This window comes from Ictalurus furcatus, chromosome 9 (assembly GCF_023375685.1).
Source record: "Ictalurus furcatus strain D&B chromosome 9, Billie_1.0, whole genome shotgun sequence".
Classification (NCBI taxonomy): domain Eukaryota; kingdom Metazoa; phylum Chordata; class Actinopteri; order Siluriformes; family Ictaluridae; genus Ictalurus; species Ictalurus furcatus.
Genome location: NC_071263.1, coordinates 10,747,481 through 10,805,003, shown reverse-complemented (window position 1 = coordinate 10,805,003; position 57,523 = coordinate 10,747,481). Strand labels below are relative to the sequence as shown.

Below are 57,523 nucleotides of genomic sequence, written 5' to 3'. Positions count from 1 at the left end.
TGGCAACAAAAGTGAGTACACCCCTAAGTCAAAATGTCCAAATTGGGCCTAAAGTGTCAATATTTTGTGTGGCACCATTATTTTCCAGCACTGCCTTGTGTATAAATCCAGTACAGGTCATTTTGACCCCCTTTATGCATTCGTGAAGGTTTTTTTGTTTCCTGCATTGTAGGGTTAAATATCAAAAATCTAAAAGGTGTGCGTCATACCTGACACCTAGATGGACACTTTACAGTTGGTTGTCTGACTGTACATCATTCCCTTCAACTGCTATTGAGCTTTCAATTGCGGTATATTTTGTGTATGGGCCCATTCGGTAGTGAAATTCATATCTAATTTACATGTAATTTAATAGATTATTTCAATAAATATCAAAAACCTAAAAGGTGTGCGTCATACCTGACACCTAGATGAACACTTTCCATTGGTTGTGTGATTGTAAGTCATTCCCTTCAAATACTACTGAAGTTAGAAACGTGTATAGCAATGTCGTATGTAACTTTAGAGACGGTCCCTTAATTTCCGCATATCCCCGAATATCGAACGTCCATCGTCACACCAACTTTATTCCAGTAAAGTATTTTAGGTCGAGCCTGCCATAAAGACATGCTATGTTTACCTAGTAGGTTGTAGTCCCTATTTAAAATGATCATTTCCAAGTAATTATATTCCTTCATGGTTGAGGGGTTTGAAACCTGACGTGACTCAGCTAAGGAGTAAAAGTCTTGCCCAGCAAAGTAAGTAAAGCATATAATAGATAGAGAGAGAGTTCTTGCTTCCGGAGGCTGTGAGCAGAAAATCAATAATTACATCAGGGGGTTAGGTTGCACAAGACAGACCATAGGGTGATTATGTTAAATGAATTTGAAGCAAAGTAGTGATAAAGAGCTATAGCACATTTTCTGTTTCTCAATACAGAAAAAAAGGAACACAAAGTGTAGGTCAGGACAGATACATGAGCCACAAATGAGTCATTTTGTTTATGGCCGCACAGTCAATGGCGCAATCCGTGTGTGATACTAACTATCTAAGCTCTACACACAACTTGCTCTTAGGTCATTAAGGAAGTAATTATAAAACTACATTTTCATGGTACTCTTTGTATTTTTCATAAACTGGTGCTTTAAATTGTTTATGTTGGAATCAAATTTGAACTGCTGGACCTCTCAGTTTCTCAAAACGAAACTAAAATGGTTTCCACATGTATTATGTAGCAGATAAGCATGTATTATTGATTGGGCTTGGTTGAAGTGTGACTGCTGGAGCCATGGTGTTTGAGATATGCTAATAGCATGCTTAAAATGAATTATTATGAGGGTTTGATAGCAGATTTCTAAAGCACTAGGCCAGCCAGTTAATATTTGTCTTTCTGAATTAATTTCAACTTGAATTAGGCATTGTTTTGTTTGCTCTCTGCTCAGATGTACTGCAGACAAAAAAAAAAACAAAAAACCTCGCCATTGTTTTGAAAGCCACTTCCTGCATTCCAAAAGGCAAAATGGATCCATCAGGAGAATTGTAAGGAGCTGTAAATTTCAACATGACTTTCTTCTTTCGAAACAGCTGGAGATCCACACCCTCTTGCAAAAAAAAACAAAAAAAACATTGGAAATGGTTTAGCAGAACTTTGGACTCTTGAACCCAAAGTACATCTTCATGCACATCACCCAAGAGCTGAAAAGCCAGTGTGATTCAGCCGAATATGTGTCAGACGGGATGAGTGATGTCACAGGGTATGTCTGAAACTGCATTGTAGTGCTAGTATGCTAGTAGTAGTTTACGTTTTATATATCATTAGCTATAGTAGTGTGTGGTTCGGGACGTAGCCGTCGTCTCCCCATCCCTGGCCCCATGGCAGTGCAGCTGTGGTGCTGCCTAGGATAAATAGCAACAGCTGGTTCCAATTGCCCTGCATGATCAGGGACTGGAAGGAGACATGGAAGCATGCATGGGGGTAGGTGGGCTATAAGGCCAGTCTGCCCCCCCCACCTTTCTTTTCTAACCATAACATACACTGAACTCTGATTATGGCTTTCCATTAGGTCAGTGAAAGCAGTCACCAACACTTGATTGCTAGTGAACAGGCATCCTAAAGAGTTTAGGGGAACTTCATCCACAGCCGATATCTCCCTGACAAACAATTGGCCTTATGTCCAGAAAGATGACCTCAATTATACCATTTTAAAGGTCAGACAATTGCTCAGCTATGTGCTGTTGGGGATAATTACACTGGTCTTGCAGAAAATGTCTATACACCGGGGGTTGCTTGATATGACATTCCAGTATAGCTGACCATGAATCAGCATCGGAAAAACGTTAGTCCAGGATGTTTGGCTGTCAGGGGGAGATAAATAAGTCATGGTGAAGGAGAATGGAGGGTGACGGGAGATTTCAAAGGTGCACAGGCTGATTGATATAAAGCCTGCCAGCTTTTAAATTAAAGCACAAACAAGTACAGGTTTGTTAGAGATGGGTCCAACACCACATAATTGACACTGAATCTGTTAATTAATGTTGCATGCTTCAGTTAGCAAGATGAGTCAAGATCGGTTTATTGAAGTGAGTTAGAATGAGACAGTGCAGGTTTTGTCATGTCATGACCAAATCATAGTCTCATCAACTTCATGCCCTGGGAATTTCTCTGAAGTAACACGTGTGACTCAGCTCAGAAAATTGTATTAAAAAATGTAAGAACTGTGAAGTTACAAAATATTCACAGTGTATGAGAACTGTGATCATGGTATTTTTCAAATGCTCTTATCCGTCACATCAGTACTCATTATTTCACGAGTCAAATTGTACACTGCATGACAAATAGTTTGTGGATACCTGACCACCACTTCCATATGCGCTTGTTGAACATCCCATTCTGGATTTAGTCCCCATTTGCTGTTATAAATAATATCCGCCACGCTTCTGGGAAGGCTTTCCACTAGATTTTGGAGCATGGCTGTGGGGATTTGTGCTCATTCAGCCACAGGAGCATTAGTGAGGTCAGGCACTGCTGTTGGATGCGGAGGCCTGGGGTGCAGTCAGCATTCCAATTCATCCCAAAGGTGTTTATTGGGCCTTTGTGTAGACCACTTGAGTTCTTCCACTCCAACCTCGGCAAACCATGTCTTCATGGACCTCGCTTTGTGCACAGGGGCATTGTCATGCTGGAACAAGTTTTGGCCTCTTAGTTTCAGTGAAGGGAAATTGTAATGATACAGCATACAAAGACATTCCAACTTTGTGGCATCACTTTGGGGAAGTCCTACATGGGTGTGATAGTCAGGTGTCCACAAACCTTTGGCCATATAGTGTACATTTAAATTACATGGACTTCTATTCAAATTCCAATCTGTGCATCACTATTATATAGAATAGACTGGTTTTGTGTTTGCTGTAAAGTGAGTGTGTCGCAAAAGTAGTCCCTATTGAAAAAAAACTAAACATAGCATTCTTTTAATGACTGTACTGTTGTACTGTACATACAATAAACATGTTTTTTGCTGACAGCAGAGTGCTTGCGGTGCTGTTTAATGGCAGAGGGAAACTCCAGATGTTACGTATTGCTCTAAGGTCGATGATAAGGGGTTGAATGAGGCGTGTACCTGTTTGATAACCTACACATTATGCATCACCGAATTTTACACACTAGAGTCTATTTATAGTCTTTGTTTGTTGTGATGTTCACGTTACACCAGTCCACTATAAAATCCTCACTTTTGCAGACATATATTATATGTATAGTTCAGTGTAACTCAATAAGCAGCACAATGAAGAAGAAAGTGAAGCTGGAGATTGGTGTTAAAATGTTCTGTAAGTTGCACAGAACAAGAGAAAATACTACCATAATGTAGTTATAACCACCAGATCAATAGGTTGTATAGTTGTAAAGTGAGATATTATAGTGGAAAAATCTGTCTTCATCCTCAAACGCTTTTAAATAAACATTACTGAGCATCACGTCATGACATCAGTAATAGCCATGATATAGTGCAAGTCCCCTGGCTGTGAATATGATATTGTGAATTGTGTTTCTGGCATTGCAAAGCAAACACACCATATATTCACTGTTCAAGTGGTTAATATGGTTAATATACTGAGTTTGCTAGCATTTCTTATATACAATATAAAGGCAGAATGACACTGGAAATGAGACTAAACTGGTGGAAATGTCATGTGTCATGTCGCTCAAATGTGTCAGTAATTTACTAAGGACTGATTCCACATAACTAACGTGACACTGAAATTAGCTTAACACTGAAATACTTTTTACTCACGTTAGCCAGTTAATGAGTTCATGTACTACAACTAAACCCATAAATCATTGAATTACATTAAAGATAACCTGGAGGTCACCTGTAGTACAATGAGCTGGAAACACCTCAGTATGTTAAAAACTCTGAGCTCAAATTCCAACTGCCTGTTCCTGTTCGTATTGACTGAAGGCGAAATGTCAAGCAACACCACAATAACCATGACATCCACTTGATCATTTCCTAAAATGTTATATAAGAATGGTCACATCTCATTCCCAGAAAACTGTGATATCTAATGTTTATACATACATACATACATATATATTATGATAGTGACTTAAGACTTAGTCTAACAATAAAAAGGGAAATGGCCCAATTGAAACTTGCGGACAGAACTGGATGGTGTAAACAGGACAGGGTGTCATGTTCTGCCCAGGCTGTTTTGTACTGCATTTGAATGGCAGAGAGACAGCTGAGCCCACACCCAAAAAAGCTTAAGGGACAATGGGACTGTGGCTTCCACCGATAAATTTAGTAACACATGCTTTTACAAAAGCATGGAGCAATGACTTCAGTGCATCCTGAAAACTGATTACACAAACAGGTAATGTCTCACAAAATGAACATAATTTCTGGATGTGAAACTACTTGTGAGAGGATCAGTGAACAGTTGATAATGTGAATATATGCACTGTTCATGTGTTCAAGAGTTACAGCTATTTCCTGTGGTTAGTCACCTGGTTGAAAAACTAGGCAAGTACAATATTTAAGCATGAAGTTTGCTGGTACTTATTTGTATGTAATAATATGTTATCTACACTAATATGTGCTTTAACTTTGTATTGGAGGAGACACATTTTCCTTTTTGACTGATTAGGCTCAATAACACCTGCAGGCTATTGGCTGCCTTTAAATAACATCAAATATAATGCGATTACAAATTGATAAGAACAAATCTATTTTATAAATAAAATGTAAAAAAAAAAAACACCAAAAACTTCAATTACATAATTATAAATGTAATAAAAAATTACATTATAAACAAGAATTAAATAAATGTGTATGATTACAAATTCATAACAAAATTAAGAACAACAAAAAAATAATTGACCATGTGTGATACAAAACACTCCTAAACATGGTATAGTTATTTTTGGTTTGAATTATAGACTGGAAAAAAATCATAAATAATAATAATAATAATAATAATAATGATAATAATAATATTCGTTTATTATTATTATTACATAATCTGATTGTTTGTAAATTAATATTTATGAAATACTTTATGGTATGGAAAATGGATAAATAATAATAATTATTATATGATTGTTTGTGAAGTAATTCTTGTAATTATTATTTTAAAAATTATGGTATGGAAAATGGATGGATAATAATAATAATAATAATAGTTTACAAGTTATTATTCGTTACATTGTCAGTTTTTTGTGTTTTTGAGAATTTTATGACTTTGTTATGAATAATAATAACAACAACAATAATAATAATAATAATATATTTACAATAATTGATTATTCGTTACATTATAAATGTATATATTATTGTTGTTATTTGTCTGTTAATATTTAATTGTTGTTCAGGGTAACTGTGAACACGCGCCGCTCCCACACAGAGCAAAATGGAAAAGTTAGTGTGTGTGTGTGTGTGTGTGAGAGAGAGAGAGAGAGAGAGAGAGATCCATCGGTCGCCATTACCGACTGGAATGAGAGGGGAGGGAGTCAGTCTCGGATTACTCGCATACCATAAATTCTGTATTAATACATGTAAAACCCATCGTGTATGTAACTGAGCGCGGATTAATCCTGCACTTTAACCTCGGGACTATCCTCAATCTCACTCGAAGAGGGAATATTATTGGGAATAAAGGGAAATCTTCGGGAATGCCACCTCCTTCCTCTCCGCGGTGTTGGGAGATGGGAGCGACCATGTTAGGTAGGAGAAAGCTTTTGGAAGAAGAGTGTCTCTGTCCTCTGTCCGTGTAGTGTTGTGTTTCAGTAGAGAATGAAGCTGATGGTGGTGTGTATGAGCAGTGAGCACTTGGGATTTGTACAGATGGTGTGCGCTACATGGTTTAAAACAGCGCAGTGTAACACCAACACTTAGCCAGAGCGAGCTAGCAGGAGTGCTCTCTCTCTCTCTCACAGAGGAAGCGTTGTTCGGGCAAGGCCTGGGTCCATGATAAACCTTATTACCCTGACCAAGGTTAAAGAAACGCCACTAAACGTGTTTGTTTAGACAGTTCGCTTCTTGGTACGGCGAGTGTCCGCCTTCACAGCGTCTCTGTATTCATAATAACCTCCCCTGAACCTGTATTCCTGGCGGCTAAGCTAGCTAATGAATGCTACGACTCAGTCCTACTACCTATTTTGGTCAAAACGGTGGTATTTCTCCAAGTAGTTAGACCGAGGTAAATAAAGTGTTTCGAGCGGGGAATTTATCCCAGTGTGTGTTGCCTTGAAAATATTACGAGTTGTTCGGTTTAACGAATATCCATGTCGCTGAATAAAAGTCCTCGCGCTGGAAGTTAGCAGGCGTTGAGCTCTAACAATACACTCGGTTTACCTCCCATAGACATACGCGCTCTAGTTACTTTTCTCAATCCCGTTCACTTGGTGTTTACAGTCTCTAATTATCCCCCCTGAGACTCCAACCCAGCTAGCAACTAAGGTGTATAAAGTGCTAGATTAGCGGCAGACCTCAAATAGCAGCGGTTTAACGCCTCATATCTGTGTATGAACGCAGGGGAGAGAGAGCTGAACTAAACACCGTGTCAAAACACTGCGACTCTTACACTGACCCATTGTACACAGGCATTTAATTACTCTTTAAGTTTGAAACCTAAACAAAAGTCATAGCAAACGTCTTCATAATTCACTGACTAGTTTTCCTGCTTGGTAACCCACAGTACTCAAGTCACTGGAACAAATTCTTTGATTTGCTTAGTGACTTATCTGATAGATGGTGTGTGACTAATCCCTGCGATATTGCTCTCTCATCAACCCAGAGCAATGTTCTTTACTGGAGGTCACACTTTTTAAAGGAACACTCCAGCCTGAACCGTTAAAGATCTTGAAATGTATATTGAATTCGCTGTGATGTGCTTCGTGATTTCTGTTGCTGATTTGTCGGTTATTTCAGGGAGAGAGAAGCATGTCACATGTCACAGCGGGAAAACAATGTCAACAATTCCAGATAACACTCTAATTTCGCTACTTTCTGCAAGAGCTTCTTAACTCTCTCACCATTTCCAGCAACCTTCAATGTCCCATTGATAAGAAATCCAGTTCAGAAGTAGCAGAGACAGCAAACGTTGGACTCGGAAGGATATATAAAGCGATTGCGCCGAGTTATGGGGGGGTACTCGACACAGCTAATTAGCGATGGTAATCAGTGGCATGGCTAAAAGCAGAATATTGAAGCTTTGGATCCTTATCAGTTTCAGCAGAGTGTACAGGTGAGGAGGTGAGCGAGCTGGACAAGATCGAGGACTAAAGTGCTGCTGCATCTGTCTCCTTAGGTGGAGATGATGCAAAGGCTAATTCCCACTGGCACTGTGGGTAATTTAGGAAACCCTGAATCGAAATGGAAACGGACAAACTGTGTAGATGAAAGACGTTTAAGCTAAAAAAAAAGTCAACATACAATTTCTTTACAAAATAAATCCTAGGACGAGCCTGAATATCACGTCACCTATAAAGATGAATATGTTTGTCCTCCAAGGTGGATATTTTTGTTTAATGCCTCCAGTTTTTTTTTGTTGGTTCATTATAAAGCCGTTCAACAATGGAATTAGCCTCAATAGAGCAAATAAAACGTATCACTTTCCCACCAAATTTAACATCTTCAAATTAAACTGAATCAACAATGGCTTCTTATTCACACTTTGCTCACTACATAGGGTGTAAAGATACTAGAACATATGTAGTGCCCTTTGTGAATGCCAGAACACCATATGAGATTCAGCCATAGGAAATGTGTAACTGCTTGTATTCATGGTTTTTCATGTTGCATGAAAATTCACATTGTTCTACTATACTAATTGTGCCCATTACAAGTCAATCATCCCCCAACCTCGAGAGAATATTTCCTACTTTTGCTTTTGTTTGACGGTGCAGTGGACACGGGTGCTCAACCAGGGTACGTAAAATATGGATTAGTAACCACTCTGGACCATATCTCACTGTTTGGTGAAAGAGTGCTATTAATCATCCATGACATGGATCAACGTGCGAAGGCAGTGTTATGTTCATTTTAGAAAGGATTTTATTCATGACATGGTTTTTATTACGGGGAATCCTTTGGTTCTAGCAAAATCTTTGAAACCTTGAAAGACATATATATTTGTATATATATATATATATGTAGGTACTTTATTAGTAATCAGTACTCCCTAACACACTGCCTTATCTTAATTCAGCACGTTGTTATCATGGCCCCACTGTTGTACCGAGAATCAGTGGGTTGATGGTAAATTGCATCGTACTGAACACAGTTGGATCGTGTTTCCAGGGGCCTCTTTCCATGAATGAGTGCATGTGTTGTCTGGTTATTTTGTATAATATATGCATATTATGTAGTCCCTCCAGGATTTAGTGATTCTGCGATCTCGGAAATGAGCGCAAAATCAAGGAAACGCCACAATATTCGCAGGAGCTTGCAATTTTTCAAAATGACTGCAGATTTCCCACAGGTTTGGGCCAAGACGTGTCATGTGACCTCATCACAACGCGTATTCAGCCAAAGCCCCCTTCAATTCATGTGTGTCGACCAAGAGTACAGCTAAAAGGTCTAATTTACCAGCAAACGTCACTGCGAAAGACAGTGTGCAACAATTTTGTGCAATTGCAGTTTCGCCAATTTAAGTAGTTCACAAATTTTTTTAAAAAGCCGCAGCAAAATCAAGCATTTTTGTTTGCAACAATCCCAAAAAAGTCCTTGAAATCCTGTACGGACTGATTTTGGACACATTTGGTCTGTGTCATAAGTAATGAAAGCAGAAACATGAAATGAAATGAGTTGCTTATACTCCCAACCTTTAATCACAACCCTGCTTGTACGCTCAACCCAATAAAAGTTGTATTTACAGATGCATTCATAAATGTGTATGAAAAACATCTAGCTACCACCTGTCCTTTTGTGTAAAACCAGGTCAGTGATGAAAGAGGCCAAGAAAGACCGATGCGCATTACACAACTCCAGCACATTCAATCGCTTGACTTCAGAGTACAACAGTGGTGCTTTTTATAAAAACAGCATTCACTACTGACTGTATAAGGTACGGGGAATTATTAGGTAGTGTATCTAATGCTGCTGAGTGTATGAGGATATGTTGCTATGATATTGATTTGATAATAAATGTCTTACTCACTCTTTGTTCCTCTCTCTCTCTTTGAATTTTACTGTATGTAAACATGGTCTGTTGCTTATATTATATAGAATAGCATTTGATTTGCATTTAAATTAGTAATGTCATCGACAATAACCCAATTGTCATTTTATTTTGGTAATACGTGTATATTGATGTGATGTCCTTTTATGTATTGCAGGTAGGTGATGCCCGAGGAGAAGCTCAGCTGCTCCATAGCCGACGATCCAGAGGAAAGGAATAGCTGTTCAGGACAAGAAATGGAAATGCATCACTAGTAGCCAATGGAACTTTATCTTTGCCTTGCTGGCAGACTTTGCTGAGAGTAACAAGGCAATGAGAGGGGCTATATAATGGCCAAGAACAAAGAGCCCCGCCCACCGACATACACTATCAGTGTAGTTGGGCTCTCAGGCACTGAGAAAGAAAAGGGCAACTGTGGTGTGGGCAAGTCCTGCCTATGCAACAGATACGTGCGTCCCAGCGCAGACAGCTACTACTCGGAGCACACTTCTGTGTTGAGCACAATTGACTTTGGAGGTCGTGTGGTGAACAATGATCACTTCCTGTACTGGGGGGAAGTGTTACACAGAGGAGACGATGGCCTCGATTGTCGAATTCAAGTCATTGAACAGACTGAATTTATTGACGACCAGACCTTTTTGCCTCATCGGAGCACAAATTTGCAACCCTACTCAAAGCGGGCTGCGACTACAAAGCTACAGTCGGCTGAGAAACTGATGTATATTTGCACAGATCAGCTTGGCTTGGAGCAGGATTTTGATCAGAAGCAGATGCCTGATGGAAAGCTAAATATCGATGGTTTTGTCCTGTGCATCGATGTAAGCAAAGGATGCAACAGAAAATTTGATGACCAGATGAAATTTGTTAATAGCCTTTACTCACAAATAGCTAAGTCAAAAAAACCCATTATAATCGCCGCGACGAAATGCGATTCGTGTGTAGAGCAATACTTACGGGATGTCCAGGCTTTTGCTGCAAGCAAAAAGAATCTTCTGGTGGTTGAGACATCGGGTCTGTCGTCTGCCAACGTGGAACTCTGTTTTAACGCGCTAATCCAGCAAATGGACAAAACACGAGGTAAGCCCAAAATTATCCCTTACTTGGAGGCTTACAAAGCTCAGAGACAATTAGTAGCCACAATCACGGTCAAGTTTGAGAAGCTTATCGTGCAGTCTGTCAGAGATTATCACACAAGCTGGAAAGTTGTGAGCAATTCATTGAAGAACCATCCAGACTACGAGGAATACATTAATTTAGAAGGTACCCGGAAGGCTAGAAACACCTTTTCGAAGCATATCGAACAGCTGAGACAAGAGCATATCAAGAAGAGAAGAGATGATTATCTCTCCAGTTTGCCAAAAGTTCTTAACAAGATGCTGAACAACTTGGAAGAGATTGAGAGCCTGAGCTGGACAGATGCTCAGAATCTGTTAAAAAGCAAGAATGAGTTTCAGTACTACTTTGTTGTGTTGGAGCAAACCCCATGGGATGAGACGGACCATGTTAACAAAACCGATGACCGAAGAGTCCCCTTTGACATCCTTAAAACTACAGAAGGCGAGAGGATTTACCAAAACCACGTCCAGCATTTGATATCTGAAAAGAGGCGATTGGAAATGAAGGAAAAATTCAAGAAGACACTGGAGCGAGTGCACTTCATAAGTCCTGGCCAACCGTGGGAGGAGATTATGTGTTTTGTCATGGAGGACGAGGCCTACAAGTACATCACAGAAGCTGATCGCAGAGACGTATATGCACTACATCAGCAGGAAATTGTAGAAGGGGCCAAAGAGGAGTTTCAGGAAATGCTTTTTGAGCACGCCGAGCTGTTTTATGACTTGGATTTGAATGCCACCCCAAGTTGTGATAAAATGAGCGAAATCCACACGGTACTCAACGAGGAACCCAGATACAGAGCTCTACAGAAACTTGCCCCAGATAGGGAGTCCCTTTTACTGAAACACATCGGATTTGTTTATCATCCCACCAAAGAGACGTGTCTGAGTGGTGTGAGCTGTGTGGATCTGAAAGTTGAGCAGGTTCTTGCAAATAGGCTGGTTCAGTTGGACCACGGTCGCACAAATCTGTACTACAACAGCTCCAATCTCGATAAAGTGAACTTGTGTCTTCTTGGCCGTGAAGGACTAGCTCAAGAACTTGCTAATGAAATAAAAGCTCAGTCTACAGATGATGAATATACCCTTGATGGTAAGATCTATGAATTGGACCTTTTACCTGTTGATGTAAGTTCCCCCATGCTTTTGAACCATTCCTGGATATCAAATTTCAAACCTCATGGGTTCTTCTGTGTCTTCAGTTCGATAGAGACACTTAATTACATCGGCGATCGCATAAGCCGAATCCGAGCTGAGGTTTCTCAGGGCAGAAGGGACAGATTTGCCCAGCCATCGCCATTTATTCTAATCTTAGCAAGTCAGCGAGACAGCATTTGCAAAAACATGCCTATTTTAAGGCATCAGGGCCAACAGCTTGCTAATAAGCTACAGTGCACATTCATCGACATGCCCTCTGGGACCTTTCCCCGAAAGTTTAACGAGTCTCAAATAAAACAAGCGCTCCGAGCAGTCCTAGAAGGCCTAAAGCACAATTTCGACTTGATGCATCCCATGCCCTCCATCAAAGATTTGTCAGAAACAGATTTGCGAATAGTTATGTGTGCCATGTGTGGAGATCCATTCAGCGTGGATCTTATTCTCTCACCTTTTCTCGATTCGCATTCTTGTAGTGCTGGTCAGCCTGGTCAGAGCAACACCCTGTACCTTGACAAAATCATTGGTGACAGTCGCAGGCGCATACAAGTCACTGTCCTCTCATACCACTCCTCAATTGGAATCAGAAAGGACGAGTTGGTGCACGGATACATACTTGTGTACTCGGCGAAACGAAAGGCTTCCATGGCTATGTTGCGGGCATTCTTGGCAGAGGTCCAAGATGTCATTCCGGTCCAAATGGTGGCTATCACGGACAGCCAGGCCGATTTCTTTGAGAACGAGGCAATCAAGGAGCTGATGACCGAGGGGGAACACATTGCTACAGAAATCACAGCCAAATTTACAGCACTCTACTCGTTGTCTCAGTACCACAGGCAAACGGAAGTCTTCACACCGTTTTTCAACGAGGTACTTGAGAAGAAGAACAGTATAGAAAGCTCCTTCATGTTTGATAGTACACGGGACCATGGCACCTCTGAAGACGTCTTCCCTCAGTCACCTCATAACCATTCCCCAGCCTACTCTTATTACCCTGACTCTGAAGATGATGCTGAGGGACCACCACCTTATAGCCCTATAGGGGATGATGTACAGCTGCTGCCCACCCCTAGTGAAAGAAAGTATAAAATAGACTTGGAAGGGAACGAGTATCCTGTCCATAGTACACCCGTAGGTGATCATGAACGCAACCACAAAGTGCCTCCCCCAGTGAGACCTAAGCCTGTGCTAAACAAACCTAATGTTAAGAAGCTGGATCCCAACCTTTTGAAGACCATTGAGGCTGGAATGAGGGCCAGCAGGAGAACACGAGGCCCACTTATGGTCCATGATGACCTTGAGGTGGCTGACAATTATGCAGATCCAGCAGACACCCTCGCCAAATCGAAAGGTTTCAACGATGACATTTATGCTGTTCCAGAGGATGCCCATAGCAGGATGGTCAAGATGCGCAACTCATTTGGCCATCACAGTTATTACGGTGATGAGGAGAACGGGTTCGATCGTACGTTGAAGTCACAGGGCAGCAGGCGACCATCCAAATACAAACACCGGTCAAAGATCCTTTTCAGCAAGACAAAAGCGTACCATAGACGAGTGCACTCTGACGTCAGCGACGACGAATCAGGGCCGGCAGTGCAGAAGAAGAAAAAAGGCAGGGGTAACCGTGGAAGTGAAGAGGACCCTTTACTTTCACCTGTGGATCCATGGAAAGGAGGGATAGACAATCCAGCCATCACTTCGGACCCAGAGCAGGATGACAAGAAGTTGAAGAAAAAGAAAACGACAAAAAACAAGGAACCGAAAAAGGTAAGCTGGTACATTTATTTTTGCATTTCAGTTTATGATTTGCACAGAGACACAGCAGAAATCGTTGCTACCTCACTGCATCCACAGTTTGAGCTCAGGTTACCGATTGTGTGGAGTTTTACATGTGTGGTTTTGCATGGATTTCCTCTGGGTTCTCCAGTATCCTCCCGCTGTCTAAAAAACAGGCAGGTAGGAGGATTGGCTGTGCTAACTTGCCCCCATGTGTGAATGTGTGTGCATGGTGCAATGGAATGGCGTCCCAACCGGAGTGTATTCTCCCACCTTGTGCCCGGTGTTCCAGGGATAGGCACGGAAACTCACCCCAACCTTGACCTGGATGAAGCTTTTACTGAAGATGAATATCAGTTTATGCTTGAAAATCATTCACCGAAAAATATGTCCATGAGCGATTCAGAAATTATGAATGTTTGGTGGTAGAACACTAGAAGAATGAGGATAGATTGTGTTTTCTTGTATGTGTTTTGTTTATGCCATGTTAAATCTACTATTTTATTTATTTTTATAGGTCAAAGCAAAAGTTCCAAAGCCATTGTATCCGCCAACTCGAAGAAATTGGGAAAGCAACTATTTTGGCGTTCCTCTACAGAACTTGGTCACCCCAGACAGGCCTATTCCTCTGTTTATTGAGAAGTGTGTGGACTACATTGAACGTACAGGTCAGTCTTACGGGTTTGGTTAATATTCCTCCGGGAACTGGGTGGGGAGGGGGGACGGCTTTAGGGTTTGTCATGCAGTTCATTAGTCGATCCAATTTACTGCTGAAGGTTACACTTTGTAATTCACCATTCGAGTAGGAACTAATAGGATTATTTCTGTTATCGATGCATGATGTGAAGTGGTTGGTTGATGTATGTGGTGTTGTTGTGTATACGATCAAGGTGGCGTAATGTTCATACGATAAGGGCTTGACGAATCAGGGAAGGATACCCAATGATCCAGAAGACTCAAATCAGGGGGTGGTCTTCGGCATTTCCAAAAGTCTCTGTTTTCGAAGGGGGTAAAGTGCTGGAGTAGTGTAGACAACAGCGGCGTAACCGTAGCAAAAGTTATGCGTTTTAAAACGCATAGTGTAAACAGGGCCTAAGGTTATAAGCATGCTTTGATAGAGATGAGGTGTTAACTCGTCCGAGGAAGGCAACATCCAGAGCCCAGTCTGCAGTGATAGGGATGCTTTAGCAGTGTAGTTACTCGACAGAAATGTAGCTCAACCATATTAAAAATCTTTGTAAGCTGCTACATTGTGCTTAACGACACTGAAGCACTTGTATGTGACTGCCAATACGAAACTGCAGAGAGTATGCACATTTGTGAGCTTGTGAAGTCGTTTCTGCATTAAGTACGCTGAGGCCTTTAGACCCGCAGCTAATCCACAGGGAGTTTGTTTTGCTGACGCAGCACAGTAGCAGCATGGTGAGCGAAGAGCCTCATAACCAGTTTGGCAGATAGACACCTCCTCGCTGATAGGGCTCTTTTCCTGTGTTTCAGCCCTGGAGTTATCACTATAAAATAGTTTCAATTGACAAGCTACTTGATATGAAATACATGGCTGTACAGAGAAATGTAGCTAATCTAACAGCTTCACAGTTTGTAACTGTGCATCTGCCCAACATTGCATCTCGGACTTCCTGTCTGCAAATGCGTTCCCGTCATCACGGCATCACGGCGTCTCCATACGTCGCTACTACCGGGCAGGTGTGGCAGGTTTCTGTGCAAAAAACAACTTTTCCGAACTGCCTTGTTTGTGAGAATGTTGTTACCACAATCTTGTACATAAGTGCTGTAATATCCTGAACCACATTTCAGTATTGTTAGGTCAGCTGTTGACTTGTGTGGTTCCAGTGAAGGCTTAGTACGCCTCTGGCTGTATTTCAGTACTCTTTTATTTAAAAGCCTTTTCAGTGTGGATAAAAGGGGTCATCAAGCTCCCACACACACATACATAGTTGCTTGCATATTTTGCTGTGTTTTAAAACCCGGAGGAAATGCTTTTGCCTTTTTGTCCATCGCAGCTAGCCTTTTACCAGTCCGAACATGCTGTGTGCTTTTGGTTTTGGCTTTGTCTCTTCGCCTTCCATTTTGTCATGTACAGACTCGAGCGTTAGTGAATTTTTGCTTTTTAATGGATTTTTCTTAATAGGCTTTGAAGGCTTACTTATCACCTCTAGCAGCAATATGCCGCTCTTCCAGTGTTTCGTTGTACTTAATCTATTTGTCAAATTTTATTCTGTATTAATTAGGCTCGGCACGATTGACAGTATTGGGAACTGCCAAAAGATTCTGTCTGTCATGACGACTATCAAGTTGGGACGATTTTGAAAATGTCAGCAGTTTTAAGATTGACAAAACGAAACTGTATTGTATCTCCTAATACGTGTTTCCTTTTCGCCTGTTTTGTTTCCCCTGCAAACGTTAATAAGCTACATTGTCTGACTTTGGAGCAGAGCAGCAAAACCAGATAAAGATGAAGCCACGAATATCTTTGCTTGCATGACATGAACGGGGGTTGAAATGACACGGCAAACAATCTGCGATAGTTAGGGGGTACGATGGGATGATCAAATATCAGACACAATCTCACAAGCGTCGTGTTGATCTGGTTTTTATATGAGATCTATATTTGCACGTTCACTGAAGCAGCGTGTGCTGAAACCTAGGAAGCGACTTAAGTCGAGAGGCAAATTGCAGAGTGTGTCTAGCTAAAGGAGCTCAGTCCTTTAATTAGAGATATGAGTGTACTTGAAGATTTTATCAAATGTAAATGTGCTGCTTTTTTTTGTTAGTTTTTTTTGGGAGTTTTCCTTGGACTCGGCAGTTTCTGTCACTTCTAATGAATATTTATGTTGGTAAAAGCATTTCAAGCAGAAAGTAGCGATCTCTGGGGGGGGGGAAGCCAGTACGGAAAGCATTTTAAATTGTGCTTTAAAGCTTTTCTGTGTCCTTTTGCAATAAATTGCATGCTTTGTAGTTGCAAGAACGCCTTACTCCTTAAATACCCAGAGTTTTAAGAGTTGTAATCTTACTCACAAGATTTCTCTTCACCTCAAAGATCGGATGAGCTCTTAATGATGTTTTTATGATGATGTTTTAAGCGAAGGAGATGCTAATGAATCAATATATGCTGCATTTAAATAGCACTCCATAAAGAGGACAGTAGTGATGATGATGATGGGTGAAAGGTGCATCAGTAGATAAATGTGACGTCAGACTTGGGCATCTCTTACAGTGCTGATTTTTTTGCGGTTAAGTAGAGCCAATCCATTTTGAGGGCAACCCTTAACCAGCAGAGGTGAACAGACGGCTAGGTATTGATCCGTGGAGTAGATCCGTTCGACTTGGCTACTGGGGCATCCTGCTTCCCCACCTGGCTCTTCGTCAGCTGTTCTCTGCTGCTGTCGTGATGACAGACAGGTTGTGTAAAATGGCAAGGACTGCTGCCTATTTGAGCAGCCTGAAACAGATATAATAGTTATTCTAGTACTTTCTAAAAGCTGGCAGCCAGAACTAAAGTGCCGCCCCCCCCCCCCCCCCGCAGCAATAGTACTATGAAGAGTAACAGCAGTAATTAGATTTAATGATTTTTTTTGTCAGTACCCGAGTATTAAAAAAAATAGCTCAAAACGAACACTTGTGTTGATTTATGGTCAGGACCTTATGGTTAGCATGTTTACCTCGCACCTCTAGGGTTGAGGGTTCGAATCCCGCCTCTGCCCCGTGTGCGCAGAGTTTGCATCTTCACCCTGTTCTTCGGGGGTTTCCTCTGGGTACTCTAGCTACCTCCCTGGTTCCAAAGACATGCCCTATAGGCATCTCTAAAGTGTCTGTAGTGTGTGAATGGGTGTTTGTGTGTGCGAGTGTGCCCTATGATAGGTTAGCACCCCATCCAGGATGTCCACCGCCTTGTGCCTTGAGTCCCCTGGGATAAGCTCCAGGGTCCGCATGGTACAGAAAATGGATGGATGGATGGACATGAGTGATTAGGTCATGGCCATAAATAAGACATTCGAACATTTGAAGTTGTTCTGTTATGTTTGGTAGTGGCGCTTCATCACTTGGTTTAAAAAAATAAATTTTTAACGCGCACCATGGACTCTGAACAGATGAGACAGATTTGTTTCAAAGTATGCAGAGAATACACATATGGCTTTGCTGAATCAGAGAGAGGATAAATGAAATAAAAAGCTGATGAAATTCAGGGAAAACTCTTCTCGTTGAACTGCCTTCAGGTACAGTGCCCTCCAATAATATTGGCACCTTCGGTAAATATGAGCAAAGAAGGCTGTGAAAAATTGTCTTTATTGTTTAACCTTTTGATCTTTTGTTAAAGAAAAATACAAACGTACTCTGCTCTCAAGGATATCAAACAATTGCAAACACAATACAGGTTTATATATATAAAAAAAATCTTTGTTAAATATGTGTGTCACAATTATTGGCACCCCTATGAATTCATATGAGAAATATATTTGGAGTATATTCCCATTTATATTTTACATTTTTAGTACACCTGGGTGACTAGGAACAGGAAATTATTCATCCATGACTTCTTGTTTCACAGGGGTATAAATATGAGGTAACACATAGGGCAAATTCCCTTAGTCATTCATAACAATGGGTAAGACCAAAGAACATAGCTGTGATGTCGGCAAAAGGTTGTTGAGCTTCACAAAATAGGAAGTGGCTATAAGGAAATAGCACAAGCATTGAAAATGCCCATTTCCACCATCAGGGCAATAATTAAAAAGTTCCAGTCAACTGGAAATGTTATGAATCAACCTGGAATTGGACGTGTGTCTATATTGTCTCAGTGCATTGTGAAGAGGATGGTTCAAGTGGCCAAAAAATCTCCAGGGATCACAGCTGGAGAATTGAAGAAGTTGGTTGCGTCTTGGGATCAGAAAGTCTCCAAAACTACAATCTGAAGTCACCTACATCACCACAAGTTGTTTGGAAGAGTTTTAAGAAAAAAGCCTCTACTCTCATCCAAAAACAAACTCAAGCGTCTTCAGTTTGCCAAACACTACTGGAACTTCAAATGGGATCGGGTTCTATGGTCAGATGAAACCAAAATAGAGCTTTTTGGCAATAAACACCAGAGGTGGTTTTGGTGCACACAGAGAGGTAGCCATATGGAAAAGTACATCATGCCCACGGTTAAATATGATGGTGGCTCTTTAATGTTTTACTGCCAGAGGACCTGGATATTTTGTTAGGATACATGACATCATGGACAGGTATTAAATAAAACCTGACTGCCTCTGCCAAAAAACTTAAAATGGGCCATGGTTGGATCTTCCAGCGGGGCAATGATCCAAAACATACGTCAAAATAAACACACAAATCATTTACTGACCACAAGGTCCTGCCATGACCATCTCAGTCCTGACATGAAACCCATAAAAAAAAACCTGTGGGGTGAACTGAAGGAGAGTTCACCAGCATGGACCTTGGTAAAGCGAGGTAGCACAAAGTATTGACTAAAAGGGTGCCAATAATTGTTGCACACCTATATTTAACAAAATGTTATTTTTCTTCGATAAACATGAGTTGTGTTTGCAGTTGTTTGATGTCCATGAGAGCAGAGTATTTCTGTGAATTTTTTTACGAAAAAGATCAAAAGGTTAAACAATAAAGAGAATTTTTCACAGCCTTCTTTGCTCATATTTACCAAGGGTGCCAATATTAGTGGAGGGCACTGTAAATAACTGACATGAATGCATGTGATTGTCTGCAACAAGCCGCACTAAAGGAAGCCTTGGTGTATAAAAAAAAAAACCCTTAACAGTAGATGATAAAATTGTTCTTTAAAGAAACCTTTAGCCTGCGTTTCTTTCTTTCTTTTTTTATTTATTTTTTATTTAAATTACTCCGGAATAGCCGAGCACTTGTTTTGAAAAGCAGATGTGTGTTTCCTCCATGCGGCTTCGTCAGTGTTTGAGGCTGTGTCTTCTGTTGTCTCCTGTTCAACCAAGCAGAGCTTTTTTGACACATGTACCAGGTCCCCGGTGAATGCTTAGCAATAAATGTTCAACAACACAAAGTCCCAGTATTCCCAATGGCATTCTGCTGTCTGTGGTATACAAGGGAAGGAGTTGTTGGAACAAATTTCTTTTGACAGGCTGTCGCCACACATCAGAGAGTGCACTTAGTCCAGAGTGTAGACATCGGAGTGGACATCAGTGCTGGAGCTCACACAAATGAGCCGGTGGAGGCGTGACGAGATATGGTAGGCTGGTACAATGTGGAGAAAGATAACGTATAACATATTACAAATAATCTACCTTGCAGTTTATTGAGACAAATAGGCAAATTGACACGTCAGAGTTAAACACTGACCTGCTCTAATTGAGTTATCGCTTAGGCTGCTCATATTTCTCGTAAACTAGAAAAAAACTGTTGTTGTTTAGAGTTCTAATTTACATAACGTAGGTATCTGGCATATCAGTACTCCAATATCATGATAACAATTTTATATTATCAGTAGAGATACACCGATACGAAATTTCTCAGCCGATACTGATAACCAATTATTCAGAGTGATATTGGCCGACACCGATACCGATAGTTCTACCTTTTATGCCTTTTAAATAAATAGTAATTAATTCCACAATTCTGAAGGAAATGCAACACATTACTCTAATTAACATGAACACTTTAACTCAATTCTGAAGATTAAAGTAAGATTTCTTAACTTATTGAATGTTATTATTCAAATTAACATTGGCTAAACTCTAAAAACCTCCTGTTAGTCTCACATTCACTCACCACAACTGATGTCAGGTGAGGAGGCCTGGGGGTGCAGTCGGTTGTTCCAAAGGTGTTCAGTGGAGTTGAAGTCGGGGCTTTGTGCAGACCGCTCGAGTTCTTCCACTCCAACCTCAGCGATGATGTCTTCACGTTCCTGCACGGGGACCTTGTCATGCAGGAACAGGTTTGGGCCTCTTAGTTCCAGCAAAAGGGCATTGTAAAGCTACAGCATACGAAGACATCCGAAACATTTGTGTGCTTGCAAGTTTGTGGAACCACATATAGGTGTGACGGTCAGGTGTCCACATGTTTCTGGACGTATAGAGTAACTAACACAGATAGTGACAGCTGAAAAACTCATGAGAGTTCATATCAATTTGCCGCTGTGAGTATAGAGGATAGCTTTTGCTGTCTTGTTTTTATATATATATATATATATATATATATACACACATACATATGTATTTAGCGTGTGGGTGTGAAAGTCAGGTGTCCACAAACTTTTGGCCATATAGTGTATATGATCGCTTTGTTCTGAGCTTTACTTTGCTTGGTTTCATCAGTGTTTCCGCGTTCCACATACATGAAAGCAACTGTAATAGTACCTTCAAAAATAGAACAAGTGTTTGATGGAGTTCTTCACATTTACCATTCCCTTTGACTATAATTTTTTTTTAAATTATTCTTGTTGTACAGTGGTGCTTGAAAGTTTGTGAACTTTTTATTTTTATTTTTAGAATTTTCTATACATCTGTATAAATATGACATAAACCCTCATCAGTTTTTCACACAAGTCCTAAAAGTAGATAAAGAGAACCCAATTAAACAAATGAGACAAAAATATTATACATGGACATCTATTTATCGAGGGAAAATGATCCAATATTATGTAACTGTGAGTGGCAAAAGTATGTGAACCTTTGCTTTCAATATCCTTTGTATTTTATTCATTTGTACACAATCTGTCTGACTGTGGATTGGTGGAGTCCAAACTCTTTAGAGATGGTTTTGTAACCTTTTCCAGCCTGACAAGCATCAACAACTCTTTTTCTGAGGTCATTGGAAATCTTATTTGTTCGTGCCAGGATACACTTCCACAAACACGTGTTGTGAAGATCAGACTCTGGTAGATCCCTGTTCTTGAAATAAAACACAGCGCTCACTCAAACATGATTGTCTTCCCAGTGATTCAAAACACCTGACTGTAATTTCACCCTCAAATGAACTGCTAATCCTAGAGGTTCACATACTTTTGGCACTCACACACATGTAATATTGGATCATTTCCCTCAATAAATAAATGACCAAGTATAATATTTTTGTCTCATTGTTTAATTGGGTTCTCGTTCTCTACTTTTAGGAAATGTGTCTAAATCTGATGATGATTTTACCTCATACTTATGCAGATATACAGAAAATTCTAAAACTTTCAACCACCATTGTATATCCTTAGGCTGTAATGTTACAGGGCATACGCCAATACGGCATAACTTTTAGCTGCTGGCCTTTGATTCTTTTTTCAACCTCACAGTATGACACAGTAAAAATAATGCGATCACTGTCGTTTTTCCCCAAAGCCACATCTCCTCCCAAGCGAGACATTTCACCCACTCCAGGTTATGCAGTCGTATACAGAAAAGCCTTTTAAAAAAATAATAATAAAATGGTAACCCATCTGCTCGGTATGAATTAGAGATGAGCTGGAGTGATGTGCAGATGTCCTGAGCCACTGTACAGCCCCTGTGTGAGATGAGCAGAGTGGCACAATTTCTGCTGGTTTGAGCACAGAGCCAAGGCTCATGCTGTTTTAAAGCACTTCTGCGTAAGGATGTGTGTTTCACCACGCAAGCAATCTAGAGAATCGCCTTTAACTGCATCAGATGTCAGTTGTGTCAACATAGCAGGGTACCGCGTGTGCGGAGAAGCAAATCTTTATGTTAATGATTAGTCCTGTGTCACTTGTATGAGAGGAGTCTAGCTGCAGGCCGTAGATAAGGCTCTTCACTTCTGCTAAACCCTCTGCTAGCAATTTCGTAAGGGCTTACTACACTCACAAGCATATACACACACCTTTGGTTAAAACCCCAACTCGGTCTGTTCACACTAACAGACTGTAGCGCTTATGTAAAAGCACTCGGCGCTGTCTTTTATCTGTCGTCTCGTTTTAAACCTGCCGTCAAGGCCCGAGCGTTAAAACGCATTCGGAGCTGCTTGTTTATCGTCAAGACGCTAAAAGACCACATTGTAGGAGCCGTTCTACCGGAGTGCATCATTACATCGAGGAAACGCACACGTTTCTCATGACATCAGGTACTACTCTTGTTTTAACCCGCATGCCTTTTGAGTTGGTCCCTGCTTTGGACGGAACCAACCAGCTTTTTATCCTGTTATTTGTTTTGTCACGGAAACAAAGAGGGAGTTTGCACTCTCTGACCCGTTTCCCCTCCCTCCCCCGTCTCATGTGTCATCTGCTCTGATTTATAGGAACTGCAGGAGAAATATTCTTGAAATCGATGATTCTGCTTATATCCCGACCTGCTTAAATTTCTCAAATAAGCATTTTTCGTAAAGGGAGCTCATTTTGCGTCCGATCAGCGCCCAAGTCACTTCTACCACGTTCGAATAAATTTATTTGGGTATATTGAATTCGTGTGATGAGTATGTGCAATAAATCCGTTATTTTTAACCTAATTTCCAGTCGAATGTGCATGTGAATTTGCCTTCTTGTGATTTATCTTGTGCCGTAGAAACTTCACCTTTTTGACTCTTCCTAACACAATTATGCAGCGTCCCGTTGTCCAAGGTACATTTCATCACTGTGTAGTTGTGCTGATCTGTCAATATCTGAGCACGTTTACATGGGCAACAGTATTCCATGTAAACAGCGATTATTGATGACCTTAATCTCGCTAAAGTCATACTAGAAGTAAACACAAATGGAATTAAGACATGTGGAGTATTCCTGTTTTAGTCGCATTATCGAGGTGTATTACAGACATGTACACACCTTAATCACACTATTAACGTCATGTGGGAGTTTTCACTGCATTTTGTGACAGAACACGTACACACGGCAGCGCTCAACCGTTTGATGGCAAACAGTAGAGCACGGCTGCGTCCGAAACCGCGTACTTACCTACTATATAGTAGGCGAAATACATGTATCTGAGCTGCTATATAATAGGTAAGTACACAGTTTCAGACACAGCCCACGGCTTCAAGCAGTCGTCCATTTGCACATATAGCATGCCAATGAACTGTACTTGAGGCTTTCGTGAAATTAAAAATAAAAACACCCAAAACTGTATACGGTACCATAACGAAGACGAACTGTATGTTAATACGTGAAATTCTGGAGGGACGTCGGACGGCGTGGCGTGGGGACGTAATGACGTGTGCCGTTAATCGATCTATGTTCTATAACATGTAAAACAGGAACATGAAAGGAGTATTATAAAAGCAACTCATGTAAACACCTTAATCACAATATTGTCATTCAGAATAAGGTCAATAATTAGATTACTGCTGTCCATGTAAACGTGGTCAGTGATGCTTTAACTTCATTCACCTTTGTGTTTTTGTGTACCATGACAAACGTCTAGCTGTGTTAGCGTATAAAACTACTATAGCGCATCACTGTAACATGCATCATACAGAATTGTGCTTCACTCTAATTACTGGTAATCAGATATACAAATTCTGTTAAAGCCATTTGTGGAGCAGGCAATGTAGAGGAAGGGAGTAACCCCTCATATGCTTTGCACGTTCTTAAAAAGAATCCAGGAGCTCAATTTGATCTACATGACTCCCAGGAGGTCTTTTTTTTATTATTTATTTTTTATGAGTTGGTGCTGATTTGCATGAAACACGTGGCCATGTGGGTGCTATGTAAAACACTACCCATCACTGCAGACATGGCTGTGGGGACGGTCCTTCTGTATCATATTGCAGCTGTACTTTTAATCTTAATGTTGATGAGTAGGGACGAGACGGTTACCGGTTTTTACGATAAACCACGATAAAATTCCCAGACGGTTAGTATTACCACGTCACATTTAATTATCATTAAATAAATAAATTAATTTTAAAATTATTTTTTTTTAAAAAAACCCCGTAATTTGCACTTTGACTGCGTGATCCAAAGTGTTTTATTGTTCTTAAACTACAGCAGTTTGCCCATTATTACATTATTTATTAAAGAACCATACTCCGGTTTCCTCCCCCAGTCCAAAGACATGCATGGTAGGCTGATTGGCGTGTCTAAAGTGTCCGTAGTGTATGAATGGGTGTGTGAATGTGTGTGTGATTGTGTGTCAACACTTTCTAACCAATCAGAATCAAGACTCTAGCATTGCTCTGGTATAAAACACTCGTAAAAGATAAAAGGAAGTCCGACAAGTTATTTACAAGATTTTAAAAAGGCGTGCACGATAGCAAATGAAGTTGTTCTTTGAACGCCTGATAATGGTGAAGCAAGAGAAAAATCCTTTGATGCACATACTTCACAGCAGCTTCTCTAAGATGATAATCATGCCAGAATTATCTCTGATATGTGACGATAGCTTCTGCAGATGATAGCATTTGTAAAGAGCAGTACCATTCAACCAATTCAATTCAGTTTTATTTGTATAGCGCTTTTTACAACGGTCATTGTCTCAAAGCAGCTTTACAGAAACATATAAACACAGGATTCAGATTTTAAGTGTGTGAGTTTATCCCCATTGAGCAAGCCAGTGGTGAGGAAAAACTCCCTAAGATGAAACGAGGAAGAAACCTTGAGAGGAACCAGGCTCAGAAGGGAACCCGTCCTCATCTGGGTAACAGCGGATAGTATGAAAGTAAAAGAAAGTTCATTGTGGTTTTACATGAAGTCTGTTTTGTTGAACTAGTCCACTGATCACTAAAGGAGACTTGAGTGCAAGATTGGACGTGGTAATTTCAGTCCTAAGGCCATAGCAGCAACTGTAGTCCTAGCAACCACAGCGAGAATGTCCATGTGGAATTGAGGTCCAAAACCATTTCCGTGGTACTTCAAGCGGCACCGACCTCAGCAATCTCCAGCTGCACTGTTTGGGGTTGTCTTCAGTGGTAGAACGTAGCCTCCAGATGATGAGAGCTCCGTCCAGAGGTAGGGCATCAGGATGGATCAGTCAGGTCCAGAGAGCAGAAAGGGTCAGGATCACTGGCATCTCCATAAAATCATGTGTGGCTCAACTTAAGGAGAAAACCAGCTTTGAAAGATGCAGGTATGAACCGACGTTTTATCTCCACCATGCCTGTGGATTTCAGTCAATTACGTTCAGTCAATAACTTTCTCCAGGCTATAGAGCATGTTTTTTTTCTTCCTCCTCTTCTCTCTTGGGGCTTGCTGGACTGGTCTGGCTTTCACTGAAGTCATCTCCGAACATTTCACTGAGTGCTGACTTTTTTTAGTGGGAGGAGATGTTCTGCTTGTAGAGGCAGTTTCTGAATCATCACGGCCTTGGTTTTGTTGTTACTTGGTGCTTGGTTCGAAAAACAAGGCGTAAAAGAGATGCATTAAATAATAAATGATGCATGCAGATAAATCCGTGGCACATCCTGTTTTTGCATTCAGCATTGTTTCTGTGATGTTATGTGATAAATGTTTCACTGGGTTGAAGCGTCTTGTAATATATTTCCTCAGCGAAATGATGAATGGCTCATTTCAAGACGTATCATTTCGCTGGACCAGACATTTAAATTCGGGATCTAATTACTTAATTCGTTGGATTGTGTATGGTATATAGGGTGCAGTAGCACATTTTACTTTCTCTGAAGCGAGTGTATCTGCTGCATCCTCCTCCATGAATGATAAAATGCTGTGTTAGAGATGAAGAAACACTCGGTCAGTGGGTTGCTGTTCTCTACAGTACACTGGTGTGGGCTGCCCTTGCAACAACATCCTCCAGTGTACTTGCATCTTGATCAGACAGAATGAACCAGGTCTTTCTTTTGAGTGGTGTTTGCAATTTTTGGCACTGCATGATCATATCACAAGGCTGCAATTTCTCTGATGTATGCCGCGATAGTTGTGTTTAGATTCGGATAAAAAGGTACAGTCGAGATCATAAGCTTACATACACCTCGTAGAATCTGCAAAATGTTAATCATTTAAAGAAGTAAGCAGGGTATTGAAAATTGCATTTTATTTTTATTTAGTTCTTCCCTGAATAAGCTATTTCACATAATAGATGTTTACATATAGTCCACAAGACTCAATACTAACTGAATTTACACACATGAACCAGTTAAAAAGTTTGCGCACGTTCGATTCTTAATACTGTGTGTCGTTACCTGGATTACCAGCGACTGTTTTTATGTTTTGTGATAGTTGTTCATGAGTCCCTCGTTTGTCCTGAGCAGTTAAACTGCCCACTGTCCTTCAGATAAATCCTCTGTCTTTTCACACTGAGGACAACTCGGGTGCAAACATTCACTGACGTTCAAGAAGGCAACACGATACATGAAGAGCCAGGGGATGTAAACTTTTGAACAGGATGATTGGTGTAAATTAGTACTTTGTTTAAAGATCTTTTTTTTTTTCAGTTAGTACTGCTCTTCAGAAGCTACAGAAGATATTTACATGTTTCCAAGAAGACAAATTAATAACAATTTACATTGCTCATCCTGTTCAAAAGACAATTCATCCTGGGGTGGTGTGTTGGTACATAACCAACAGCGGGTTATGTAAGGAATAACACGACAGACCTGACTGTTATCCGAAAGTAATGCACGTCGGGGGGTTGTGATGCGGCTTCCGCCTTGTGCTGCTAATAAGCACAAAACGCTCCTATACAAACTCCTCCAGCCCTTAAAAAAATCGTGTAAACATATATATATATATATATATATATATATATATATGATTTTCTGGTAGAGAGCAGAATTCATTTTTCCCATAATTTTTTCAATTTTCTTTTTGTGGAATTCTGTGTTTACTTTACACCAGATGTAAACGGACTCCTGTCTTCCAAACAGTTCCACTTGTCAATACACAGAACAGTCTGCCAAAAGGTTTGAGGATCATCATTCAGACGAGCCTTAATGTTCTTCTGGGTTAGCAGTGGTTTTCACCTTGACAATCTTCCATGGATGCCATTTTTGCCCAGTGTCTTTCTGATAGTGGAGTCATGAACAGTGACCTTTATTGATGCAAGAGAGGCCTGTAGGTCATTTGATGTTGTCCTTGGCTCTTTTGTGACTTGCTGGAAGTGTAGTTGCTGTGCTCTTGGAGGAATTTTGGAACATTGGCCACTTCTGGGAAAGTTCACTACTGTGCCAAGTTTTTCCATTTGGAGATAATGGCTCTCACTGTGGTTCTTTGGAGTCCCAGAGCCTTTGATGTAGCTTTGTAACCCTTCCCAGCCTGATGTATTTCAATAACCTTCTTCCTCATCATTTCTGGAATTTCTTTCAGTTTTGACAGTGGTAAGACCTTTTAACCAACTTGTACTTAAGTGATGATTTGATTGTACAGGGTTTGTAGTAATCAGACCTGGTTGGTCCAGCTGAACTCCATTATGAATGCAGTTTCATAGATTTGGGGAAATATTAACTACGGGGGCAAATACATTTTCACACAAGCCCAGTTGGTATTGGATAACTTTTTTGCTTTAATAAATAACATTGTCGTTTAAAAACTGTATTTTGTGTTTACTCAGGTTGCCTTTGTTATATCTTCGATTTTGTTTGAATTTCTGAAACAGTTTAGTTTGAGATGTACACAAAAACAGAAGAAATCAGCACTGCATATTATAAACAGTCGTTTCCTCACAAGTCTCTCCTTTTTTTTTTTTACTGAAAGCAATAAAACAAAAAATGCAGCTTGCCGTGTTAACGAGAAACTGGAATGTCCTCTAAAGTTGCAGCTTTACCTCCTGTTTTTACAAAACACAGACACTCGAGGCTCATACTATACATGTTAAAGCTTCAGCATATGATTGGCTCTAGTGGTTGGTCTTTCCCAATTAAAACAAACAAATAGGCCAAATTTAATTCACTTGCAGCATGTGGAGGAATGTGTGTTAACACCTATTATTATAAACAATGCAAAACCTTTTTTTTTCCCTGTTTATTTTGTAACCACTAATGCTGAAGCAGTGTTGTTTCAATATTGGCTTCAGTGTTCTTTGTATTGAAATTGTTGACACTCTCATTTATAAGCTCATGCAGCATTTCTTGAGGTAGAAGTGGAGTGTTTAAAACAGGCTGCCATTTTTCTTTCTTTCTTTTTTCTTTCTTTTTTGTTTTATGCATGCATCCTCTACATCAAGGAGCCACGGCCACATGGGACGCAGACCTAGTTATAAAAGGTTACGCTCTCCATGTGACCTTTATCTCAGCACAGTGCGATCCTGCACAAACAAGCACAGCACCATTTATAGAATCCACTGCTAGTTTAAAATGTGGATGCGGCATTTCTGACAGAACCGAGTGTTGACGAGGGATTACCATTAAAAAGCTTTTAGTGCATTCCAGCAGTACTGCCACAGTCTGTGGAAGAGCCTGTGATGTGAGTCGCGCCTGAGATTTGCGTCGCTGCTGTGATTTGAAAGAAAGCTCACTTGAATAGTAATTATGGGTTTAACGATACATACAAATCCAATTCAATATGATGTGGTAGTGTCTCAGTACAATATGTTTATGGATGCACCAGAAATCAGCCTTGCCTGAATATGTGCCTTAGGCTTCTATTTTCAGGTGATTAAAACATTCAGCATTGTTGATATTTATTATTACGGTGCATTAGGGCCTTTAGATGTGTTTATATATGTGTTTCCCATGTGAAACATTATAGATGGATCAGGTGATTGCCTCAGGCAGTTCTTGTCTGCCCTCTAATAGGGTAACACTTTAACAAGGACCATACGTTTCACTTCTGTGTTGTCAATTGGTGAAGCTCTTCAGCTGAGGGAGCACACTAGTCTTTGACCGTGTCTTTATTTTGTTTTGTACAAGTTTTCGATACTTTCAAGTAAATTCTTAAAAAAAGGAAGAACTTGGTTCTCATCATGAGTCTCATTGAGTCACGTGTAAACTATATACTCAGATTCACAAGCTTAAAGGGGGCGTGACATGAGTCATCAAATGGTCCTTGATCTTTTTGCCATATAAGAGGTCATTATACCATTAAAACGTCGTAGCTTAATACGTCCTCCATTATATATAACTAAACTCCAAAAATGGCTCTTTTGGATGTGGCAGGATTTGTGATGTCACACGGGCAAATACGTTTGCATGTGATTGCCCCTACAACAAGACATTGGCACCTACTTTTACAACATCGCAGAGTTGACCCCGCCCACTGGCACTAAGTGGCTTTAAAAACAGTTCCGCACGTGTTATGGCAGGTTGCGTTGATTAATTAATTCATAGGCAAAGATGTTAACCAATCATAGCAGTGGGTGGTTACATTGAAGTCTTAAAGGTAAAGGACACAAAACTGGTCGTTTCAGTCATAGGGTCAGAGACATTGTGGGGAAAAAAAGCCATAAATGAATATATTTTGTATGTTTTTTGTGCAAACAAAAGCTTTACTAATATTATAATTACGCCTCAGGGAGGATAATAATAATAAAAAAAAGCCAAAAACGTCATGACCCCTTTAATTAAGCATTTTGAATGATTAAATGAAGCCACACTTACAAACGTTGTAAAAGTACAGTAGTTAAAATGTAATGTAATAATGAAATGGTGTTAGCAGCATGTAATGAAACAAAATCTGTGCGTTACTATGTGACAAAATTAAACATGGCTAAACGTTCGCTGGTGTGACTCACGAGGTGATGTGTCTGAAGCATGGAGCGTTTCTCATTCGGCTGTTAGTTAGTTGTGCTGTCAGTCACGCAGCTCTCTGTAGCCCTAGATACGTTTTTGAATCCTGCGTCCTCCACTACTTAATATGAACTTCCCAGTGGCCACTGTGATTCCTTTAGCCTGGATTGAATCAGTGAGGAAGGGCTGCCTGAATGCAGCAGGGAGATTGTTGCCGTGTGTGTGTGCATGTGTGTAGCTGTATGTTTGTAGTACTAGTGACAGTGTTTTTGTGGGATTCAACACACTGTAACGTTCTGGTCCACCACTCACTGGCCTTCAGCACCATAACGTACCGGGAGTCCAAAGTACTTCCACATACCAGACCTCAATGTAGCCTTTGCTGTGGGGTGGCTGTGGCTCAGGTGGTAGAGCCCCACTAATCATAGGGTTGGCGGTTTGATTCCCAACCCACATGACTCCACATGCCGAAGTGTCCTTGGGCAAGACACTGAACCCCAAGTTGCTCCCAATGGCAAGCTAGTGCCTTGCATGGCAGCTCTGCTACCACTGGTGTGTGTGGGTGTGTGTGAATGAGAAACACTGTAAAGCACTTTGTAAAACCGCTAAGGTTAAAAAAGTGCTATATAAGTACGGGACATTTACCATTTTCTCAAGCTAGTGCACAAGCATATTGTAACTTGAAAGTAGTATGCTTTGGATATTTTAACCCCTGTAGCCTCTCCTGAATCAAGATAATGAGGAAGCTTGAAGATGGGTTTGGACCACAATTCATATGAACAGTTATGCTATGATGGCTTTAAGACTGCAATTGCCACCAATAGTTTTACACTCAAGTCTCCATCAGTGAACAGTGTATAAATTCAACAAAATAGACTTCATATGAAAACTATAATGACTTGTCCTGGTTACACAACTGCACTTTTTGACCATGTAGTACACAGTTATAGAGGGGAATTACTTAGAATTGCACTATTCGTTGTTCCCCCAGATGATGATGGGTTCTCTTTTGAGTCTGGTTCCTCTCAAGGTTTCGATGCCACGTAGGCCATACCAGACTGACCCATGGGTATTTATTGAAGGGCGAAGAACGACCAAAAAGCCAATATTGTAACACTCCCTTGACCGTAAAACGTTTTTTTTTTTGGTCTTCCCTATTTTTAATGTAACGAGACAACGCCTTTTATCAGGTCAAACTTTGAAAGACTTGTTTTGTAAGATGGACCCAGGAAAATGTTTACCATTTTCATCACAAGCAAATCGAAAGAATCTTTTATAGAGTCATGTTGGACAGAAATATCTGACTTTTTAAGCGGAGTTTTATCGAATGTCTGATAAATACCTGTATTCAAGATGAAATAGCCATTGAAGCTGGTATGGCAATAAACCCAGATACAAATTCAACAAACCTCTAAAGGTTTCTTCCTCATATCATCTCGGGGAGTTTTTCCCTTGCCGCCGTCACCTCTGGCTTGCTAATTAGGGATAAATTCATCAATTTTGAATTTAGATCCTGAATTGTTATTATATTCCCGTAAAGCTGCTTTGTGACCATGCCCATTGTTAAAAGCGCTGTACAAATACAATTGAGTTGAATTATTTAAGCGTAAAAATTTTTCACCTCGCGTAACATAAGCAGTATTTGATGACGAATAGCCTACTTTATTACACAGTCTGTCGAAAGTGAGTTTTTTTTTTAACGCGTAGACGTATTGAATTTGTAACGTCGTATCAAACACAACATTCCGAATTGATCCGCTGTAGTAATCGATCCACCCCCAGTAATAATGTAGATGCTATAACTCTAATATAATATAACAGTTTGGAGTGCACTGCAGTCTGCTCCATGCCGAACCCATTTAGGCGACCTCACACACCCGCTTACTGCGTTTTAATCAGATGACCTTTTCCAGGTTGCTCTGCAATTCAGAATGATGGACCTCCCAGGAAAAAAAAAAAGTGTTTGTGAAGTAAACCGATATTGACCTTTTTTCATTTTTACAATAACAAAGCAAAGCGGTTCACAGAGCGAGGGTGTGGCGGTTTGATATTTTGGGTTTTATTCATGTATTTTATTTATTCATCTTAAAATTACGGTAGGATTGGGAAATATTATTTTGAAGAAACGATTAGTGAGGTTTAAAGCTGTCACAGTGGTAATGATTCCAGTTTAGGAACACCAGTCCTCATCTGATTTAATTCCCTAACATGGGTTACACCTATTACAGCGGCTGGGGGTTAGAGCTAAAGCTTTGCACCAGAGTCGCCTATTGATTTGCATCGAATCATAAAAGCCAGCTCAATAAGTTTCCTCTGCTGTTTAAGAGAACTCGTTCGAAAAGCTTTAAGCTTTTAAGTTAAATCATCACAGTGGGGATAAAATAGACTGAATGCTTTCTTAAGCTGGTAACAGTATCTAAGGAGGGGGTGTGCAGAGGCCATTAAAAACCGTGCATGTGCACATTGATGCAATCTTCCTTGGTCTCCGTGTGCATAGATTTGAGTAATGTCTTCTGCTTCCTGCACGCTGACAGGCTTTTATTGTACGTGGGGGCAAAGCATGATGATAATCTGTTGATGAGGAGCTGCAGATGGGTCTGATAGGCCTCTGAGGGAGAGCAGAACATCCTGCTGAGCCACATGTAAATTAACATCACTTCCCTCACCACTGCTTCCTGCCGCTCTGTTTTCATGACATGCTTGACCTCAACCTTCCTCTCGGCATTTGACTGAGTTACATCATTTCGTCCTTTAATTGGTGGGTCATCGTGAACACGAAAGAGTTTTAGGGTTTCAGCACAGCTGCAGTGTTATCGGAGGGAAGTGTATGTGCCAAAACAGGTACTGTGACCATGACGACCATGAATATTGACACACCTTTACAAAATGATCTGGATATTTGTCCACACGTGTCTATTTTAAGATGGTTGGAGCATTCGCACTTGAATATGTTCGAGGTTGCTTAAAGCAAGTAAACACGTAGGTATAAAGATTATGTATTGACATAAATGCTTCAGATGAATGGATGGAAAAGCTCCATCTTGTGCTATGATTGGTTAGTAGTTCTTCCTTACGAGAGGTCAAATGGGCATCGCGTTACTGCAGTGACTGTAGCAAAACAATGGAACTTGAGAAGCTTTGTACATTTGTTATTTACTCGCCTGCTTATAAATTGCATCAGTTTTAACTGTGAGAGTCAGTAATAATATCTACTTTATATTCTTGAAGCCTAACACATTTTATACCTCAGCACCATTGAATTCTCGATTCTGATTGGTCAGAAGGTTATTATTGGTCACAGATTATAGAGTACGTCTCAACCAGCTCCCTAGTTCAGTAGGTGGTGACTCAGTATATCGTGTACACGAGTTCGGGCACTGGTAAGGACCCTGGCTCACTACACGTTGGGACGGTGAGAACTGCATTTCCGGCGGCATGACTATGTACTCACGTTGTAAAACGTCACCAAAAATGAAAACCGTAAAAATATTTAAGTTTGAAATTGTACGTTTGTTAGCTTAATCACACGTATTTCTGTCATAATATGTCAAGCAGGCTCATAGGTAAGCTAGTGGATTTTAAAAAAAAAAAATCATTAAGTACTTAAACAAATAGTGACCATTGATGCTCCCTGGTTTTTGTGGTGCATTATGGGATTGTTTAGAGAGCAAATGTTCCAGTGCATTGGAAGGATTTTGCAATCGAGTCTGATCAGTGACCTGACTACTGAACTAGGGAGCTTGTTGAGGCTATTGATACCTATGCACTCAACAGTCACTTTAATAGGAACACCTTTACGCCTACTCATTTATGCAGTTATGCAATCAGCCAATCATGTGGCAGCAGCGCAATGTATAAAATCATGCAGATGCATGTCAAGAGCTTCAGTTTCTGTTCATATCAAACCTCAGAATGGGGAAAAGTGTGATTTCTGTGACTTTAACTGTGGCATGATGGTTGTTGGTGCCAGATGGGCTGGTTTGAGTATTTCTCCCCCTCCCCCCCATATTGAAGAACAGGCATAATGATTATTTATTCTATATAAAATCTATTTATATATATATAACCTAATCTATAATCTGTTTTTGATGGATAGATAGATAGATAGATAGATAGATTGATTGATTGATTTTTCTTTCTGTTGTGTTTTTATACTTTTTAAAATTACTTTTCAGAACTTTTATGATTTTTAAAAAATAACCTTTGTGACTTTTATAAAACTGCGTAACGGACAGGTATGGAACATGAATTATTAAAAATGTTTCTGAACACTATAACTACTTTGAACAAGAGAACTAGGCTGAAATAACGTGGACTATTTTACATGTAAAACATGTTGCATTACATTCGTCTTGCGTTCTAAAAACATTCGCATAAGAATGATGTAAATTGGGAAGAAGGGCGTGTCTCGTTATCCATGACATCGTTAAATCTCCGTCTCTGAGCTCCTCACTGAACAGAGCAGACGAAGAGAGAGGTGTGAGTACAGCGGGAAAACAAGACCTCGCACTTGCAGGACAGTACTGGCCACATTTGGAAAATTGCTAAGGTTTGTCCAAAAAGTCGCTAGATTTGTCAGTAGGTGCTTTGTTTTTTTGGCAAAAAAAAAAAAAGTCGCTAAGTTGGGAACACTGGTCTGCACGGACAGCTAGATAAAAGGCAGGCTAAGCTCCGCCTCTCCCCAGCAAAAAGAAAATACAGAGGGAGTGGGAACACGGAGCAATAAAATAAACAGAGTACCCAAATAACGCCCTGACTGTGTGTTTTTTTTTTTTCTTGGAAAACAATTCGCGCCCCCCTTCTGATCTCTGGTTGAGAACCATTGCTCTAGAGTTTACACAGAATGATGTGTGTGGAGGGTCTTCAGGCTGAAACAGCTTGTTGATGGGAGAGATCAGAGGAGAATGACCAGACTGGTCTGAGCTGACAGGAAGTCTACAGTTACTCAAAAAGCACTGTTTAAAAACGCGGTGAGCAGAAAAGCATCTCAGAAAGCACAACACATCAAACCTTGAGGTGGATGAGCTACAACTGCAGAAGACCACATCAGGTTCCTCTCCTATCAGACAAGAACAAGTATCTGAAGCTATCATGGGGACAGACTTGACCAAACTGGACATTTGAAGACTAGAAAAAGACCAGGTTCCTTTTTCTTTTTTTCTTTCTAATATTTAACTGTCCCATTTTAACTGTCCCGTTTGAGGCTGTGTCCATGTTTCTGCTCACCATGGTTGATGTGATTATATGAGTTACGATAGACATCTGGCCATTTTCCTCTGACCTCTCTTATAAGCATTTCCATCCACAGAACTTTAGCTCAATCAGTGTTTTTTGTCTTTCCCTCCATGAATGTACAGGTGTTCCTAATAAAATTTTCTAATACCTGAAAAATGCGTTCTGCAAGGAGACATTTATTTAACTGTCTCGTGTGTTCATGCTTTGTAACGGTAACTGTAAGTTTTCCGCCATGGGAAAGTCTTTGGGACGGATGACTTGATGCTTTTCCAGTTTCTCTGTAACATGACGAGCAGAATTTATTGTGTTATTTTTTCTGGCTGGTGAGAGAACAACGCTTCATCATCTTCTGTAACGTAAGTGATGACTGGAGAGAAACTTCATGAAATCAACCCTGTTGTTGGTAGAAAATGTTCTTTCTACTTGGATAATCGCTGGGACCATATCATCTCCACCCTTTATGCCCCTTATGCCAAAGTTCAATGTCTCTGAGGCATATTTTAATGGACTGTGATTATTAATCCTCTAGAACTATTTATTTTTATTTATTTATTTATTTTATTTGGTTGATTCACATGAAGCAATTTTTAATGAAATGAGGCCAGATTTTAGTTTTAGTTTAGTTTTAAATTCTTCATATTTTGCTATAGTGTAACCCACCATGGCTGGCATGGCGTTATAATGACAAACGAACAAGTGATAACAGGAACTAACTTGTCTTGCAGACTTTCTGCAATATTAAATGTAATAAACTCTTAAAAGTACGACAGCTCATTTAATATAATTAATTCATTTAATTAACTCAACTCAGGGTGTGCGAAAGGAAAATAATCAAAATCGGGGTTGTAATGGCTCTGCACACAAACCCGCTGTTGATTCTTTTCCTCTTACAGCACACCTGTTGTATTTTATTCTTTACTTAATACACAGTATGATTGCTGTTGTTTGAATAGTCAAGAAATTGTCATAAAGAGTCATAGAAATTGTCATAAAGAGTAAAGAACTGCGCAACACTTTCAGTTGTACGCTAGGCTTGAGACAACTGACAATAGTATAAGGAATTGCCAGTGGAGTCCATAGATCACGTTGGAAGATTTCCGAAAACATGGTGTCTGCAGCTTTCAGATGGACAAAAACGAACTGTGCAAGTCTTGCGTTTGGTAATCCGTTTCCTTTTAGCCTGTTTTGTATTCTGTACAACCCTTAATAGCCTCTGTTGTCTGACTTTGGAGCAAAGAACAAGAAAACATCTTTCTCTGATGCATCTTAGCTTCCTTTGTCCATGTGTGCCAAACAGATAAAGGCGTGCTAACTTTCCACGCTTGCAGTGTCTGGAACGTGAACAGGGGCTTAAATTAAGAAAATAAAACGATGTGGTGTTCAGGGTTACTTTGCTAAACAAGAATTCAATAAGCATCTCGAATGCTGTTCAACACTGAGCACATGCAACTTCAGTTTGTCAAGCATTACAGATCTTGTTAAAGGGTAATTAATTAATTAACAAATAACATTTAAAAAAAAAAAGCTATAGCTGACTTCTGGTACTTTTTGCTGTAATGACATAACATGTACATGTGTTACATATTTCCTGCCACGTCACCACGTCAGCATCGCTGCAGCCTACACCACTCCTAAGCTACGAGCGATACTATTATCAGAGGGCGATAGATAGGGGGCACACGCTTATAGTAGACCACTTAGAGAGTACAACAAACCTCAGGTGGTAGAGCAGGTTGTTCACTAATCGTAGGGTCGGCGGTTCGATTCCCGGCCCATGTGCCTCCACATACTGAAGTGTCCTTGGGCAAGACGCTGAACCCCAAGTTGCTCCCGATGGTAAGTTAGCGTCTTCCATGGGAGCTCTGCTACCATTGGTGCGTGTGTGTGTGTGTGTGTGTGTGTGTGTGTGAGAGAGAGAATGGGTGTGAATGAGAACCAGTGTAAAGCGCTTTATAGAACCACTAAGGTTGAAAAAGCGCTATATAAGTGCAGACCATTTACCATTACCATTTATCATTTGGCAGACGCCCTTATCCAGAGCGCCTTACGTTTCTCACATTTATACAATTGAGCATTTGACGGCCAATGCTCAAGGGCCCAGCAGTGGCAGCTTGGCAGTGGTGGGATTTGAACTTGCAACCTTCTGATCAGTAGTCCAACGTCCCATTTATCGTTGGTTTGTCGGTATTGCACTTACCACGACAGCCCAGGTGGTAGCTCGGTCTATAACAGCAAGGCCATTGAACACGTGTGCACTTTGCTGCAGGGAGTGAATATAAAGTGTGATGAAAATAGGCAAGGTCATCTGTCAGTCAAGCTACAGCATTTCCGCAGCCAAACAGTGGCGAACAGTGGTGGTGGCTAAAAAGCTTGTATACATTTTACCAGACTGCGCCTCCCACCTAGTTTAGTTAGTACTGCAGTGCTGGGGGATTTAGACAGTGTGCTAAGTGCTGGTATTGTGCATGTGCATGACCTGGGTTTAACTAATAGATTAACTTTAGTCATGACATTTACTCAGCCAGGAAACTTCCTGGTCATCTGGCATCAACTCTTATATGGATGTATTATGTCTACCTAATGCTTTGTCCTGCTACTTCCTGTGTGTGGATGCAGTGTGGTTCTTGATCAGTCATGGTTGACATGTTTTTTTGTGTTTGATCAACACTTTGTTCCAGCATTTGTTTTGGCAGTTTATGATCTTTCTTACTGCCCCTGTAAACTGATTGAGTCATCCAAGAAGTCTTGATCTTGAGCTTAAGTAGTGTCTAAGCACATTCCTGTGAAATGGTAGTTAGGGCCTTTTTTCTATACTGACCTGGCTTAAGTGGTTTTATTGTGTTGAATTTTGACTTTATTATGACTTTAAAAAAAATGAAAGTCATAAGCTCTATAAATAAAATGTGTTATTACTAGGATTTGTAACGGCTCATTTTATCAGTCTTCAGTAATTTGAAAAAAACAAAACAAAACCCAAAAACATTACAGTCGTATCCCTTCTGGAAAAAACCCCCAATAGAAACCCCTCCATAGAATTTGTAATGGTTATAATGAGAATTGTGTTGGTTTTAATGGATACTGTAATGGTCCCTGTGGGTGTCTACTAGTAATTTGTTGCCTTTTATTGGTGGCAGGTTATATCTAGTGGATACTATTAAGGACCAGTAATGGTTCGCTGATGGTTTCTTTTTGTTTATACAAATTTTTTCGAGCAGTTTCTTATGCTGAAATTTATATTTCTGAAATCTTTCACTTTCATCTGCCATTCCAAGTTCTCAGTTTAAAACTAGAAAGAGGACACTGATTGGCTGCCCTCTCACTTATCTTTCCAAGGGTAATGATTCCTTGGCTGTGATAGAAATCGAGTTGACTCGAGTCACTGTTTGGCTGGTTGTCTACAATGCAAAGGGTTAGATAATTGCTAAAATCAATCTGGCCCACATGACACCAGTAGCAATACTTCACTCCGTTGACCGAGATCAAGGAAGGAAAGAAAGCTGCACAACCGCTCATCTAAATGGAAGTGGTTCACCTTGTTTGACTCGTGAGTAAGAATAGTCCGTCTGATTGCCTCAACTTCCTGCACCTGTCCTTTGTGTACACAGACCTGTTTGTCTACGTGTAACATTGTGCCTCACCTTAAACTCCTAGTTCTACTGGCTCTGACATGTGGGGGCATCCCAGGAATGCGCAGTAGTTCAGTTTTAAAGTTTGCTGGACAAAACCAAGTGACTAAACCACTCTGAATTAGCAACCGAAAGCAAGTCCATTTGTGAGAAATTACTCTCTTTCATAGAGTTTGTGCGATTAAACATTCCCAAGCAGAAAATTTAAGTAATTGTATCAACTGAGTCAACAGAGACAGGTTTTCATTAGAGCAGCTTTGATATGTGACAGAATACAGTTTTCCTATTTTCCCCTTTTGGGGATGAGAGCGAATGTTTCATTGTTGGAACGAATTAGAATAATACAAAAGCATAAAAAGGTGGAGTCCGTGCAATGAGTGAATGTTTACACTCAAAAACTACTCTACCTCCTGACAGGACAGTGGGTGAAATGTAATACTGTGGTTTTCTTTTTTATATGATGTTTGTGAGTGAGGGAGTTTTTTTTTTCCTCCTCCTTCAGGTGTGGCACCAAGGATTGATACAAAGTGATCCTAATAATGATCATATACAGGAAATATTTCACTGTTACATAAAAGCTCAGCCTTTTGGACAGAAATGGAACAGGCCTATGACATGATAAATTATACAACTAACCATCTGACCTCCTGTATACCACTGATATGGAGCTAAATTAGGACTCACTATGTAGGACAGTTTTAAAAAGGAGGTTGGAACAGTCAACATTGTTGCGCCTTCAGTAGCACACAGTCCACAAATAGAGAATTAGCCTAGCCTAATTTCACCTCGTGCAAGTTTTCAGGCAGATCTGTTCCTTTTAGCATTCGCGTTCATAACATTTCATCATTTACATCATCCCTAATAGTAATCACTGTGCTGCTTTATTTCATGTGGGACTTTCTCCGCCCTGTTAAAAACCTCTCGTGCTGTTTGAGGCTTTAACGACTACCAGCTTTGTTCCATTAGAAAGTTCCTAAATTGATTTGTTTGCTTCCTTCTGTTCTAGGGCTCACCACAGAAGGCCTGTATCGTGTGAGCGGGAACAAGACCGATCAAGACAACATTCAGAAACAGTTTGACCAAGGTACTTAATCAGGCACTGTGCCAGCAGATAATAGTCTGTCATTTCCACAAATTTGAAATAATAACGTGATTGCTGAGAAACACAGTGTTGGTAAGCTGGTTCATAATTAATCTCTCTTTAGACGTCATTTTCCATCTTCTTACATTTCTGCTGAAAAATCATTCCTCTCATCTCTCTTTGCTCTACAGGCTAATGTATTCACCAGGGAGAAACAAAGCTTTTTACTTATGGCCTGTTAGTCAAAAGCAGATAAAAGAGATGTCAATAGATAATAAGATGAGAGTAATTATCTTAATGCCTGACACGGTTACAGTCTATAAATGTTATGTTTCAGTGTTGTTTCCTTCCCTTCCAGTTTTTTTTCCCCTCCCATTTTTTCTCCAATTTGGTCATTTGCCAATTCCTTCCCACCAGCCAGTTGTTCCTCTGCCACACAACAGCTACCAACTTAGGGAGGGTGAAGGCTAATCTGTGCTTCCTCCGAGACATATAAGGCACCCTTTTTTTTCAAACTGCTGCTCTTGCTGCATCACAAGGAAGCGTAACACACTAAAAGGAAAGCCCTATCTCGCAGGAAAGTGCTATCTGCCATCTTCCACATACATGAGCTCAAACACGCCCACGATTAGTTAATGCAACTGACTAAGTTTACATGCACATCAAATTCCGTTTAAAGTCTATATTCGGGTTGCAGCCATGTTCCAAATGTGACGTTTATATGCGTACAGGCATCGGAATATTCCTATATACATGGTTGTCGTAAGTATGTCGATCTACACACACTGCTGTTGGTTATAGAGTATTCTCAGTTATTAGTTGTATTACTACTTTTTTACACTAATTTAATTAGGACTAACACCTCTCGTCATCAAAAATGCCCGACAACACCACCTTGAAATGGAAAGGGTCGGGTTAGCATATGTTATGCGAAGCGTCTGAGCATGCGCATACAGTTGCAATAAAAATTATTCAACCCCCATTGCAAATCAGGTTTATTGTCAAACTTGACAGACTTTCAGCTGTTTGCAATGAACAAATCAAACAAAAGCAACTGAAACAGTTCAACACAACTAATGCTTCAAGTGGTTTCGCCATTTCAACTGAAAATGCAACTTATTAGGATTTCTCCAGTTTCAAAATTATTCACTGAATAGAATCCCTCACAACAGCACAAATATGCAACTCGGGTGGTGTCTCAAGCACACCTGATGCAGCTAATCAAGGGCTTCATTAGTTGCACCAGGTGTGCTTGAGCTGGACCACTTGAGTTTGAAGTATCTGAACTGGCTAGGGTCAGAAAATATATGAAATACCTGGACGGGGCAGAGAAAGGAAGCTATCAACGGCTGCTACCAGATTTCTGAGCAGGCAGGTTGTGAAAAACCCTCGAGTGACTGCAAAAGACCTGTAGCAAGACTTGGTGGCAACAGGAACTGAGGTTTCAGTGAGCACAGTAAGGTGCGTACTAAACGCAGAAGGTTTCCATGCCAGAACTCCACTTTTCGGCACGATGGATCAGCGGTATGTCTGGAGGAAGAAGAATGAAGAAAGAACACTCTGTCCACAGTCAGGCATGGTGGTGGCTCGGTGATACTCTGGGGCTGCTTTGCATCCTCTGGCACTGGAAACCTGCAGCGTGTGGAAGGCAAGATGTATGCATTGAAGTATCAGGAAATCATAGGAGAAAACATCATGCCGTCTGTGAGGAAGCTGTACCTTTGGCATCATTGGACCTTCCAACAGGACAATGATCCCAAGTATACCTCAAATTCCACCAAGGCTTGGTTGCAGAAGAAGTCCTGGAAGATTCTACAGGGCCATCACAGTCACCTGACTTGAACTCCATAGTAATTGGTAATCTCTGGTGGGATTTGAAGATGGCAGTTGCAGCACACAAACCCAAGAATATTACTGAACTGGAGGCCATTGCTCATAAGGAATGGGCTAAGATTCCTCAGGAAGCTGGTGTCTGGCTATGCATCGCATTTGCCGCTGGTCATAACAAAAGGATGCTCTATTAAGTGATAAAGATGCTTGCCATGAAGAGGTTGAATAATTTTGAAACTGGAGAAGTCATTATAAGTTGTATTTTCAGTTGAATTTGGGGAAGCCACTTGAAACATTTGTTTAATAATTTGTTGAAGCATTTGTATTCGATTAATATCAGAATATTGATGCGCATGTAAATGTAGTCCCTGTGATTGACAAGGGAGAGACCGTATGCCATCCCTCCCCCACAGCTGATTTTGCTCTGTTGATTTCCAGCCACAGATGTCTGTGGCATCATTGGGATTTGTACTCGTAATCTCCTGACAGCAGGGTGAATGCTTTTCTGTTGTGCCACTCTGGAGCCCCAAAAAGTATTTTAAATGTCCTGCAGTTTGTACAAATTAGCAAGTATAAACCATAATATAGAATGTCTGTGTTGTGATGCTTGTTCTGCATATTTCACTATTTTCACATTAGTTTACAGTGTTGAGTATTTTAGTAATTGGTTTCTTCATTTTTATCCTGACATTCTTGTTAAGCCAGGTTTACACTCGCTGCGTCCCGATTCGCTTACTATCCGTCCCAAATAGCATCCGAGATTAGAATTAGCGCGTCCCAAATCGTAGTATGTTGAAATGTCTTTTTCAGCTAATATTGCCCAATAACTCCTTGCACGAGGGAGGAGGAGTTTTGTGACGGTTTGCTTCGCGCAATTCGACCTGCAACCATGGCAGACTAGTGTAACGCCAGTGATACGTCTTCGGTATTTAAGTGTAAGAAGTTAAATATTAAGTACTAAATATAAATAAAAATAAATCAAGTAAATGATATAGTATGAATGACGAAAAGCTGAAATGCAACAAGGAGTTTGTTTACGGTGACGGTGTGCGTAACTAGGCAACAATGTTCTTTCATTACATGATGTGTTAGTTAGTATGTCCCAGTGCTTGCGTACTCTTTTGCTACACAAAAAGAGTGCATACTTTGGGAAAGAGAAACTGTATGGTTTTCATCTTGATTTGCTGTCCCAGACAGAAGTCTCGCACCGTAAGAAAACAATTCTTTGGTCACGAGTCGAGATAGGAGGACATCGTAGGATAGCTCGAAACTCGCAGGACAGCTACGAACGGTGAAATGTAAACGAAACAGGCTAACCCCATTTCCTTAATCACAGGTCTATCGTTAGAGGATCTTCTTTGTATATAATCTGACATGGAGAACAGGTTGTCGTGCAAAATGCTATAAAATTTTGGCAAAATCTTAAAAGACCGCTGCACAAAAAGGGCTTCAGGGTCGATAGGCTTTTCACAAGCGGTTAGTGGAAGTAGGTTTATGGCTGAAATGCTATTTTTATGGCTGAAATACAGAGATTGTGCTTTTTGTTCAGATTAAAGCAGCCTGCTGGAGTGAGCAAATGAGTTGGTGGACAGTGACCAGATTATTCACTCATCCAGAGTTTGGTTTAAAAAGAAAAATCTGTGTGCTGTGCATCAGTTTGCCTGCTGGCTAGGAGTTATTATGTTGCCTCTCTGTCTGTAGAATTTCTGTTTTTCTGTGTTCACTACATAGTGAGATCTGCTCTGACAGCTGTCAGTTCACCTTCAGTTCGTTCAGCCTTTTGTTTTTGCTTTCACTGTTTGTACTTTTTTTTTCTTTTTGTCCCTTTCTCTTCTTCACTACCTCTTTTATTTCGGTCTCTACACCTACTCATTCTGTCTTCTACACCCTCTGTGTTCTCTTTTACTCCATTAAACAACACTGCTAAAACATCCAGCAAAGATATTAAGATGCCGTCTTTACATCTTTGTCGTTTCTCTAAATAGACCACAGTGTGGATTTAATGGCCATGGACGTCGCTGTGAATGCTGTAGCCGGGGCACTGAAAGCTTTCTTCGCTGATCTCCCAGACCCCCTCATCCCCTACAGCCTCCATCCAGAGCTCGTAGAAGCAGCTAGTGAGTATATCTTCGCTCTTTCTCTTTTAAGATGATCCTCTGTCAGAGATGTGGGATTGTTGCCAATCTCAGTTGGCGTACTTTTAAAGAGAACGGCCTTTAAATTGTGGAGGAATTTTAAGTGTCATGGAATGAATTACAACGAAACTCTTCCTTGCTTGAGCTTGGGTAATAATTGCTGTGCCTGAATTTATTCTCTACTTTTTATATAGTGCGCTAGAGCCGGGCGATACCTATAAATAACTATAATGATATCCTTTTGTAAAATAAAAAAGGGATTTGCCCTGCCTCCCACCCCCATGTGTAATACTGTTTACAGCAGGGTCGTCATGGTAACCTGTTTCTCACCGGTTTACAACTTTTTCCCGCCCAGCTCGCATCCTCATCCACCACACATTTTAAAGGCTGCGCCAGAATATAAAACTATTTATACGTTTCTTCTGTATAAATGCGGCTTAACAATAAAACCCAGACGCCGCACAGACAGGGCACGTCATCCCCTTACCCACACGCGCTACCGTGATCACATGTGATTGCCTGAAATACTCAGCCAAAGCAAACAATCAGAGAAGAAGGAAAGTATTTTTTTTGTGCATTGTAGTATTTTATTCATTCGTAAGTTAAAGTAATTAATCCCATTTTAGTTCGATTGTGAACGATTTCATTTCTACATTTTGTAACAGTGCCTCATAAATAATTGCTTTTTTTTTACGCATTATAAGTGTTTATAAACACTTGGTGAGGAATTTATTTAAAGGCAGTTTACCTGTCGCCTACACCAGTATTATTTGCAGCAACAGTGTAAGTATTTGGGTAATCCTGGCCTATTTTACAAGCTGTTCGTTTCCAAAATAAACAATATCATCTTCTGTTTAGTATCAGCAGCGATTTACATTCGACATCGCCGATCTTTCATTGCGTCGTCCCAGCCCACGGTGCACTATTAGGAACGCAGCCATTTTGTAGAGTTGTCCAAATTCTCACTGGATATAAATTATATTCCCCGAATTGTGACTATATTATGACCCATAGTTTACTGTAATTGTAAGTGCACAACCTGCTATTGCTCCACAGAATTAATACCAGTGCAGCTACCTTTGCATATAATTCCATCCATCCATCCATCCATCCATTTTCCATACCGCTTATCCTACACAGGATCACGAGGAACCTGGAGACTATCCCAGGGGACTCGGGGGCACAAGGCAGAGGAAGCCCTGGATGGGGGTGATGATGTGTTTTAGAAGCGCTCACTGGTCAGTGTTTTCTGAATTCAAACTGGTGTCCCCTTTCTGCTGCTTTCTATAGTGCACTATACAAAATAGTTTGTACCGTTAATAGTAGACTTCGGCGGGATACTGTAGACTTGAATCTAAAACTCTGATTCGATCTAAAATGAGACTAACGCTCATTCTCATGATCCTTACAACACGCTTAGCACTGCGTGAGTATACAGCATACAGCTGTGAATGCGTAATGACTCATAATCACACTATCCGTCATGCTGATGTCGTGCAGCTGGTCATGTGACCAGGAACCAGCTAATAACATGAGGCGAAAGCAAAGCACAAAATGCCACCTGTTTGATCTGAAATGAGATAAATATACAGTGAGGGAAAAAAGTATTTGATCCCCTGCTGATTTTGTACGTTTGCCCACTGACAAAGAAATGATCAGTCTATAATTTTAATGGTAGTTGTATTTGAACAGTGAGAGACAGAATAACAACAAAAAAATCCAGAAAAACGCATGTCAAAAATTTTATAAATTAATTTGCATTTTAATGAGGGAAAAAAGTATTTGACCCCCTCTCAATCAGAAAGATTTCTGGCTCCCAGGTGTCTTTTATACAGGTAACGAGCTGAGATTAGGAGCACACTCTTAAAGGGAGTGCTCCTAATATCAGTTTGTTACCTGTATAAAAGACACCTGTCCACAGAAGCAATCAATCAGTCATATTCCAAACTCTCCACCATGGCCAAGACCAAAGAGCTCTCCAAGGATGTCAGGGACAAGACTGTAGACCTACACAAGTCTGGAATGGGCTACAAGACCATTGCAAAGCAGCTTGGTGAGAAGGGGACAACAGTTGGTGCGATTATTCGCAAATGGAAGAAGCACAAAAGAACTGTCAATCTCCCTCGGCCTGGGGCTCCATGCAAGATCTCACCTCGTGGAGTTGCATTGATCATGAGAACAGTGAGGAATCAGCCCAGAACTACACGGGGGGATCTTGTCAATGATCTCAAGGCAGCTGGGACCATAGTCACCAAGAAAACAATTGGTAACACACTACGCCGTGAAGGACTGAAATCCTGCAGCGCGCACAAGGTCCGCTGCTCAAGAAAACACATATACATGACCATCTGAAGTTTGCCAATGAACATCTGAATGATTCTGAGGACAACTGGGTGAAAGCGTTGAGGTCAGATGAGACCAAAATGGAGCTCTTTGGCATCAACTCAACTCGCCGTGTTTGGAGGAGGAGGAATGCTGCCTATGACCCCTGGAACACCATCCCCACCGTCAAACATGGAGGTGGAAACATTATGCTTTGGGGGTTTTTTTCTGCTAAGGGGACAGGACAACTTCACCGCATCAAAGGGACGATGGACGGGGCCATGTACCGTCAAATCTTGGGTGAAAACCTCCTTCCCTCAGACAGGGCATTGAAAATGGGTCGTGGATGGGTATTCCAGCATGACAATGACCCAAAACACATGGCCAAGGCAACAAAGGAGTGGCTCAAGAAGAAGCACATTAAGGTCCTGGAGTGACCTAGGCAGTCTTCAGACCTTAATCCCATAGAAAATCTGTGGAGAGAGCTGAAGGTTCGAGTTGCCAAACGTCAGCCTCGAAACCTTAATGATTTGGAGAAGATCTGCAAAGAGGAGTGGGACAAAATCCCTCCTGAGATGTGTGCAAACCTGGTGGCCAACTACAAGAAACGTCTGACCTCTGTGATTGCCAACAAGGGTTTTTAAACCAAGTACTAAGTCATGTTTTGCAGAGGGGTCAAATACTTATTTCCCTCATTAAAATGCAAATCAATTTATAACATTTTTGATGTGCGTTTTTCTGGATTTTTTTGTTGTTATTCTGTCTCTCACTGTTCAAATAAATCTACCATTAAAGTTATAGACTGATCATTTCTTTGTCAGTGGGTAAACATACAAAATCAGCAGGGGATCAAATACTTTTTTCCCTCACTGTATATATATAAATATATATATATATATATATATATATATATATATATAATATATAAAAATAAATGTGTAATGGAAGTTTGTCTCCAAATCAAGCAGAGAAAGCAGCAGTGGATGTTAATGTGGCTGTCTGTTGGTGTCAAAATGTACTATAGTTTAATAAGAAGTGTGACAGCTACACTACAAAAAAAAAAGAAAAAAAAAAGAAAGGCACCATAGCAAGTTAAAATATCTTGTATATAGTTACATTTATCTAGTAGTTCTTATTATAAGATTACAATAAACCAAATATAAGCTCATTAAACCTATTTCTAGACATTATTGCTCATTTGCACATAAAATTTTTCCTTCTTTAAGAAATAAATGGGTCAAATTTTCAGCCAATAGAACGAGACTATTTCAAGCTTGGAATATGGTTCATCATTGTATATTTGGTTTATTGTAATCTTAATAATAGGAAATACAATAAAATCTGACTATATTCAGGGTATTTCCACTTACTAAGGATGTCATTGTTTGCAGTCTGTATTCAATGAGAAAAACCTATAATATAAATATAGTGTACTATAGTAAATAAACTGAGCAGTAGTGCTGATGCGTCAGAAGGCAAAGATCTGAATCGGTTGTGTTTGGCCATTACTTCTGCGCTAACATTTAGAGGAAAGCGGCGAGTTCGAATCCCGGTACCGTTAAGCTGTCACTGTTGCGTCCTTGAGCAAGGCCCTTAACGCTCCTCTCTCCAGCTCTGTTTTAAGGCACTGCCGGGTGAATAAATAAATGCAAATGTCTCTCTGCTGATGATGAGACCCGCCAGCAAGAACCCATTTTGTGTCTCCAGCCTCAAGATTTTGCAGGAACAAAGAAATCTGTGCTGAACTCAACAGGAAATAAATCGTCTCATCGCTCTGTAATCCCTTCCCCAAGGAGGATGGTGATTAGTAATTTAAATGCATGTGTATTTATTTATTTTATTTTTTAATTTACACTGATGCTGTAGGGTTTTTTTTTTTTTTCCCCTCCTTGGGCTAGGATCCCCCCCCAAAGAAGCCCTTGATCTGGATCTTATATGGAGTCTGGTGTGATGTGTTCTTGATCACTCTGTAGGCTCTCAGCAGTAGGCTAATGTCTCGGTGCTGCATTGCTTCTCCTCCTCTCTGCGTCTCTCAATCTGTCTGCCTCCGTGCCTCGTTTTACTGTCGTATCGCTCGAGCTGCTGCCAGATTTCCAATCATCTCTTCTCACTCAGACAGCCATTGTGCAGTGTGCTCTGAGCAAACATTTTTACTCTGTGACGTCAGCGTCAGACTCGCAGATGTGTTGCGACTAGTCTCGCACCAGTTTTCGAGCCACTGTTAGCAGGAAGACAGATGACCGAGCTGCTTTGGAGACACTATTCAACACCAAACCCAGATCAGAATTTATATTTTAGGACACAATTAGTTAAATTGCTTTTCAAAAATGTTATAAAATGCAGTAATGAATGATCTCTGTGTCTTAATAAATCTGATGCATGTTTATTGTGCTTCCGTCCTTGCAGAAATAATGGACCATATTGAAAGACTGCAAGTGCTGAAAGACATTGTGAGGAAATTTCCATCTGTGAATTATGAAGTGTTCAAATATGTGATCACTCACCTCAACAGGTAAAACCTTTTGTTCTTTAGGTTGGTTGTTGTGCTCAGTTATTTAACACGCACATTTATTTTAGTATCCTTGTGAGAACCTTCCATTGCCGTCTGTATAAAGCTTAACCTATCAACAGAAAGGAAACTTTTGGCTTTGGACCAACCAAATGTCCTCACAAGGTCAAAACTGTCAGATATTCCTGTCCTTGTGGGGATGTTTGTGTGTCCCTTGGTGTACACACCAAGATATAAAAACATGCGTATACAAACACACGTACAGTGGTGCTTGAAAGTTTGTGAACCCTTTAGAATTGTCTATATTGCTGCATAAATATGACTTAAAACATCATCAGATTTTCACATAAGTACTAAAAGTAGATAAAGAGAACCCAATTAAACGAATGAGACAAAATTGTGATACTTGGTCATTTATTTATTGAGGAAAATGATCCAATATTATATATCTGCGAGTGGCAAAAGTATGTGAACCTTTGCTGTCAGTGTCTGGTGTGACCCCGTTGTGCAGCAATAACTGCAACTAAACACTTCCAGTAAGTGTTAATTAGTCCTGCACATCGGTCTGGAGGAATTTTAGCCCATTCCTCAGTACAGAACAGCTTCAACTCTGGGATGTTATTGGGTGAAAAATCTGATGATGCTTTAGATCATATTTATGCAAAAATATAGAAAATTCTTAAAGGCTTCACAAACTTTCAAGCACCACTGTACTGCTCTAGTTTTTGTCTTGGCTATGAACTGATTTTACAAACCCTGCTGTAATTTTAGAATATTATGCTGTTAATTAGCTTTCCATGTATTATGCAATGGTCACCTGCTTAGAGATGAAAGAGAGAATCCTTTATTTTTTTAAAATAAGTATTAATATTAATAAAAAACCTTTTAATAATGTACAGAGCATTTATCTTGCAACTCCAGCATCTAGCATGGCCACATGATAAAAGCAGGTGAAAGTGGTGACTGTGATGAATAAAACTACGAAAAAGGAGAGTTATAATAACCAAAGGCTTTTTTTTTAATTATTTTTTTCCCTGAAAAACTTTCATGTGTACCTTGGGCTTCGGCTTTTTAATTACATTTTGAATAGTGAAGAAAACTCACTAAGGGTAGTAGGCCTTTTGAATACAGGTTTTATGCGTTTGCCTTTTATCACACATAAACTCTTTAGTAATGGTTCTTTTCTCTGTCAAAGAAAAGTGTTAACCGTTTTTTTAATGGCTGTTTAAAACTTGTAGAACTGCTGGCAGACCATTTAATTTGCTCTGATCATGGATCAGAACGATGTTTCATCGTCCAATTATCTTTGAATTTCTGTACCCCAGTGTAGAGCATTACCAATGAAATATTGTACTTTTGAGATTTTAGCAGTAATTAGGACCACCTGTACACCTGCACATTCATGCAGCTATCTAATGAACCAATCATGCGGCAGCAGCTCAATGCAAAAAACATCATATAGATACAGGTCAAGAGCTTCAGTTAATGTTCACATCAAACATCAGAATGAAGACAAGATTGTGATCTTTGATCGTGACATGGATGCTGTTGGTGCCAGACAGGCTGGTTTTTGAGTATTTTAGAAACTGTTGGGAATTTCACACACACAAGTTTCTAGAGTTTACACAGAATGGTGTCGAAAAACAAACAAAAAAAACATCGAGCGAGCGACAGTTCTGTGGGTGGAAACGGCTTTTTGAGAATATTTACATATTGGAAGGCAAAAATTCCCATTTGAATGTTTAAGATGTTCTTATACTTTTAGTCCATTAATTACATTGTGCTTCTCTAAGCTTTTATATATATATATATATATATATATATATATATATATATAGATAGATAGATAGATAGATATGTGTGTGTGTGTGTGTGTGTGTGTGTGTATATGTATGTGTGTGTGTGTGTGTGTGTGTGTATATATATATATATATATATATATATATATATATATATATATATATAGATAGATATATAGATAGATAGATAGATAGATATGTAGAATAGATAGATATAGATATAATGTATGTGTGTGATGTATACGTGAAACACATTCTACACGTGTCATTAATTTTAATAGATTGATTTTGTTGTGGTTGAACCGCGATTGCTGTTTATTATTAGTCAAAGTGCATTGCATAGGAATTGCAATGGTGCTATATTATGCCCTATGTTGTGAGCATATACAGGAAATAGGAAGGCGTTTAGGATTTGGTCTGATTGTGTTCGATTTGAGGTTCGTGAAAGTGAGTGTGAAGTTGGTGCATTTTTAATGAGAAGTGTGAAGTCCAGTCAAATATCATTAAAAAGTGAACATTACTGTAGGTAAATAACTCAAACTTAACCCACAGCATTTACGTTTCTCGTAAAACATTTCCTCCTTATGATTTTCTTTGCTTAAGAAAGCAACATATAATTTTCACTTTCAGTGGATTATGTAATAGGGACAACAACAACAAAAAGAAATGTTGAGCGCAAAACTTTGTACATCACCACATCATTTAATAAGCACCTTTCACATTCGCCACAATAAAAGGAAAGCACTCAAAAACAATCCAAACAAAAATACACTTTTTAAAGTGCTGCCGGTAATGAGCACATGTTTGCTTTATTTATTTATTTATTTCCCCTTCATTATGCATGTTCTCATATAGTGTGATTTCAATCATCCCATCAATCCAGTCTTTCAAGTCTGGGGTTTTGGAGCATTTCCCAGTTGCGTTGAATCATCCTAGCAGCTGTAATACAACTAATCTTAATAAGAACAATAACATTGTACCTTTCCAGTACAGTTCATATTTTCATGTATGCCGAGTTAACCTTGTCGCTTTCTTTCTCTTAGGGTGAGTCAGCAGAGTAAGACGACGCTGATGACGGCAGACAATCTGTCCATCTGCTTCTGGCCGACGCTCATGAGGCCCGACTTTGAGAACAAGGACACGCTGTCCACCACCAAACTCAACCAGTCGGTCATCGAGAGCTTCATCCAGCAGTGCCACTACTTCTTCTACGGAGGCGAAATAATCGAGCCTTCTGGCGCCACAGGCACATCGCCTCCACACGCCGGGCACATGGGGCACGCCGGGCACGGCATGGTGGAGTCACTGCTGGCTCTACAGCTCCCTCCACCACTGCAGCCACAGCAGATTCAACACCCGCTGCCCTCCGAACCCCTCATTTAACTGATCATTTCAAAACGGGAAAGGGAGAAGAAGAAGAAAAAAAAAAGAAAATTCATTTTTGTATCAAGATGATGAATTCCCATTAGAGGTCACAGATATGCATTTTCTTTAAAAAAACAAATAAAAAAAACAACAACCCCAAACAAATGAATTTACATCTCTGTGACTGAAAACAACGACAACAAATGAGAAACATGATTTGTTCATGAAATGTGGTGAACCGGTCTGGCCAGACAAGCATGACTGCAAATATAAGGAAGATATATTTATACTACATTTGTTTTTGTTTTGTTTTTTTGGGTAAAGACAATTGAACCATTCTGTGTACACTACATGCACAATCTATTTTAATGACTTCACGTCTCATTTTTGTCTGCTTTTTTTTTTGTTTGTTTTCCCCCCATTCCCTTTCTCTAAAAAGACTTCTTTTGTAGAAATCTGTTTCGAAAAGATAATGAAAACTAATGTGGTGATGGAGTCCTGAGCCCATTGGACTGTTGGGATGAGATTTGCAACACATATAAAACACACACACACACAACCGGTGCACAGCAGCTTGAGTTGGACACCAGCAGTAAAAAAAATCACGCTCCTCACATCCTGACCGCCACCGAAGGGGAAAAACTCCACTGGAACTCTTTGGCACATCTGAGAAAAGCGGGCGTTAAGACCGCGGCCTGGCTCCTCGCTCCTCCTTCAGTCGTTTTTAGAACTTTTTTTTATTGGGTTTCCATGTTTTCTTTTTTCCTTTTCTGTCTCAAAATGTTGTTTTTGCACACCAACATGCATTGATGTTTTTTTTTTTTAACTAAATTTGCATGTCATTCGCCACTTGTAATTACTGAAAGATAGAAGAAAAAAAAGATGTACAACCTTAACTGTTTTTATGCAAGATTTTTTTTTTTTTAACTCAATTTTATTTGAGGGAACATGGGGTAAAGCAGGGGTAAAATTATATCTCCTCATCTTATCATGCCATAATTTTAATTTTTAATATCATATTTTGTTTTTAATTGTTTCTCTAAATAGAGAGAGAGAAATATATATATATATATATGAATACAAATATATATAAATATATATATATATATATATATATATAAATAGACTATATATATATATCTATCTATCAGCAAAATTTGCTGATAAATCATGGGGTACTGGAGCTCTGTATAATCTTGTAAAACTTATAATCAGATTTCTTTGTGGTTTGTTGTACTAAAATTTGGACTTAGATGAATTGACTGTACGTAATATTCCCGATCTAAAAAGAAGATAATGCTTTTTTTTTTTTTTGTTCATTTTTTTTTGTTGTTTTTTTTGTAGATGGTACTGAATTTTGTTCCGCTGTAACAAGATGCTGCTTAGAAAGTTTAGTCTTCGTGTGGAAACTAGTTCGATACAGTAGATTTGAGAGATTGATATGAGGAGAGCTTGTACGTGAAAGGGTGGTCAGAGAAATAGTCAAATAGTTTCTCTCAGAAAGACAGAAAATTTATATCTCAGTCAAATCAACAACAGGAAAAGGGCTCAATAGGTTTGGGGGAAGCGCACTGCTGCTAGGATCCCATTTGTGTAGTTAGAAGAAGCAACATTTGTTCATATGACCTGCCTCATACAAACCTGTTGTACAAACTGAAAAGAAAAAAAAAAATTAACATCATTGCTATGTATTATAGTAAATAAATGATTTTGACAAATCAAGTTGATCTCAATTCTTTTGACCTTTGACTGTTTATCTGTTGACTCGATATCTTTTCACATGGTGGATGTTTTTATTTCTGAGACTGATTGGTCAGCCTCAGGCTTTGTGAACCACTCGAGTAACCACTCTGAGCAGAAAAGCACCTCGGAACACGCGTCACTATGATGAGCTACAGCAGCAGACCACATCAGATTCCTCTCCTGTCAGTAACAGGAGTCTGACGTTACAGTGGACCAAAACTTAGTAATTGAACATGAGGGGAAAAGACCATGCAATGTTTTTCCAACATTTAATTATTCACTTTAAGGAGTGGCTGATTGGATAATTGTGTGAATGAGTAGAGGTCCTAGTATATATTGCATAAGTATCCTACTCACCCATTGATCTTTTCACCCATTGAATTTTTTTATTGTGTATACAGTATACTGTATTCTTAAAGGGCCCCCTGGTGGCTGGCATGGGGACTGTTAACTACAGGCAGTTTAGTTCGAAATGCATTTTAAAGCCATTTCTCTGAAATACTGTAGCTTACTACATCCTAAAGAACTATATGAATACGTTTGGATCTGTCTGCATAGCCTCGACATGCAGGCATCAGTAAAAACCCTGTTGCAGCTGTAAATTCAGCTTTTACGTTTTGGGAAGACCGAGTTTTTAAGCCACTGCAGTTGAGACTAGATTCTGCAGCAAACCAGTATTTCCCCCCCCCATGGCAGCTGATTTTTGCTTCAATCCTCTGGCACAAAAAAAGTGATTTAAGCACATTTCAGATGAGGATTTTTTTTTTGGCTCTCGCCTTTAATCCATGACAAGAATTTCTTGGTCCCTGCTGAGGATAGACTCTCCGAACTCACTGCCTCACTTCCCTTTAGAGGTGATTCTATGAAATATAAGCAGTTTTAGACATAACCATGGCATTTCTGCTTAGCACTGTGTTTCCATTGTAATACACTGTTGTGGTTGGAGCCCTCTTGTGACCAACTAAGAGGACTCCTTGAAATTGACCTCATAGTGCCTGGATTAATGTGTTTTTCAATAGACATGCTCTCTTCACCTGGAAATGAATGGTAGTGTAGGGAGAATGTTTTGAAAATGTTTTTTTTAATGGAAAATTAATCATCATGTCTGACTTTACACAAATGTGCTTTCCCTAGAGTACCTCCCTAAATACTTGTAGGTTGATGTCACCATTAACTAGAGGTGTGGCTTATTTGACTGACAAGCTGTCTATAGGATACAAACATGCTTATGTGTGCGAGAAAACAAAATAGGTTAATCTCTGTGTTTGGATCAAAATAGAGCTTGATCAGACAGAATTATGTTTTCAACATAATGGATTAGAAGATTGTGTACGTCTTCTGTGATATGACAGGAGTACTAATCATTGCTGTTACGCGTTAGCGAGTAAGGCAGAGTTGTGTGCTTGAACTGAGCCACACTGAATCCTTGAACTGTGATGGTTAAGGCTTTTGAGCATTGCTCAATACAGATACTGAACCTTTCAGTGGGCTTAAAAGACGACATTCTGACTTTACCTTCCCTACATTGTGACACCTCCACCACCATCCATGTCCATGACTGTTCCTCCCACACCAGCCGGAGAATGTTTCAGTCTGACACATGAGGAAAGCAGAGCTCCACCTCTCTTCCCAGGTGACTCCAGGGAATAAATGTAACACCTTGCAGGAGTATCAGTCCAGAATGAATCTCCATCAAATTAGTGATTTTTTCCTCAGCTATATGACTATCTCTTATATATGCAGGAAACACTCAGGTTGCAGGTCTTCTACAATGAATAGTCTGGAACATTAAGTGCAACATTCAAAGCTCTTGAGCACACTTTCTACTAACAAACCTTTCCCTTTAACTGACACATCACACATCTTACTCAGATACACTATAACAACTGTTGCCACAAACTGTCTAGAATGTCTCTGTACTGTATGTCATGCTGTAGCTTTACACTTTCTCTTCACTGGAACGAAGGGGCTCAAACCTCTTCCAGCATGACAATGCACCTGTGCACAAAGCAAGCTCCACGAAGACAAGGTTTGAGTGGAAGAACTCGAGCGGCCTGCACAGAGCCCTGGACCTCGACCCTATAAACACCTTTGGGATGAATTGGACCCCCAGGCCGTGTCACCCGACACCAGTGCCGGAAATCCACATCAAGATCAAACGCAAAACCCTGAAAGCCATGAAGTGGCATTGCTACCCTCTGTGCCACTGTGTCGTTCCAAAACTAATACAATTATTCCAAATTGTTTCTCAGTAAACACCAATCTTCACTAATAGAAGTTTTCAAATCAGCACAAAGAACAGGGATTAGAAGACAGTGAGGGTAGACATACCCTTTAAGAAACGTTTGTGTGCGCCATTAAAAATAAAAGACAAAAAAAAACCCCAGCACCAAACAGTAACAACAGGAGATGACAAATATACTCATACTTCATGTAAAACTCTTACAAAAGACTATGCAAACACACTGCATGCAATTCTGTTGCTTTTTACTGATTTATGGAGAGTTCACTTGAATAGCATGAAGATAACAGCTTTCAATGAGCCACTTATGGCAACATTTGCATGAATATAACAGGGATTTTTGTCATCCAGGTGCCACCATGGTGCTCAGTCCAGATTTAATTAGGCTGAGTTATGTAGATCAGTACAGCCAAGAAAACCAGCAGGGCGATCTGTAAAAGTGATACTGTGCCAATTGTTTATGACCTTTTTATTTGATAACCCTAAATAATACATATGTATAATTTTCTGTGTACATCCAGTCTTTGCTGGCTTCCTCATTAGGCAAGACATAAATCATTATTTTTACAGAGTTCTCAAAGAACTGGTTGTTATAGAAGTTCATTCAACTGCCAGTATAGATTTCATTTCTCTTCATCCACAATTCCAGCGTGATCTCAAGATTCCCTTCCACTTGCTCCGCTAGAGCCTCGTCTGCTCAAGCAACTACATCTTGCACTCTCTCAGTTGTCTTAACCATGTCACCATGCTGGAAGAAAACGCTGTTATTCCTCTCGTAATTTATCATCTGCCTGCTCTGCCAGCACCTTCTCTACTCAAGCAAGTATATCTTCCACCCCTTCGATTAGCTCAGCCAAGAAGTTTTCTCTCAAATGAAATGCTGTTATTCTTGAAAGGTTCAGATCTCATTTTTCACATGCAGAAATACTAACGTCGGTCTACAGTCATTAGTTCTACATACATCAAAATGGCATTACGGTGCAGCATAAATACAAACTCATTCATTTTATGTTATGTTGGATGAGCATGAGAGTTACAAAAAAATGGCTTTATGAATAATTATGCAGGATGTAGCTGTAGTGCTGGTAACAGCTCTGCTATGTGGATCTGAAGCAGATGCAGTACTACGTTTTGCCCTAATCCGGCACAGTGTCTGTCTGTTGTTTAAGTATAAACAGTGGATAAGTGGTGGAAATCACCTGTATGCCCTCTTGCACATGAGCACATGCCTGCCGAGATCTTTCAGCAAAGTCACAAAGTGACATGTAACAGGATGCAATAAACAAAACACTGATGTCATACACCTATGTTTCCCTGGAACCTTGATGGCAGTTCCAAATGACAAAATTATGTTGTTTACATAAACAACCAGTGTTCTG

At 40.0% G+C, this 57,523-nt stretch overlaps 1 protein-coding gene across 3 annotated transcripts; it reads left to right on the top strand.

Moving 5' to 3' along the window:
- The first annotated feature begins 337 nt into the window (after positions 1-337).
- Positions 338-53,892, top strand: arhgap5 (Rho GTPase activating protein 5). 3 transcript variants are annotated; one of them, XM_053632391.1, is made up of 8 exons: positions 338-737; positions 9,417-9,543; positions 9,815-13,697; positions 14,224-14,374; positions 40,125-40,202; positions 44,015-44,146; positions 48,893-48,998; positions 51,838-53,892. In XM_053632391.1, exons 3-8 carry the CDS (start codon positions 9,987-9,989, stop codon positions 52,175-52,177), a joined length of 4,518 nt encoding a protein of 1,505 aa, XP_053488366.1. In that variant the 5' UTR covers positions 338-737; positions 9,417-9,543; positions 9,815-9,986; the 3' UTR covers positions 52,178-53,892. The 3 variants fall into 3 exon arrangements, with proteins under 3 accessions (XP_053488366.1, XP_053488365.1, XP_053488364.1); XM_053632390.1 differs by lacking the exon at positions 9,417-9,543; XM_053632389.1 differs by lacking the exons at positions 338-737; positions 9,417-9,543 and adding an exon at positions 5,956-6,200.
- Positions 53,893-57,523: the final 3,631 nt, after the last annotated feature.

Coding starts and splice junctions, on each gene's coding strand:
- arhgap5 (XM_053632390.1), top strand. CDS start 9,987: ATGGCCAAGAACAAAGAGCCCCGCCCACCGACATACACTATCAGTGTA. Junction 13,698..14,223: donor AAAACAAGGAACCGAAAAAG/GTAAGCTGGTAC, acceptor TTATTTTTATAG/GTCAAAGCAAAAGTTCCAAA. Junction 44,147..48,892: donor AGAGCTCGTAGAAGCAGCTA/GTGAGTATATCT, acceptor CCGTCCTTGCAG/AAATAATGGACCATATTGAA.